General features: G+C 33.5%; 4 protein-coding genes and 1 pseudogene across 7 annotated transcripts; 3 read left to right on the forward strand and 2 right to left on the reverse strand.

The window, feature by feature from the left end:
• The first annotated feature begins 890 nt into the window (after positions 1–890).
• Positions 891–6,291, forward strand: LOC147406384 (homeobox-leucine zipper protein HDG11-like). The gene is made up of 10 exons (XM_086434390.1): positions 891–1,468; positions 2,099–2,216; positions 2,338–2,526; positions 2,616–3,080; positions 3,169–3,270; positions 3,363–3,572; positions 3,651–3,831; positions 3,923–4,191; positions 4,303–4,392; positions 5,322–6,291. The coding sequence occupies exons 1-10, from the start codon at positions 1,353–1,355 to the stop codon at positions 5,703–5,705; spliced, it is 2,124 nt and encodes a 707-aa protein (XP_086290516.1). The 5' UTR covers positions 891–1,352; the 3' UTR covers positions 5,706–6,291.
• A 25,651-nt stretch (positions 6,292–31,942) lies between these two features.
• LOC147406385 (protein BASIC PENTACYSTEINE1-like) lies at positions 31,943–33,715 on the forward strand. 3 transcript variants are annotated; one of them, XM_086434394.1, is made up of 2 exons: positions 31,943–32,090; positions 32,567–33,715. In XM_086434394.1, exon 2 carries the CDS (start codon positions 32,683–32,685, stop codon positions 33,526–33,528), a length of 846 nt encoding a protein of 281 aa, XP_086290520.1. In that variant the 5' UTR covers positions 31,943–32,090; positions 32,567–32,682; the 3' UTR covers positions 33,529–33,715. The 3 variants fall into 3 exon arrangements, with proteins under 3 accessions (XP_086290520.1, XP_086290518.1, XP_086290519.1); XM_086434392.1 differs by having other exon boundaries at positions 31,948–32,090; positions 32,233–33,715; XM_086434393.1 differs by having other exon boundaries at positions 31,955–32,259; positions 32,565–33,715.
• A 9,114-nt stretch (positions 33,716–42,829) lies between these two features.
• On the reverse strand, positions 42,830–46,179 carry LOC147406386 (aspartic proteinase Asp1-like; annotated as a pseudogene). The gene is made up of 8 exons (XR_015176442.1): positions 45,795–46,179; positions 45,127–45,244; positions 44,349–44,578; positions 44,004–44,234; positions 43,775–43,910; positions 43,498–43,692; positions 43,323–43,395; positions 42,830–43,243 (listed from the first exon to the last, which is right to left on the reverse strand). The product of XR_015176442.1 is annotated as an aspartic proteinase Asp1-like (transcript).
• Positions 46,180–56,574: 10,395 nt separating this feature from the next.
• LOC147406387 (uncharacterized) lies at positions 56,575–59,002 on the forward strand. Its single transcript, XM_086434396.1, has 3 exons — positions 56,575–56,798; positions 57,632–58,020; positions 58,467–59,002. Exons 1-3 carry the CDS (start codon positions 56,607–56,609, stop codon positions 58,909–58,911), a joined length of 1,026 nt encoding a protein of 341 aa, XP_086290522.1. The 5' UTR covers positions 56,575–56,606; the 3' UTR covers positions 58,912–59,002.
• A 1,632-nt stretch (positions 59,003–60,634) lies between these two features.
• LOC147406388 (aldehyde dehydrogenase family 3 member H1-like) lies at positions 60,635–71,642 on the reverse strand. The gene is made up of 10 exons (XM_086434395.1): positions 71,296–71,642; positions 68,442–68,510; positions 68,224–68,320; positions 66,481–66,687; positions 62,972–63,087; positions 62,731–62,835; positions 62,470–62,642; positions 62,277–62,367; positions 61,973–62,122; positions 60,635–61,059 (listed from the first exon to the last, which is right to left on the reverse strand). Exons 1-10 carry the CDS (start codon positions 71,509–71,511, stop codon positions 60,823–60,825), a joined length of 1,461 nt encoding a protein of 486 aa, XP_086290521.1. The 5' UTR covers positions 71,512–71,642; the 3' UTR covers positions 60,635–60,822.
• Positions 71,643–72,089: the final 447 nt, after the last annotated feature.

Below are 72,089 nucleotides of genomic sequence, written 5' to 3' on the forward strand. Positions count from 1 at the left end.
TTAACTATTCATCCTCATCTTCAATCCACTATTTAACCTCATCTTAACTTCTTATAAAAAATCATTGATTTTTCTACCTAAAATCAATCATTATCTTCTAATTCCCTGAAAATCCATATTGTTTTCGTGTTTTTTAGGTTAAGTTAGTCATAATTTTCAAATTGAAGATGATAGTAGAAGATTTTACCCAAGAGGTGGAACATAACCGATTTTATAAAAATCCGTCCTTGTACTTCTCCAAAAATCCCATCTTGTTATTGTTTATTGAGTTTGAAGGTCAAACAAAATAAAATCTTTAGGTAGTAGACTAAAGGAAAAACCTAAAACCTCGAATGGTTGGCTCAATGGCAATTTTGAATCCAATAAGCGACGAGAGTCCGTAGGTTGTGTCTGATACCCAATATGAGTAGTGACCCGTGAGGGCATATACCTCACATACCTGGTGCGTGTGATGTGTAGGTGTTGCACATGCCCGGGGGAGGGATATATGCCTCGGTCCAGGTCCTAACTCACCCGGTCCCACTAGTCAGTTGTAAGTTCGGATACCTCGTTAATAGAACAAAAAAAAAAAAAAAAACCTAAATTTTTTACATATTTGCACGTAAAATCAAGGGGTTTTCTATTAGAGGTTGAAGATGATGGCATACACGCCATTTAATTTACTCTCCAAGAGAAGACCTAAGTCAAGGGGGCATCTCTAATATTAAATAAATTGCATGGAGGCATGTCTAAATCACCCAAAAAATAATGGATTTGACTTTTATAACCATCGATAATTATACATAATGATGTGATAAAATAAGACATTAAGGGTATTTTAGTCATTTAAAGTGTGGGTAACATATATCGGTCGGAAAAAAAGAGTATCTCTGGTATCTCTGAAAATCCACGACTACATGCGTGTCATATTAAAGGCTCGAAGCTGTATCCCCGCCTTGAAGTCTGCGCGTACCAAAGCAAATAAATTTCAAAGAGAGAGAGCGAAGAAAAAACTGTGCTTTAAATCCGTCGGTTACCTCTCTTACATATGTCTTCGAATACCATGCGAGCACATTAATTTTTTTTTTATTCTCTCTCTTTAATTCAGTATCTCTCACTCCCCTCAATTCATGGCGTCGATATCTCTAATTTACTGTCCGTTTCTTCTTTCCTAATGGAATGGGTTTAAAGCTAATAAACAATGCAACAGTCACAGATGAATATGAGAAAGAACAACAACAACAACCCACTCTTTCATTTTATGATGACGAGGTTGATATGTTCTTAAGAGGAGCAGAATCAGAAGAACAAGAGCTTTACAACAACAACTTCAAGAACGTTGGCTTGTGTTGGTGACTTTAAAAGAAAAAAATATGGATTCTATGAGTGGGGGTGGTGGGTCAGGGGAGGATCAAGATGTATCTGATCCTCAGAGGAGGAAGAAGCGTTACCATCGACATACAGCTCGTCAGATTCAAGAGCTTGAAAGGTTAGAAAAAATCCTTCATGGGTTCTCTTTCTTCAATCTCTAGCTTTGTTACTGGAAATATGAATTTTTTTTTTTTTTTTTTTTTTTGGGGTTTAAGTTTAATGAAGGAAAAAAAAATCGTACTTTCAGTTAATTTGAAACGGATTTTGTCTTTTTATTTATTTATTTATGATAATGGATATGTTGGGGTTATGGGGTTTTGGAGTCAGAAAAAGTCCTCCATGGGTTAGGGTTTAAGTTAAAATGAACAAATAAACACTTTTAGTTAATTTGAAATGATTTTCATCTTTTTTAGGATAATGGGTATGTTGGATTATGGGGTTTTGGAGTGGGAAAAACTCCTCCATGGGCGGTTGTTGTTGGGGTTTAAGTTAAATGAACAATTTTTAGTTAATTTGAATGGTTTTCATCTTTTTGTTGATAATGGGCATGTTAGATTATGGGGTTTTGGAGTCAGACAAAGTTCTCCATGGGGTATCTTTCTTAACTTGTTTTATAGATTCTTTTTTTCTTTGTTATTTTTGTTGTTGTTTTTGTTAAGTTAAATGAACAAATAAACGAATTTTTTGTTAATTTGAAATGGTTTTCATCTTTTTGATGGTACTGGGATGTTGGATTATGGGATTGAAGGATGTTCAAGGAGTGCCCTCACCCAGATGAGAAGCAAAGGATGCAATTAAGCAGAGATTTGGCACTGGAGCCTCGACAAATTAAGTTCTGGTTTCAAAACAGGAGAACCCAAATGAAGGTAATCTCTTCTAGTAGTCTTCTTCTTTTTGTTTTATTATAGACAGATAAGGGAGTATTGTTGCTTTCTTTTCTCACCCCCTCCCCTTTTCTCCTACGTAATATTACTTCATATGCTTCAGACCCAACATGAACGCGCGGATAACTCCGCGCTTCGAGCTGAGAATGATAGGATTCGAACTGAGAACATAGCAATTAGAGAGGCACTAAAGAAGGTGATCTGCCCATCTTGTGGGGGACCGCCCGTTGGCGAAGACATGTACTTTGACGAAGAGAAACTGCGAATGGAGAATGCTAGATTGAAAGAAGAGGTTGGTTTTTGCTAAACAAACCCACTAGTTCTTTCTTTGGGACCCACCTTGTATCTTGTTTGATTTATTTTTCTTGTTAAATTTTGCAGCTTAACCGAGTGTCCGGCGTTGCTGCCAAATACATAGGAAGACCAATTTCACTACTCCCTCCTGTTCAACCTAGTCATGTTTCTTCTTCTTTGGAATTATCTATGGGGAGTTTTGGGGGTCAAGGGATCGGAGGGCCTTCCCTCGATCTTGATCTTCTTCCCGGAAGTTCTTCTATACCCACAATGCCATTTCAGACAATGGGCGTCTCAGAAATCGATAAATCAATCATGGCAGAGTCCGCTGCCAATGCCTTGGATGAATTGATCAAGATTTTGAAGACAGATGAGCCCTTATGGATAAAGTCTGCAATGTACGGGAGAGATGTTCTTAATCTCGAAAGCTACGAGAGGATGTTCCCAAGGACTAACCACTTAAAAAATCCCAATGTTGGAATTGAGGCATCAAGAGATTCGGCTCTTGTTATTATGAATGCATTGGCGTTGGTTGACATGTTTATGGATTCCGTGAGCTCCATTCTTCAATGATGTTATTACCCTATTTGTGTCTCTAGAGACTTCTTATTTATCTGAATGAGGACTGATTTGAGTGCAGAACAAATGGGCGGAGCTGCTTCCTACGATAGTCTCAAAGGCTAGAACGATTGAAGTACTAGCGTCTGGCATGGCGGGAAGTCGGAGTGGATCCTTACAACTGGTAATTTATCGACATAGTTCCGTTTCTTTGTTTAATATGAGATGTTAGTTGTTAGTTTGATAGAATTTTTCTGATCAAAAGGGTCAGTGCAGATGTACGAGGAATTGCAGGTGCTTTCGCCTCTAGTGCCAACTCGAGAATTCTACTTCCTTCGTTACTGTCAGCAAATAGAGCAAGGATTGTGGGCAATAGCCGACGTGTCCTTTGATTTCTCCCGAGAGAATCAATTAATCTCTACTTCTCACTCTCGAAGGTTTCCTTCTGGATGCTTGGTTCAAGACATGCCCAATGGGTACTCTAAGGTGATTAAACGGTTGGTTCTCTCCCATTGATTTCATTTACGAAATAAGCTTCCTAACTTATGGTGAAATACTTGATAGGTGACTTGGTTAGAGCATGTTGAAGTAGAAGAGAAGACTCCATCTCATCAGCTATATAGAGATCTTGTTAACAGTGGTAAGGCGTTTGGGGCTGCACGATGGCTTGCTACTCTTCAGAGGATGTGTGAGAGAATTGCTTGTCTAATGGTCTCCACAACTTCTACACGAGACCTTGGAGGAGGTACCATATAACATATACTTGTTTTGATTTCTAATCACCTTTCAAACAACTTCTTTTTAAAGTTTGTGTTGTTTTGATGATGGATGTCTAGTTATTCCCTTACCCGACGGTAGGCGAAGCATGATGAAGCTTTCACAAAGGATGATTAATAATTTTTGTTCGAGCTTAAGTACATCGAGTGGCCAAAGATGGACTACATTGTCGGGTTTGAATGATGCGGGTGTCCGAGTTACTATTCAAAAGAGCACAAATCCTGGTCAGGCTAATAGTGTGGTTCTCAGTGCAGCGACATCACTATGGCTCCCTGTATCTTCACAGAATGTATTTAATTTCTTCCAGGATGAGAGGACTCGACCTCAGGTATATTAAGCAAACAATCTTTTTCTTGGATCAATTTTATATAGCCTGTCAAATCAGACAAAGTTGATTTGAAATGAAACTGTAAAAATTTCTCTTTTGTATTTTTATTAGTGGGATGTTCTCTCCAATGGTAATCCGGTGCAAGAGGTTGCTCATATTGCAAATGGATCACATCCAGGCAACTGTATATCAGTTCTTCGGGTAAGCCTCCCCCCCCCCCCCCCCCCCACCCACCCACGCCACACACACACACTCAAAAAAAGAATTTTAAAAATAAAAAAAATTAAAGTTTTCATTAGCCTCGACGGTTTGCTAGTTCTTCATGTACTAGTTGGAAACCTTGCAAAAAAATCCCCTAGAATTGGTTGGGGAAAAAAGGGTCGACTCAAGAGAGCGAGCCAAGAAGGGTAGCTTTAGCTTTTTTATGATAGAAATCTTGAATCTAGTTTGTGATTGAAATATATATGTGTAGGGTTGGGATCAGGAGAGACAACCTTATTTTGACGACCATTGTCCTATTTGGGTTACAAGTTTTGGAATAGGTTGATTTTTTGTGAAGATCTCTATGGTGAGAAGAGCGTCATCACAAAAAATCGACCCATTCTAAAACTACTAACCCCATCAAAAGTGGTTTACAAGTTGAAGAGTTGTGGACCTCAATTCATACCATTAACTTGTAAACTAATTTTCATGGGGTTGGAAGTTTTGGAATGGGCTGATTTTTTGTGAGGATTTATGGTGAGAAGATCATCCTCACAAAACCATTAACCCATTCCGAAATTTGTAACCCATGTTGGTCAATGGCTGTCAAAATAAGGTTGTCTCCTAATCCCAACCCATATATAATTGTAATTCGTTTTAGGATTACAGGATAATGAAATCAAATGGGGAAACTTGGGTTTCAAGCTTCTGGAAGTTTGAGAGAGGTATTGGGAGAAATCCCAAGCATGACTTTCTTTTTTCAAATGTTCGTGAATCGTTGCTTGTGTAATTGTCTTCTATTCCATTGGCGATACACAGTTGTTTCATTTTTTTTTTTTTCTCTCTCTCACCTCATCTGTTGACGTAGGCATTGCTAAACCTCGTAAATCTTAGTGTTTTTCATGGTTTGATCGCCTTTTCCTTGACAGGCTTTCAATGCGAGCAATACCAACATGTTGATACTTCAAGAGAGCTGCATAGACTCGTCGGGATCACTCATTGTCTATGCTCCAGTTGATCTACCTTCTATCAACATGGCAATGAGCGGAGAAGACCCTTCATACATACCCTTACTCCCATCCGGTTTCGCTATCTCCCCAGACGGACGACCCGACCAAGGAGGCGCATCAACAAGTTCAAGTTCATCAAATATTAGTAGTTCGGGTGGTTCACTAATTACGGTGGTGTTTCAAATACTTGTGAGTAGTTCACCGTCCGCAAAACTGAACCTCGAATCGGTGAATACAGTTAACAATCTTATCAGCACAACTGTCCACCAAATAAAAGCTGCCTTGAATTGCCAAGGTTCCTAATAAATTTTCAGCTCTCTCTTAAACAACAATGGTTCTTAAATATAGAAGATCAGAACAAGTTAAGAGGCTATTGTTGGGTGGCATTCAATTGGAAGAAATGGTTCTCTAAATGGTTTGGTTGATATTGAATGCTCTTCCTCAAGAGCTGAAGCTTCACAACAGACTACAAACAACTCTTCAAATTTTTTACAAGACATTTGTTCCATTTTTACCCTTGAAAGAAAGGGAGTCAAGAACGCACCATACCCACCCAATCTTTCTTTGATTCACACCCAACACAACAAAGGTAATGGTTCGGGTATTGACTTCTTCAGACTTTGTTTTATTTTATGGTTGACAATTAATTTTTCTTTTGTTTTTTTTGGTTGCTGTTGTTCGTTATATCTGGATTGTATTCATCAAGATCAACTAGGGCTGTCGACTTATCGGATCAGACCCAAAATCCATTCTGTTCTAATTTGATCACTATGGGTATGGATAAAGGTTTTTGGTTCCTATAAGGACCTGATCCGAAAGCTTATTGGATCCATTTTGGATCAACCATCTCATATGTTTAAATATATGATTGATATACATTTATGTTTTATTATATTTTATTTAGATCAATAATGAATATTATATTTTATGTATATTTTTATTTAATTTAATAATTGGGTATGATTAGGATTGATAGAAAAAAAAATATATTGGGTTTTTGAATTGGATTGTATCCGGAACAATATATAGAACATCGGATTAGTTAAGGACTTAAAAATGATAGATCCGAGTTGGGTCAGGATTAGGTTTGGGTCTAATAAATGATTCTTATCAGATAGGGGACCAAATTTGATTCCAAACAGATTTTTTCTCGATCCATTGACACTGTTAAGATCTACCATGTCTCGGTGGATTAAGTACGGCAGCAACCTGGGCAGGCTGGCCCGAATTCAGTCTGGGCTCAACCCAATTGATGGGTGAGCCTGGGCTGAGTTACGTGGACCTGACCTCAATTTGGGCTGAGCTCAGGTTGAGGGATCAAGCAACCCGACTCGATCCAAATCTGATGTCTATATAATAATATACAAATATTTTTATAGTATATATATTATATATTTTAACTTTTTTATTCCATCTTATTATCATGACTTGTGGATGATTGGATAGTATTATTGTGGACTTTGATTGGGTATGGTTTATCTAAATATTCTCCCAATGATGGATTTGGAGGTTGCATGAAATTTTATTTTCTACTGGTTAGGGTTTTTTTTTTTTTTTTTGTGATAATTTTTTAATAGATAAAATTTATTTATTGATTAAAAGAAAATTATGAATATTCAACGAGCTAACCTGTCCATCTTTCCCAAAATTACTCGGGCTAACCTGAGTTCAACTTGATTTTAGAAGATCAAGATTGTGTTGAGGTTGGGTTAATAAGCTCAAGCCCAACGTACAACTTGAGTTGAGTTCGGGTTGAAGGTTCTACAACTTGGGTTGAGCTTGGGTATACCCTTCACCCGCCTTTTTGCCGGCTATAAGGTTGATCAGCTATTACATGAGAAAGCATATAAATTATAGGCTGATTTAGACATGCCCCTCCGCCTTTTTATGAATATTTGAGATACCCCTGTTTTCAAACTAATGACATGCACTTTGACCATCTATTTTTATATATCTATGTAGAATTACCTAAATGCCTTCTTCAACTTGTGTAGTGCCCCACCTCCCCTTCCCTCTCTATTTCTTCTAAAAACCAATCATCTTCGAGTTCTTCTAACTAATTTATTTTTAAGCTATTCAGCCTCATTTTTAGTCCATCGTTTTCAATCTTGCATCTTAATCCTTTGTGCAAAATTCTTGATTTTTATATCCCAAATTCCATGTTCTTCTATCTACTTTTTCAAAAATCCTAACTTAATTTTGAGGGTTGAAGGTTAAAGTAGAGAAAATCATCAAGTCGAGGAGGATGATAAAAAAATTTAGTCAAGAAATTGAAGATGAATGCTTTCGGGAAGGAAAATCAAGGTTTTTTTGGCTATACATTGAAGACAAGGTATTCAATTAGCACCAAGGTTAAGGTGGCATGTCATCCATTTGAAAACATAAGAGTATCTCAAAAACGCGATCAGGTACCATGTTTATGTAAAATACAAAATTTTATGAAATCACCAATAAAATTTGAAAAAAAAGATTTTTTCCACTGTTGGATTTAAATTCTAAATTTGGGAATTTAGTGGTCATCCATTTTCAAACTCAAGATATGAAACTAACAAATTGCTTTTTGTAAATAAAAATTTAAAAGTCAATCTAGACTACAATATCTAGAGGGTTGGGGTGTTCCTATCAGCACACGCATTTTCTTCGAGGTTAAGGAGGTAAAAAAGGAAAGACGATAAAATTGACGGGTATTATTGAAAAGTAGAGAAAGAGGAAAAACAAAAAGTTGGCAGGATATTATTGAGAAGGGGAGATAAGAGGAGACAATGTATGAAATTAAATGGTTATTATTGGAAAGGGGTAGAAAATGATAGTTAATAAGTTGGAGTATTCTTGAAAATGGGAGAAGAGAAAAGACAATAAAATTAAAAGTTTTTATCGAGATTCATGGTGAAATTAAATCCCAACTACTCTGTAGAAAAATTTATTTATTATATCATAATATAGGATTTTCTTGCTAAATCCCCTCATTTTTTGGGCAACGCTTCAATAATCTTCTTATCCGTACACAACTGTCTTTTTTAACTTACGAGAGATTTTCAATAGCTTATTGTCATAACATTTGGTGATTTATAATGGTGAATGACACATTCTTCATCTTTGAAGATTTCTTTTTCCAAATAGAAGCAATGTGCTTATATTATTAAAAGTTGCATTTATTTAACAATTTTTTTAAAAAGAAAATAGGTATCATTTCCACAAAACATTATCATCTTTATAAGGAACTAGTGTTAAATTTTTCAATCATACAAAAATCTTTAACATAACTATTATTTTATAATTCCCAATAAGATAAAAAATCATACAGATGTCTCAAGAACCTATTCATGTTGCTAAGAATCAAAAGTTATGGTACTTATCTTGAGCCATAAGCCAAAACCGTTGATCTGAGATTTTTGTTGGAGGTGTGTCTTTCACAATCCACGTGTTGATGAATCGAAGTGCGTAAACCCCAAAATAAAATTTTTAACTTTTAGATTCACTTTCTCTCTCCTCTATAATTGGATTGGCTAGGGTCTTAGTAATTGATGGAAATCATTATGTTCAGGACCTTATGAATGTGTTTTATACGTTTCTCGCTCTTATTCCATTATGGGGCATCGATACTTTTATATAGATGGAGATAGAGGGCCTAGATTCCTCTCTTTGTAAAATTCATAACCATCAATGTTTCTTACTAAACTTAAAAGAGCATATATCGATATTGGGAATCGTCATTAATATTGACATCTTTAATATATATATAAAGAATCCTTGTGCAAGTAAAATTACTAAAACGTGTAGGTTAATAGGCCAGACGAATTTAATTATAATATTCTCCCACTTGGCCCATTAGACCTATTGTGTTAAAGTGAACTTTATTTTACAAAATAATTTTGAAAAGACTAATTTATGATTCTATAAACAAAAATATTTTACACATGATTACGAATTTTAAAAACTTGACAATAATCCCAATATTTAAATAGATTTCATAATGTCATATTTCGACTAGATACTAATGTGAGTCATTGCATTTGTATGTCATCTATATCATACTTCCTTCCATGTACCACACCATCAATACATTTTCTTCTATGATCTTTAATTGTACCCCTGTCATTTGTCTTGTCAAGACATTTTCTGTATAATTTAAATCTAAAATAGAATATGATTATGACATAAAGGGAAACATGAAATAAATAGAAACAAATTTTATTTAGTACTAATGTTAATGTCAATTATATAACCACTTCAAAATAACCTATTCGAAATACATAAAAGATTTCTCCAAAAGACCCATCCTAATAACATGTTCTTTATAAGCCTTTGGTGATAATCTCTTTTATCACTAAATTAACTATCATTTGAATGGTATTAATGTTCTCTATTGATACTAACTTTTTCTAGATTCTTTTTATAATCATAAAGTACTTAACCTCCATGTGTTTTGCACCATTTGAGTACGTTCCATTCTTAAAGAAAAAAATAGTTCCGGTATTATCACAATATATCTTCAGCGGCTTAGGCATAGAGTCAATAATCCCAAGTCCTAAGATAAAATTTTGTAACCATATAACATGACTCGTAATCTCAAAACATGTCACAAATTCAACCTCCATAGTGGATAAAACATTAATGCTCTACTTCACGCTCCTCCACGAGATAACTCAACTTGTTAGTAACAATAAAAAAACCCGATGTAGACTTCCTGCTATCATAGTATCTGAAAAAATATGAATTTAAGTACCTAATCCTATAAATGAACATATAGTCATTCGTTCGTCATAGATAACTCATAATTTTCTTTGTAGCTTTCCAATGTTCCATCCTTGGGTTACTTTGATATTTACCTAACATTCTAACTACAAAATTGATATTCGATCTAGTACATGTCTAAGCATACAATAACCACTAACAACTGAAGGGTGTAGAATGTACTTCATTTGCTCTCTTTTTAAATCAGTTTGCAGATATTGCATCAAGTTGAACTTATTTCTGTTTGAGACAACCATAATAATCCTTTGAAATCGATTCCTAAAGATTTTTTTGCCAGTGACATATGTTGCCTTACCCATATCAACCATCTTGAAATTCTTAGTGAGATAATTCTTGGTTTCATACAACAAACCAAGATCCTTACTAACTAACAAAATATCATTCACGTACAGGATTAACATAATAAACTTGTTCCCACTGATATTTAGATATATACACTAATCAACAGTATTTTTCTTAAATCCAAATGAGATAATGGTATCATTAGACTTTATATATCATTATCTTGAAGTTTGTTTAAGTCCATAAATGGATTTCTTAAGTCTGTAGGTTAACTTTTCTTTTCTTTTTTCTATGAACCCTTTAGGTTGTTCCATGTGAATTTCTTCATCCACACTCTTATTTAAGAAAGTTATTTTTACATCCATTTGATGTAACTCCAAATCATAATTAGCCACTAATGTCATAATAATTTTTAGTGAGTTTTTTTTTTTTTAACTGAAGAGAAAGTCTCGGTGTAATCGATACATTTCTTCTAAGTAAAACCTTTGACCACAAATTTTACTTTAAATCGTTCGTCGCGGTTGATCTTGAAAACTCATATATAGCTAACTTTCTTACTTTAAAAGGCAATTTGATGAGATCCCAAACAAGGTTATGATTTATAGATTTTAACTCTTTTTTACGACATCCATCCACTTAGAAGAATCATTATTTTTCATTACTTGTGATAACTTAACCGAATCTTTATTTATCCTAATATTATAATCAAATTCCTATAAATACACCATGTACTCATCTGAAATGATAGGTCTCTTTTCTTTGAGAAATCTTCTCAGAACTATCGTTGGTGAATCTTTAATTATAATGGTTGAATCTTGATGGAGTGGTAAATCAACTCGTTCTAACTGTTATTCATTCTCCTCAAGTTGTTAAACAGATTGAGAATCAATAGTTTCTTAAAGGTTAGAGGTAATAGGATATCCACTCTTACTTCTTCAAGAGTTATTTTACTTGGTTTTACGCTCCTACTAATCTCACTATTTTTTAAGAATTTGACATTTTCGATTTCAACTATTCTCGTATTGTGATTAAGGCAATAGAATTTGTATTCTTTAAACTTTCTAAATAACCAATGAAATATCCAGAAATGTTCTTGGGATCAAATTTTCTTTCTTGTGGATTATAAAGCATTGCTTTCGTTGGGCAATTCCAAACATGTAAAATGTCTTAAACTAGGTTTCCTATCAGTCCATAACTCAAAATAAATTTTAAGAACTGTCTTGCTAAGAACTCTGTTTAAAATATATATTACAATCTTTAATGCTTCTCCCTATAACAAATTTTGAAACTGTCGAAATACTCAACATACTTTTAACCATATCCATAAGTATAGGATTACACCTTTCAACTACACCATTTTGGTGAGGTGTGTCAGCTATTATATACTATGCACAAATACCTAAATTTTTAGAAATTTAGTAAAAGGACCAGGATCTGACTTGATTCATTAAATTTATCATAGTATTCACCTCCTCTATCTGACTTAACTATTTTAACATTCCTATCTAACTATCTTTCTACCTCAGTTATAAATATTTAAAGGATATCTATAGATTGAGATTTTTCACATATCAGATAAACATAATTAAACCAAGGAGATCGTCTATAAAGATGATGAAATATCTTTCTCTACTCAGACATGTAGTGGGAAAGGGTGCACAAATGTCAATATGTATGATCTCAAGAAATTATTTACTTCTTGTAGCTCTTTTCTTGGTATGTTTGATTTGTTTTCCTTTAATGTAATTCACACATATTGAAAATTTTGTGAAGTCTAAATTATATAAAACTTTGTCCTTCACTAATTTCTCTATCCTAGTTCTGGAAATGTGTCCCAAACATTTATGCTACAAGATTAAGGAATTTTCATTTATCAAGTCATGTTTCAAACCATTATTTAAATACAAGAAAACTAAATACTAGGCATAATAAAAATTCAAATTAATTTTATATAAACCGTCAATTAAAATCATAAATCCTACAAAAAGTGAATGTAAAATAATTTTTATCGTTCATACTCAAAAGAAATCGAGTAACTTAAACTATCTAATCTAGATAACGAAATCAAATTCCTAAATATGGTAGAAACATAAAAGATGATCTTCAGATCCATCTGATAACCAATCTCCAATACCAAGCAATAAATTCTTACAATTAGCACTAGCATTTCGAGATAATTTATTATGAAGATGGACCTTTACTTTGTATTGACTTTCTACTTAAAAGAAATCCCTACATCGAATTCGTAATATAAGTTGTGACTTCAAAATCAATCCACCAAATATTTGAAGAAATTTCAGCTAAGTTTGATTTATAACATACACACAAAAAACATATATTTCTTTTCAAACTAATTTCTATGTTTTGCGTAGTCTTTTTTTATGTGTCCAACTTTGTCACAAAAGTAGCACTTGATACCATTATTGTTCTTCCCTTCAACCTATTTGCATTTATAGGTACTTTTTTCCCTAATGAGTTCTTTTATTTCTTTGACTTTCCTCATTTGTTTCTTACTCCTTGAATCATCACAAAAGTAGGTGTTTTTCTTTTTGTCTCAATCTCGTCTCCTGTTTAATGCACATATTAGATAGTTCGTTTACGCTCTACTTATTCTTCTTTATGTTATAGTAGATCTTGAAGGGATCGAATTGAGTTGAGAGAGAGTTGATGATAAATTGTACCAGAAAATAATCATCTGTGCTCATTCTTAACGTTCTAAGTTTTACAATCTTATTTGTCATGTTGAGGATATGACCTTGAATTCCTCGTGTCCTATCGTATTTCATAATCATTAATTCAACCATCAAAGTACCTACAAATGATTTATAAATAGACTTAAACTTTTCTTTCACATTTTTCAAATACTATCACATACTATCAGTCAGAGGTAAGGATGTTTTGATGTTGTTAGCAATTGTCATCCTCATAAATATTAAATTAAGTTTATTCGATCTTTTTCAAATAAGAAGTAAATTCTCTTATTCTACCGTACTATTCTTAACAAGGTATGTGTAAAACCCCGAATTTTTAATTCGTATCTCGAGGAAAAAAATAAATAATAGAATTTTAAGAAAATCTTGAAAGTAGGACTTAGGGGTAAAACTTTAGGATGTTTCTGATAATTTTTAATGGAATCTGACCTCACCATTAGATTCAAAATGATCGAAAATATAGTTTAGCCTGTAAGCACGCTCAAATGCGAGTCCGAATATAAAAGTTGCAAAATCCTCGATTACCGAGTCGGACTAGGCCAAACTAGTAAATTTTTGTTAGAGCAAGAATTGTTAAGATTGATTACACCATTGGATTCGTAACAAAAAATTATTAAAAATAAACTATTTATTTGTCATTTTTGGAGATCAGGAAGTCGAATTATCATCAAAAACGAAAACGACATCAAGTTTAGGGGTCACCTCAGGCCAAAAATGTAAATTTTTGTTAGAGATATAATTTATAGAAATTGACTATACCATTAGATCCGGAACGAAAAATTAGGCGAAATAGAGTATTCATTCGTCATTTTTGAATCCGGACAGTCAAGTTATCGTCGATCGAAACAATAGGCGAAATACCGATTTCGTCCCAAATTTTATATAAATAAAATTAAATTTTTTTTTAAAACTCATCTTCCCCAATGCGTCCATACAGCCGAGACATATAAAAATGAAAATTTTTTTTCTCTTCGATCTTCCACCTCAAATCTCTCACAAACGGCTCGCCGTCAACGATCGACGCAGAAGGGAGAAATGTCCGCAGCTACGTTCTCTACAAAATCCACCCAACCTTTCTTCGTTTCACTTTTTATTTCATCCAATATCGTCAAAAATCAGCCGTACGTATATACGGAGATTTCGTAACTTCGACCTCGGATTTCACCCCTTTTGGGGTCAAACTGTCCTTCGCCGCAGAAAGGAGAAGGGACAAGCACATCGAGATCTTCAAAACCACCGGGCCGGTTTCGAAAATCAGCCGCTTCGAAGTTCGGTTCGTCTCGATTTTTGCGCCGATCACCTCGATTTCCGCGCACACGCTTCGATCCTTTCGCCTAGAAATTGTAAGGAACTCTCAATTTCTATTAGTAATCGTAGATTATGACAATTGCATTTAGGATTTTATCGAAAAAGTTTTGGATATATTTCCAAAATATAGAATTCTTTTGTTATTTCAAAAATTCACGCCAAAAATTTCATGTTTGATATGTTTAATTGTATTTTTAACAAATTATATGTGGGTAGAGTATTATAACGGGTTATTTCCATAAATTGGGTCTTGTGCACTGCTCGGACCCCGTTTTGATATAAAAATGTATTCTTTTCCAATATTATTGATAGAAATAAATTCTATAGTTGGAAAATGTGATTTAATATTCAATGAACTCATATTGAGTTGATGAATATTAGAAAATGAATATTTTATTGAAAAGATTGAAAGTTGTAAAAATCGAAAAAGGAAAAAGGATATGAAACGATAAAATGTCAGAGTCACACCCGAGGGGTGATGTCTGCATTTTGTTGTTGTGTTGTGTGTAGGTTGGTGAACAGATATCCAGGGATAATATTGTTGGTTGCATGTTTATTTAAATTTCTGTTAGCACGAGGTGTTATTTTACTTTCAGTTATGTTATTTATTTTAGGCCGGGTGGTTACACTTGCATGGTAGGAAACTGGATATCTATTCTCAATCTTGTATTATTAATTTCTCTTTTGTTTTCAAATGAAAATAATATATATATGTAACTATTTTGTGAGCTGTTAAAGAGTTTGTGAATGCCTGAAGGGATAGTGCGTCATATCATCCGGAGTGGTGTACTATCCTGGGATGTACAGTAGGGACCACCAAGCTCATACGTGGTATGGGACACGTATGAGAGTGGAGTCACAACTGGAATCCGGGTTTATTCCTCTCTATCTTTACCAGTGAACTTGTACTGTAAAGGTGGTCGTATACAAATAATTTGTATATTTGGGAATCACATGTACGTCTGATAGGCATAGACGAAGATGATTAGTTAGTGATCACTAACAATCTATAGTAGTCGAACGTTCTGACACATCGAAAAGAGACCCATTGCTTACGGTCACGTCAAACGGCCAGCCTGAGCCGGATAAATGGTTAATCAAGCGTAGTAAGTGCAGCGACCGGCCACAAAATCAGGAACTAAAAGCAGAGAGAAATTGTAACATCATGTCCCGATGGGAGCGATCCAGTCGTGAATCCCAACACTCTAATTCCAATACTCCACCATTGTGTATTATGTATCTGTTGCTTATTTTGATATATAAAATGAAATCCATGTTTAATGTTTCCATTTGATCAATTAGATTTGTATAAAAAGAGAATGTTATAGTAAGTAATGATGATTGATGTAATGTGAGTTTTAAAATGTTTAGTTGTTCATCCCTAACTATATGTACCAATTAATCATAGTTTCTTCTTTAAAACTTTGTATATTTTAAAATGATTCAGTATGTTTATTCGTTCATGTAAGGAGAGGTTATTGACAGAAATTGTTTTTCTTCCTTACTGGGAAACCATTGTTACTCACCTTTTCTTCTCCATTTTTTTTTAGTTTCAGATCTAAAGCTTGGCGAGACAAGTATAGAGCACGAGTGAGAATCATCTGGTGGGTCAGATAGACAGCAAGAGTTCGTCACTTGGTGAGTATTGGGGCTACATCCCTCTAGTGGTGTTAGTTTGTCTAGGTAATATTATAGATTTTGTTTTGAGCGTTAGGACTTTTGTTAGAGTAAGAAATATTTGTATAATTCTGTATTCTGGTTATTCTTCCGTACTCTGATCTTTCGTTCGTTATTAGACGTATATAGGCTTCCGCTAGTATTACATTTTATTTGTTTATATGCAGGATTGTATGTCGTTTATCAGGTGCATGTTATACGCCTTGGAATGCTAACATAAACAGAAGAGACCATGCCGAAATTTCAAGGTGTCACCTACTACTTCAAGATCTGACATGGGGATTTGTGTTAGTGTTCGGCGGGGCGCCACAGTATGTAGGTTTACAGAACACTTAGAGTGAATTGAATGTGCTTATACCATTTTTCGAAAAAATTAATCTGATAAGTATTGAGACGATATATGCATAAGAGTCCAATGAACTGATAACTGAAATTAAATAAGGACAATGCTCTAATAAGTGCATTGAGTTTTATTTGATAATAATATACTCATTAATATCATATAAATTTTTCATTTTTGTGTTAAACTAGGTATATTTATTGTTCAGTCATTTTAGGATAATAAATTAATTTAGTTATCATGTAAGGCTAACATAATTTATTACGTCAATTTTTGTTATTTTTGGGTATCCAACTCTAGTTTTTTTAAATTCATGTAAATTATATTACCTTATCGAGATTTTAATTAATTAACTGAATTCTCCTTTGAACTAATATCATTATCTAATTGAGTCTGCAATCGTAAATATTATTGTTGTTTAATTTCTCCCAATGACTAAAATTTAATATAATTTAAATATTCCATAAATTTTACTAATTTAGACTACTTTGGTGGCTACAAAATTAATAGAATTTATCATATATAAATTGTCAAATAATATATACCAGACTTTTAGGTTATACTAAAAGATTCCAACAACAATAATATTGCATAAAATTTTTTTTATTATGAAAACTTATAAAACAAGAAATATTCTTTTAATAACAATTAAGATTATGTAGTTACAATTAATTGTTCAAAATTAACATAATCATTATATATTATCTAATAAGTATGATCTTAAAACATAATTGAAATCTATGGAAGTTAAACTCAAAAATCGAAAATCTTGTGGCAATATAAAAAAATTTAGAACGAAAATTTGAATCAATACAGAAATATTCAAAATAAAAAATTTAACCAATTATAGAAATATTCAAAATAAAATTTTGAATCAATATAGAAATATTCAAAATAGAAAATCTGAATAAATATAAAAAGATTCAAAATAAAAAATCTAAACCAATATAAATGACATCAAAAATTGAAATTTGATTAATATAATTGGATTCAAAAAATGAAAATCTGAATCAATATTAAAATATTCAAAATCAAAAATCTGAACCCAATATAAATGATTCAAAACAAATATCTAAATCGATGTAATACGTGCACATGGTTCGGATTTTGGTAAAATTGAAATTTACCTAAACATGATTGGTTCTACAAATTCGGAACCGAAGAACCAATCCTAACCAACTTTATTTCGGATCGGTTTTCGATTCTCATACTTATTGTTTTTAATAGTAAAATTAAAATAGTTAAAACTTAAAACTAAACAAAATAAATATTAAACAAAACATCACGCATAACACATAACACATATAAATAAAACATGAATATATTTATTATTTCAACAAAAACAAAGCATTATGCATAACACATTAAAAATAAAAATTATGAAAAAATTAGAAAATAAAAATCATTTAACACTTACCTTGTAACGGATGATTGAAGATCAAAATCATTCTTAAAATCAAATGTTGATTGTTGCTTGTTTAAAGTCAAATTCATCATCAATAAAAAAAATATATCAATCTATAACAATATAAAGAAGACAATTATGTATTTATGTTAATTAATATTAAATATTAGAGAGTAAAAACATTAAATGAATAAAAAAATTCATAACCATCAACGATTTTAATTAAAAGATATAACAAAAATAAATAAGTATAAAAAAAATATAGTAATCAAGCAAATAAATAAGTGAATAAATATTTAACCACAATTATGTTTATGTCAATTCAACTTGAACTCCATAAATAAATTCAAATAAGAATCATCCATCAAACAAAACAAATGTCTCACACAAAAAAGTAAATACCATCATAAATATATGTCTTATATAATATAAGTCAATCCAAAATAAAACTTAAAATTAAAATCAAGAAATTCAATTCTTTGTTTTCTTTTATGCTACAATCCATAAGATCTAAAAATAGACAAATCATAGATTCATTATTAAATAGGTATTTAAAGATCAATTTACTTCATATAATTTTAGAAAAGTAATGTATTTATAATCGTAAATGAAGAGGCATTTAAAAATCAACTAATCACTAAGTAGATGAAAATATGTCATCATTTGTAATGACTGTAAAAATAAAATGAAATGAATTTTCATTAAATAGAAGTACTATAATTTTATACATGAGTAAAATGATAAAACAACAAAAATAAAAGGTTACCTGACTCAAATTCTTCAAGTTCCTTTAGCATTTCTTCAACATCAATTGAAAAAAATGAAGCACATAACTAATCTTTTCCATAAATCAAGTATTCCACTAGCTTTAAAGTTAGGGAGCTTCGAAATTGATAGAGTATGTGATCCCCGATGTTAAAAACACTCTCAGAAACAACAGTAGAAATATGAATGGATAATAAATCTTATGCCACCTTATAAAGTATGGGATATTTAGAAGAATTCATTTTCCATCAATTCAAAATTTCAAAGATCAAAATTTTTTTTCCACTAATATTTATCCACTTCTGATTTGCATTCCACACTTTCTTCTTTTTTTTATTTGTGTTAGAAACTTGGATTGGAGATACTTCATTTACACACTAACCTTATTAATTGGTCAATCAAAATCAATCTATTTTGAATTCTGAGTAAAATCAGATAAAGAAACAACTAAAGTTGAATCATAAAGTTAATATTATTAAAAAAATTGATTCATTGTTTCTCTTACCTTCTTAGCCAAGCCATCAACCTTCGTGGGTGTATAAAAGTTTGAGTAATAAAATTTGACATACCTCAACTTATAACAAGAATCTAACACCGTCGCAACCAATAGCATCAAATTTACTTTATCAATGTTCCTCCAATATTTATTAAAATTTTCCTTCATCTTTATTGACATGGAACTCAAGCAACGATCAATACTTTTAAACCAATCAAAAATAATGCTTTCAATTGCACAAACTTCATAAAAATACGTATTAACAGTTACATACAACAAACTTGACATGTTTTTAGAAGCTTCATAAAAAATTTATAAAAACGTAATTATTACCCAAGTATAATTTCAATCTTCTTTGGTGGGAAGTCCATTTTTTAAGTCTGATTCTTGTTTTTCCAATCATTTAAATTCTTTTTGAAACTTTACTACAGTATCCAACATAAGGTATATTGAATTATACCTAGTTGAAATATCAAGAACCAAAGAACTCCTACATATGATTCTTTCTTAGTTAACACACTTCTTGAATTATTAAGCTCTTGTCGAACAATTTCTAATGTATTTTACAACACCACAAATTTTAACAATTGAATTATGCACATCATTCATCTTATCCTTTATAATCAAATTCAATATATGCGCACAACAACTCATATGCAAGAACTTGCCGTCTAAAATGCAACCATATTTTTTATTTAATTTTCTCTTCATGTATCTCACAACAACATCGTTGGAACTTGTATTATCAATCATAATAGTGCAGAAATTATTTATACCCCATTTAAACAAATATAAATCGATCATTTTACTAATTTTTTCTCTTTTATGACTTGTAGCTACACAAAAATTAATTATCCTTTTATGTAATTTTCAATCTTTATTTATAGCAATAAGACACATTTATGAGATATTTTGTAAAGAAGTCTATAAATCTGTTGTGAGAGAAACTTTATGCACAGAACTATTCAACAAGTTCTTCAACTTCTCTCAACTGCATACAATTATAAACAATATCTTGCCACCGTAATACAAGATACTAACTCAAATTTAGGTTGCAACACACTTAAAAAGAATCAAAATCTTTTACGCTCAACAATCTTAAAAGTAACTCATCAATAATAATCATTCTAGTTAAGGCATCTCTACACAACTTTTGATCAAATTTTCAAACGGTAAGACTACTATCTTCTTCTTGTCTTATATTTTGAAATGATAAAAGTTTTTACCTTTTATAATCTTTGTATTAATACTTATAACATTTACTCAAATATTTTCTTAATGTGGTAGTCTCGTTAGCACTTGAATACTCATAATTTGTACCACAACATTTACATTTAACCCTTTCTACTTTTCCTCTTTTATCAATTTTTATTTTGATAAAATGATTCTAAACATCAGATTTTGATCTATGAGACTTCTTTTGAGTAGGAATTACCCCTATTTTTGAGGTTGCAGTGTCATTGCCAATTGTAGAATTATGAACAACAACTGGTTCAATATTAAAAGTTGGAACGTTCGTGTCTCCGATACTTGACATCTAACAAAAATAACAAACTCTTAGTCTGATCTTATATCAATCTACCAATGCATACAAAATTACTGAAATTTATTTTAAAAAATAAAAATTCCATAGATATTTCAAGTAGGGTAGTGATCGATAGAAAAATTCTTATAATTTAAAGATTCGTAATTAATGAAAAGAGAAATAAAAAAAAATTAGAATCATATTAAAATATGAGTGTGACACAAAATACTTATAAAATTCAATAAAAATGAAGTTGAAATTCATTAGGAGAAAATCGTTATTTTTTAAAATTTATTGTTAAAAAACATATAAAAATTAGTACAATGAGATTACCGCACAACATCAAAAATGAGAAATGAGTGGTTACATTGATTTGAATGAATATAAGCATAATTGTAACACGCCAGATTTTCAACTCATATCTCGAGAAAATCAAATGGTGAGATTTGGAAGAAAATATCGAAAGAGAGACTTAGAGTAAAATACTCGGATTTTGTTATGATTTATTTCGAGGAAAATCAACTTCGCCATTAGATTCAAAAGGATCGAAATATATACATTAGCCTGTAAGCAAGTCCGAATTCGAATTCGGATAGAAAAGTTATAGAATCCTCGAATTTCGTGTTAAGTGGGACCCAAAATAGTGGAATTTCGTTAGAGCGAGAATCAAAAAGATTTGATGATACCATTAGATCCGTAGTGAAAAATTATTCGAAATAGTATATTCGTTTGTCGTTTTCCGAGTCCGAATAGTTAAGTTACGATCGAAACTAGAAATGATGGGGAAATTACAAGTATACCCTCAGCTTTATTATAAAAGAAATCTTATTTCTTTTATTTCATTTCATTTCTCTTCTTCTCCAAGGAAACCAAACGGCAGCCACTTCTCAACCCAAGGGTTTCAACCCATTCCCTTCAAGTTCTAGCCCGAACGAAGCCGAGTTGAACCTCGACGAAAAAGACAAAGTTGTCGGCCACGTCGAGAGCTACAACTTCACCATCTTTACTTATCCATTCTTGTTCATTTTCTCCATCCTCCATCAAAACCAGCCGGGTAGCTCGAGTAAACCTCCACATCTTCCGTCCGAGGGCTTCATCGAGTTAGGAGCTAGGTCTATGCTTCATTTTAGAGGAGAAGGAAAACGTCATTGTCGGATACCTTGCAAACCCTCGCTCGTTTCGCATCCAAGTCAGCCCAACCTCGACTCTTGAGACATCCAACCCTGATTTGTAGTGTTAGCTTGTACTCTTGGCGTTCACAACCAAGTAAGGGACTTCCAATTCTTATTGGTAGCTTTAGATTTCTGAAACTTGCATTTAGGGATTTTGTTAAAAATGTGTTGCTTGTTTTAAATCATAGAGATTTTGTTTGAATGGAAATTCATGCTAGAAATAAAGATTTGAGGTGTTTAATCTATGTTTTAAATGTTGAATTCGTGGGTGGATTGAGGGATTTGAGGAATGGAACAAAGATCCAAAGAAGGGATCGAAAAACCCAAAAAAAATCGCGAGTGAGGTTCAGGCTGTCGGCGGGAAGGGTCGGTGCCACCGGCACCTGCCGAAGGCATTCTGTCGGTTCCACCGACAGAATGAAGCTTCTGCCACCGAAAATTTTCTTCTGTCGGCAGGAACCATCGGTTCCACCGACAAAACAAGGTTCTGCTGCCGACAGCACTGTTCTGAGTCAAAAACAGACTCTGACTCTTGGCTTGACTTCCTCACACCTTATACACTATTTCTCACCCTTTATTTCATTAAAAACATTTAAGTAAATGTCCTCTTTAATTTTTACTTTCCATTTACTTTAATTTCTTTAATGAAATTAAGGTTTTACCCCCTATTTCGGAACAATGGGAATGGTTTTAAGATCCAAATCTCAAAGGATCAAAATCCAAATTTTGGTTTTAAGAACAAAACGTATTTTTCGACGTTTTCGACAAGTTTTCAAAGTGTAATAACTTTCGCGTAACTTTGAATTAGATTTCAAAAACTATATGGTGTCGAATCTCATGATCAAGACTTTCATTTCGAAAAACCCGTTTTTAATTTCGAGAACTTTGAAAATTTGAGTTTCTGACACTTAGCCAAATTTTCACCAGCTTTCTCTATTTTTAACAGCTTTGGTCCCGAGCATCGCTGGGACCTTGTTTTTTAATAAACTTCGGTGGTTTTCAATGGAAAGACCAAAAGAATGACTTTGGAAGATTGAAAATGAATGGTTGATTTGAAAAGATGAAAAATGAGAATGTTGAGAGAATGGGAAAAGGGAATGAACGGTAAAATGTCAGAATCACACCCGAGGGGTGATGTCTGCATTTTACATTGTATGTTGTGTGTAGGTTGGTGAAAGGATATCCAGGTTATTAATGAAAGGGTTGCATGTTTATTTCCGATTATGTTAGCGCTTGCGCTGAGTACTGTTATTTATTTTAGGCCGATTGGCCACAGTTGCATGGTAGGAACTGGATATCCGTTCTCAACCCTGTTCTGTTAATTTCTCTTTTGTTTTAAATGAAAAATCATATATGTACGTAGCTATTTTGTGAGCTGTTAAAGGGTTTGTGAATGCCTGAAGGGATAGTGTGTCACATCATCCGAAGGGGTACACTATCCTGGGATGTACGGTAGGGACCACCAAACTCATACGTGGTATGGGACGCGTATGAGAGTGGAGTCACAACTGGAATCCGGGTCCATTCCTTTCTTATCTTTACCAGTGAACGTGTATTGTAAAGGTGGTCGTATACGAGTGGAGTGTCATTTGGGAATCACATGCACGCCTGATAGGCATAGACGAAGATGATTAGTCAGTGATCACTAACAATCTAGTAGTAGTCGAACGTTCTGACACATCGAAAAGAGACCCATTGCTTACGGTCACGTTAAACGGCCAGCCTGAGCCGGATAAATGGTTCCGCAAGCGTGGTAGACACGACCAGCCACAAAATCAGGAACTACGATGTTATTGGGGAATATCATGTCCCGACTGGGAGCGATCCAGTCGTGAATCCCAACTCTTTAATTCCAATACTCCACCATTTGTATTATGTATCTGTTGTTATATTTCGAATTACAAACTGAGAAGCATGTCTATTATTTTAATGTTGTCAACATTATTTGCATAAAATGGAAAATGTATAATGAGTATGGATGATTGATGTTATGTGTAATTTTTAAACTGTTTAGTTGCTCATCCCTGACTATATGTACCAGTTGATCGTATTTTATCTTGTAAAACCTTGCATGTATTAAAATGTTCAGTATGCTTTATTCGATCATGCTTAGGAAGGGTTATTAGTAGGAATTGGCTGTGGACTTACTGGGTAACCATTGTTACTCACCCTTTCCTTCCTAATTTTTTAGTTTCAGCACTTGCAGCTACCGAGGCAGGCGTAGAGTCAGTAATTGAAGAGTATCTGGTCGATTAGATCGATGATCAGATTTTATTGCCTGGTGAGCACTAGGGCTACATTCCTTAGTGTTGTCAGTTTCCGCCAGGATGTATGTAGTTTTTGGATTGAGAGTTTAGGCCTATGTTAGAGTGAGAGTGTTTTGGTAAGCCTGTATATGATTAAATCTTCCGCACTCTGATATACTTACATGTTAGATGTAATTAGTCTTCCGCTGTTATTTTCCTGTATCTACATTTTTATATACAGGTTTTGTTATAAATTGGTTTATCAGGTTTGAGTTCCGTGAAATGCTAACATAAATAGAGGAGACCATGCCGAAATTTCGAGGTGCCACCTAGTACCTTGGGATTTGGCCTTGGGATTTGTGTTAGCGTTTGGCGGGGCGCCACAATAATGGTTCTTAAGATTTGATTATATCTACTTCATTGAAGTCTTGGTTTCAAGTGTCGAACATTTGGACAGTTATGAAGAATTAGGATTAACAATTCCCAAAGAAAAGTAGGCAAAAGTTACTTATATTATATTATTATTTTACTTTATTTATGTAATTACTTCATTTGGTTGTTCGTTTAATTAATAATTGGTCTTACAAAATTTGTTTATGTAATTACTTCATTTGGTTGTTCGTTTGGTATCTTATAATTGGTTTAAAAGATCAAGCACATGAAAAAATAATTTAATAACTTTATTTAGGGACTGAATAGATCTTGCATTAATTAAAGTCTTGAATCAGACTAGTTTTCTACTTTCAATTTCTTTACATTTGATTACTAAAAACATAATAAATTTTGTTATTTGTTTAATTTAGATGAATTTTAGTTTCATAAGAGAACTACGTACTCTTACTTCATAGTAGGTATTTTTTTAAATCTTTTTATTAAAGTTGATTATTTGAAGAAAGAGAAAAACAAGAAAGAAATAAAAATACACAGATTTAATGTGGTTCAGTAGTGTGCCTACATCCACAAGAGCAAGGAACTGAATTTTCACTATATGTCAAATTAGGGTTACATCATATGAATTTATAGTAAATCATAGTCGTACAATAGGTATTAGAAAATTCTAATAATACCCTTGTACCGTACCGCAAAGGTGTTGTCCTCACACTCCCAACCCATTAATTGTCCCTAACAATCCCAAAATTAAATATTGTCATTCTGCTTAGAACGCAACACTCCATTCTCTTTACTCTAGCATCTGCCTACTTTTTTTATATACGAGTTCTACTCAATATGAGCCACATACTACAACAGGTATATTTTTTGAAAAATGCAAAATAATCAAAAAAATCAATTTTGTGCCCTCGAGTGTGAAAGATTTTGATTTCAATTTAGATCAAAGATGACTTCCTTATCGAGGAAGGGGATTTATCATAATTCATACCTTTGAAAATGCTTAAAAAATATAGACTTTTTGATTAAAACCTATTTTTATAAGAAAGGGGCCTAATACCTTAGTCCAAAAAATATTTTGTGGTGTATGCATTAGTGTAGGAATTTTAAAAATATTTTTTTTGAAAAGATTTTTTTTAACCTCTACCTTTTTTAATCGAGCTAGAGGTAAATGAGGGTTTTCATCTTATTTTAAGACTAAAAGAATACAAAAATAAAAGAAAGAGAGGGGAAAAAGAAAAGGAATTATTTTTTTTCTTTTAGTCCTTACTTTATCTTTCTTGATTTGATTTTTTTTGAATTTTACTCTTGATCTTTAAAAATTGACTATTTGGTCTTATGTTCTGTTTAGAAAAACTATACGTAAAGTTGTTGATGTTGAATTAAGTTGTCAAAGTTAAGAAAAAGTTGTTGCAGAATTGAGTATATTGTTTATTAACATGTTGTCTAATTGTATTATCAAGATGTTAAACTATTTGGTAACCTGTTGTCTAAAATTTGTTGGATGAAATTAAAAATAATATTAAACAAAGAGATTATTTATCTAATATAAGTAACAACATGTTAACAATAAGTATAAATATAAGATTTAATATTAAAAATTAAAAAATAAGATTTAATTTTATTTTTTCTGTACATCGAAGCAACGCTCAATAATATTTCTATACGAAGAGTGATAATAATTAAACCACTCATCATTTGTTCTTGGCACATTTTTTTATGAAAATCATATATGCGATACCGTATATTACGATATGATATAAGATATCTTCGCATATTTTGGTAACATGCATAAATTATGTAATATTTTTCTAAGGCAATTTAAACAAAATTCAATAAATTTAAATTACCTTAATGAGTATAAAAAATATCAAAAATAAAATAATGATTTATTACCAACAGAAAGATGCAGAAAATTTAAATTTGGATTGCTCAACGCAGATTGAAAAACTCGTTAATCGTATGCCGAACCTCCTATCCAACTAAAAAAATAGTGAACTATATGTCAAATAAACAAATAGCCAAGATATTCTGTGTACATTTAATATTTCTTCCTGATCAAAATGGTATTTATTTATCAAATGGTATAACTATATGTATATTAGTATCGTCGATTACACCTACGTAATCCTATTTTATTTAAAAGTAAACATTAAATAATTATTATGTTATTAATTATATTAATTTAAATATTAAATAATTAATTATCTTAAATTACAAAAAATATTGTTGGTCTGCTAATATTTTTGGTAATGTGATGCTCAAATCAAGTATTTTTATTAAGTCACGGGTTAAATTATATAATACTTGCAACACGTGATGAAAATATCGATTTATCATTTCACTAGAATGTTGGAATCTATCCTAATTATTTATATTCTTTACATTGCAATTTGTTCTTTAACTCTTACTATTCTATTATCTTAAAGTAATCATCTATCTCTTATAAAATAACATAATTTATTAAAGACATACTTATCTATACAAAAATTGTCATAGCAAGGTACTGGATTGTTTGAATCAATTATTTCTCTAACATATGTATTATCAAAAAGTAGTAAAGTTCGACATGATTACTTCATACGTCGATTCCTTGTACAGTAATAATTCCATAGTAAAATAAAAAAGAATTTTTTTTTTCTTTATGCTAACATTCATCTATTACTGCATATATGCAAATGACATTAGTATAAACATATAATAATTCATAATTATCCAATCATATAAAATTTAAATGAAAAATGAAAAAGTTAAACACAAACATTTCTACCAATCATAACGTAAAAATACTAAGTAAAAAATTCATGTAAAAATTTAATAAATTAAAGTAATGTCTTCTAATAATTATGGTAATAAAAAAAAAAGAATATCAATGTTCTATTATAGCATTTAATAAATTATAATAATAAATATATCTTATCCTCAAAAGATTATCCATCACGAGATCTCATGAACCTCTTCAAACTTTATTTTTATTCATTCTAATGTAAACATGCGATCAATATCCATCAATCCAACAAAAATTTCTCTGTTAGAAGATTTTTTGAACAATTTGTCAATTAAAAACATCCATACTGGTCCACACCGATTAATGTCATGAAAAATATTTAATAGGTTGATGTATGAGATAATAAAAGTGTTTTTGTTTGCACTTTGCATCATTTTTTATTTTTTTAAATATGCCTCTATACTGTCAGTTATCACATAGAATTTTATGGACTTGAACATCACCCATTTTTGCACTCCTTTCGCATTCACACTAGTGCTAGAAGAGAGTTCAAACTCATTTAATCTCTTATGATGTCTTCTAGGTATTTCTTTAATAGATTTTTCAACTAGATCAATTGAAGCATTTATTGTTGATCATTTATTTACATCATCAATATCTGCATCTAAATCATTGAGAGAAACACGACTATCTTGCATGATTGAAGAAGTTTCATTTGAGGTCATAGAATATTTTTCCATTGCAATGATTCCAGCAAATATTTGGTCTAGTTCATCTTCGTACTCTAATGTCTTATATCGAAATTGATTAAAATATTTATTTAACTAACAAAATATATAAAACATAATCAGAAGAAAAAAAAAATTAACTAACTCATTTAGCTTTTATTATCATACGAAAATAAAAAAAGTTACGAAAACATATAACTTCTATTGTTCATTAATTGCTTCAAAAGATCCTGTATATACATCCCATTCTAATCTTAAGATTCTTTCATGCTTTTCATTTATCCTTCATGTAATCCCAACGATGCTTATATTGACCTTTGGTGTAAGATTTTTTTACTCTTTCTATAAATATAGTTGTAAAATAATTATGCCCTTTTAGGATTAGACCTCCTCATCATTTGTCATATTTTTTAACTACTTCAACATAACATTCCACTCAAATTTTATATATCGTTGAATCCTAATATACATTTATTGATGATTGACTAGACATTATCTTGATAAAAAACTACAAAAACTTAAAAAATATAAATCTAGTAAAATAAGAATAAACTTCTATTTGCACGACTCAAACCAAAGTCCTATAAAGGTTATTAGTGAAGTTATAATTTTATTAAAGAATTGCTAATGGCATCTTAACTTTTACTTATTAAACCCCAATTTAAAATATAGAAAACAAGTGAATGGTTGGGAATAAGTAAAAGTTATGGTGCCTATAATAATTATATTTTATTTTCATTCTTTGTTAGGTTGGTAAGTTATGATTTTCCTGGGAAATTAGTGTGGGTAATGGATATCATTTGATGTATTCCACATGGCATAAAATTAATATTTTTTTAAAATAACTTAATTAATTATACTAAAATATCTATATAGCCAAAAGTTCGAGGTGGAATTTCAATAACAAATTTCTTTTGTATATATTTTTGTGGATATAATTATTTGTTTTATTAAGTATCTAAATGAATAATAAAAACACTTCAAAATAATCAAATTTGAAGCTTACAAATCTAGTTTGCAGTGAGTATAAATATTTATATACATAACAAATTTTGATGAAATTCTTTTAAAGATTGTTTAAAAAGTATTTGAAATTTTTTAAACTTATTACTCCCCATTCACTTATTTTCTTTATTTTTAATTGGGTATAATAAGTAAATGTTGAGATACCATTATCAATTCTAAATTTAAGGCTTTCATAGTAAAAGTTAAAGCTTGGAGATTAAGAGAAAATATATCATTAAATAAATCAATCTGAGATTGATTTTGCCCATTGATTTTAGGGGAAATCAAATTAATTGAAAACCAATCTCATATTGAAAAATCAATCAATTAAATTGCAAAAAATCAATCTTGAATTAAAATAAATAAATAAAAACATGGAAAAATCTGATTATAGTTATTATTATTGAAGAAGAATAATAAGAAGAAGAAGAACTTACCTATAAAATCTTCAAACACACTGAGAGGATGTCGAAAAGATTTGTTACCGTATGATTTTTGCAGAGCCTCATTCACTTATTGATAGTCGAGGGGATTGACTGAAATTGCTTAATAAATCAACTATCGAAAAGAGTTTTTAACTCTAACTAAACAACCAAGCTTGGAAACTAGAAACTTGTTCAATACATTGAAGCTTTCGTACAGCTTTTCCAAAATGGTCTATTAGTCTTGATGTGCTTGTATAGTAAGGTTGTGAGAAAGTTGAAAGTGAACCTTGAGAGAGATTTTTAAGACTTCTTTTTTTCCTCTTCCCCCTTTGTGTTGAAAATAGGGGATTTTATAGGATTTTGAAGGTAACTTTTAAGGGTAAAATGATATGAAAAGATAAAAAATGGTAGAGTGGTGTGAGGTTTGTGAGAAGAGATGTGTGTAAATTGAAGGTGGTAGAAGAACATTTGTGGAAGGGTTATAAATGTGTTATTTATAATCCAAATGGGTTGGATCTTTCAACCTATTTGGATTGAGTGTTCGGTGAGTTGAATGGAGTGGATTTTGATTAGAAGAATGAGGGGGTGGAAGAGAGTGGTTGTTAATTTTTTAGGAGGGTGGAAGAGATGGTGATATGTGTCAAATAAGTGTGGGGTGTATGTGTTAAGTGAGTTGACTAGGGAGAAGGGGTGTGAGAGTGACTTGTGATGAAAAGTTTGAATAGAGTAGTGGGGGTAGGTTATGACATAAGTATGAGTGAGATGAGGGTAGGTTAGTTTTTTAGAAAATAGTGATGTGGTTGATAAATGAATTAGGGAGGTGTGTTGAGGTGATGACATGTGTCCCCTTATGATGATTTTGGGTCATTGTAGTGATTGATGGTGATTGTTGGATTTAGGTTGAGGCATAGAATAAGGGTTTTTGGTCGGACTTTGGATCTTATGGGTTAGGGTTGAGTTGAATTTTATTAGGATTGGGTTTGAGAGGTCTGATGATGATGATTTTGAGTTGGGTTGGATTTGATTAGGGTAGGATTGGATTGGGATGAGAAGTGAGATTGTGAGGGTGGAGAAGGTTCTTAACCCGTGGGCTAAGTAAGAGAGAGTCCTACACTATTTATAGGAGAGATAAGTGAATTTTTGAGGATTTAGACCCTGGGGTCCATTCTAATTTTTATGTACTTTCGGACACTTTGCATGAAGAGTCCGTCCAAATTTGGGTGTCTACAGAGTTGACTTGTCAAATGATCATTTATAGTATTAAGTAATCAAACGATTACTCTCTGTTAAGAATCAACAATCAACCTGAGTCGAAAAACACGATCAACTAATTATGATAAATTGCTAGATATATCATAAAATCAAGAACTCACAGTTAGTTCCACATTGGTTAAGTACTTGAGCATAAATATATAGATCGATACTTTCGTATTGATTATGTATCTCATCATTCTTATTAAATACATCATTAGGATTGATATTCTTATGACATGTTTATTTTATTATTAGATAAATATATTTTGTCATTGTTTTATTAAATATTAGATTGTTTCGAGTGTTATTCGTTTTGTTTATTTATTTAAAAATCTGCATTGTTTATAATAAATTAGCTCGTTTATGTATTCATATTAAGACTATTAATTTAAAATGTGAGTTTACTATTGAGTAATTTTCCTCTTACTCACCCTACTAACATAACATTACAAATGTCCTAACTACCGAGATGTCTATTCATGATAGAGAACATTATATAGAGGGGTCGCAAGATTATAATGATGAATATTATTTTTGTTATATGTGAGCTGAGATTGGAGTTTAGTGAAACTATTTTGTGTAGTTTTGAACTTTTTGTATATATTAGAATCATGTGTATTGTATCTATTTGTATGTATATGTCTAAAGAGTGAGAGTTAATGTTTATGATGTGAACAACTGTTGATCGATATGAGATGTGTAATTGATCTATGTACATTTTTAGGTTGTAATTGTAGTTATTTTTTTTTTCTTTGAAGTGATGTATATTTGTTATTATATGGTAGTTGGAATGCAGTGAATACATAGATTTTAATTATATAGGTGAAAATTTTTCATAAGTCTAATTTTTGTGCATGTATGTAACTGTTATTCAAATCACTATTTCTCTCTTTCTATCTCTCAAATGGCCTCTCTAAGACATCGAGACAACTTGAGCGAGTCTTCTTAGTCTCAATATGGTCTATGTGAATCATATATCACATTGACTCATTGAATATCCAAGTTGACTCCTCCAAAATTTCGAAAATATCGACTGAGATAATGAAAACTTGATCGAGTTAATCGGATTTTGTGTTTTTGAAATATGTAATATTAAATAAAGTTAAACCAGCATGACTCAATGTACACATTAGGACTCGGATGAGTTAACTCAGCACCTTTGGTGGGGCCAAACGAGATGAGATACCTAGTTTAAAAACCATAGACAGGAGTACAGAACTGGCAAGAACATAAGATAGGCCCGGTGTGTTGTTACCTGGTATTCTACTCCAGACAAATATATATATTTATTAGAATTTTTTTTTTTTTCTATAAATAAATTTAAGAAAAATTGATAAATTATATAATAATATATAAACAAACATTTTAACACAAAAGGGCTTTGTCAACAAACAAGGCCGGAAAATTTTGCCCCTTTCGTCTCTGAACATCACAGTTAGGGAAAAATAAGAACCCTAAGGAGCTCTTTGCTTCCTTCGAGTAAGTCCTCTCGCTAGTCTCTATATCTGTCATTCATATGTATAAGCCTTGTTTACATTAGGGTTCTCTGGTGAAAAGATTGAATTGTGATCTAAACCCTTTGTTTTTTTGGATTCATGTTCCGTTTTCTGTCTTTGTTCAGAGATCCAAGCCATAAAACCCCCCGAAAGGTGAGATTTGTTAGAATGTCGTTCAGTTTTGAGGGCATTTCAGATGATTTTCAAACCCTTTTTTTGTCTCTAACTATTTGTAGGTCTGGGTGGTTGATGGATCTTTGTTTGAGATTTCTGTTGTTTTAGCTTCATAGATATTTGAATTGGATTTGTTTTTTGGTGCCAATCCTTAAGAATTCTTTTTTGTGCAAAATTTATACTTTTTTTGCCCTAAAGAAATGTTGATGATTTGAACGAACTCTCATGTCTAATTTCTAAGTAGAATTTTCATTTTCATTTGTTCTGGATTAATGTTTCATGCAGATTTACTAGGGATTCGGTAGGAGTGGGCACAATGCAATATATGGGTTGAGCGAAACCAGATAAAAATTGTTTTTATTTATTTTTGCTGTTAATTTTGTGTCCCTTTTGTTGCACTAATGGATGATGATAGCGGATTGGGTATCCGTAATTGGGGTTATTATGAACCATCCCTTAAAGGGAACCTTGGTCTACAGCTGATGTCAAGTGTGGTGGAGAGAGACACTAAATCTCTCCTTTCGGGCCGAGATACCACTGCTTCCATGATTGGTACCAATGGTTCTTTTCACCACAGAGATTGTGGGATCCCGGGATCGTCTCTCCCTATGGAGTTTGTGAGGGACAGTTGGATCCACCAGAGAGATAAGCTTCTAAATATGCTACCAGGAAACCCTAATTTTACGATTCTATCCGAAGCTCCGGGACCTCACGCTTTCCAAATGCTACAACAACCTGATTCGTCGAAGGAAGAAAGGGTGTCTAGAATGGAAGAATCAAGCAGTAAAGGGGACGGTCCTATGAAGAAGACACGGAATAGTCGTGCCCAAAAATCCCCCAAAACAAAGAAGACTAAGAGGACCGTGCCAAAAGATGAAACTAATTCTTCCGTTCAACGAGGAAAGCCTGAGAAGAAAAGCATGGGAGTTGTCATAAATGGGTTCGATATGGATATCTCGGGTATACCTTCACCCGTTTGTTCTTGCACTGGAACTCCTCAGCAGTGCTACCGATGGGGTTGTGGTGGTTGGCAATCAGCATGTTGTACCACAAGTATTTCGGTGTACCCATTACCAATGAGCACGAAAAGGCGTGGTGCAAGGATCGCCGGGCGGAAAATGAGTTTGGGAGCGTTCAAGAAAGTGTTGGAGAAACTTGCGGCTGAAGGGTATAATTTTTCTAATCCTATTGATTTGAGGATGTATTGGGCAAAACATGGTACCAACAAGTTTGTTACAATCAGGTAGACAATGTGAATACCATTACTAGGTCCTCCCATTGCATCCGTATGTTTCTCTTGTATGTAAGTTTGTCGTCTATTGCAGAGACTTCTCAAAATAGTTTATAAGTCAATGAATTTTCTCTGCAGTGTTACACGTTTTTTGAAATTCAGACATTCATGTTCTCTCTAATGTTATTTCTTTTTCATCTCCACTACTAGTTTAAGAGCTAATTATCTTATCTGGATGCCAAGATAGAACGATTAAGGAGAAGTTGAGTTATTGGATCCTTGTAGTATGATTTAATTCCCACCCTTTATATGGTTTTATCAAGAACAGATTTTAGATTGCCCTTATCTGTAATTGTTCCTATGTATGTACCATTGTATTTTAAGTTTTCGTGATATCATATTCAGATACTACATTTTGGTTCTAAAACTAACTGATCTACATATTAAAAGACTGTTTAGGAGATGATATTAATTTTTTGGGAGCATCATTTTCAATCTAACTGTGCTTCTTTCCAATTATTCATTTGAAGACTTTGGGGAAGATCTTATAGATATCTATATTTAGTCATGGTGTTGCGTAATGACATAATGAAGTGGTTTTACATAAAAGAAGTTAATTCAGGGAAAGAGGCATAAACAGCCCAGATGGCCAGCTCATCATGAGGGTGAGAACTCACAAAGTGGGAGTTCTCATCAAGAGACTTAGTGTATGTTTGATTGCATGGAAAGTGACTTTCCATGGAATTTGAAATCCATGGAAAAATAGTGGTGGAAAATAGGTAGAGTTGGAAAATCAAATTCCATTGTTTGATTTTACTTGGATAAAATCATGGAAAAAATATGAGAAAAAAAGAAGAAGAGAAGATGAGGAGGAAGAGGGAGGGGGGAGGATGTGGCGGCGGCGGCAATAGCGACGGAGACAGTGGTGGTGGTGGAGGCAAGTGAGGAAGAAGAAGGGAAAACGTGATGGTGATGGTGGCGGCGACGGAGGTAAGTGAATAAGAAGATGATGAAGAAGATGGGGGGAAAACGTGGTGGTGGTGGTGGTGGCGGAGGAGGTAAGGGATGGAGAAGAAGGAGAAGAAGAGAGAGAGAGAAGGTGGCCGGAGATGGTGATGATAGAGATGGAGACGGCGCAAGTGATGACGATGACGACGAGGTTAGTGTAATGGTGGTGGTGGTGATGGTGGTAGGAAAGAAGAAGATATGAGTGGGGAAGAATTAGGGATGGAAAATATGGGTGGATTTCACTTTCCCACCCATATGGGTGGGAAAGTGAAATCCATGTTTTGGTGGACTTTTTGATTGGGGTGAAAAATGAATTTCCATTTCCATGTGCAATCAAACACTTGAAAAATGTCATTTTCCATGGAAATTGATTTTCCACCCTATTTTCCATGTGCAATCAAACATACCTTTAGATATTTGTTCTATCCGTCCGATTTTCTGTCTGCTATTGGTTTGTCCTTCTAGTGGATGGAGAGGATGGACTCACCTAGGATACACACTAATCTCATGGTCCATGGAAGAGGAACTAGTCCTGTAGGCTGTTTCTTTTATTTTTTTAATTAACCTTATTTATTTTCCAAGGTTTCTTCCAAAGTGACATTTTTTATCGGGTGTGTATCCTTTGATAGAATTCTTACTATTGATAATATGCATTGTGGTTTTTGCCAAATGTGTAAATCGAATGGTCGTTTGGAATGCTACTTCTGTGCCATTTCACTCTCTTAGGGGCACATTGAGAAAAATTGGTTAATTTTTGGATTCCAGCTTTATTATTTTCTTTATTTTAAATTATTTTGGTTTTTTATTTTTCAGTTTTGTCTTTTTGATTGTTTCCCACCCTGTTGGCTTGGATTTGTACAGTTTATGCCCTTAGCTTTTTTATTTTTTATTTTTTTAGTTTTAGTCTTTTCTTTAGCTTAAAAATCATCCAAATTATTTCCAAGTGAACATAATCTATTTTGAGGTGGTTCAAAGGATATAAAGTCAACTTATTCAAACATAAATTGAGATGTTGACCATAGTTCCAGAGACAATGGGTACATTGCATATTTGGATCGTTTCCTTTGATTGAAATCCTGACTTTGGATAATATCTGGCCTTAGGGTATCACTTCAGTTGATTTCTGTTGGCTTTGCAAGGTAAGTGGCAAATCAACCACTCACTTTCTTCTCCATTATTCTATCTTGCATCAACTTTAGTCTCATTTTGTCTCTGTTAAACAATTTTTGGTGCTTTCTGTCATCTATTCTTGCTGTGAAGATGAAGTATTGCAGGACTTTCTCCTTCTTCCTGATAATGGAGTTCAATTTTGATCTAGGCTTTTCTATTTCGTTGAGTATGATACAGGTCCATCTAGTTCTTTTGACTTCTTAAATCGGCGTATGACATGATCAAGGTTAAAAAAGTAATTGGGCAAGGAACAAGTTGGTCAAATCTTCAAGGCTGAATCTTGTCATGGTTTAGTGTTGTTAACTTAGGTTTGCTGAGGTTCTTCGTAAGACTTGGAGCATCAGGTGATTGAGCGAAACTCTTAGATGAAAAGGAGAAACAAAACCCTTTGTTCTATTTAGGAAATGTATTTTAGGCATATCTTAGGCCTTTCCAATTTTAATCTATATAGTCTATGCAATTTTATGTCATAGCTTTAGACAGTTAAACGGTGAAAGGAAATTCATGACAATCGACCACAATATGTAGGATAAGTTGGTGGTGGCAGTGGTGGTGATGATGATAAAGCCGTGGGCGTGTGTTAGTGTGTGTGGAAATGACCGCTGTTTTGCAAATATCTATTGTGGAAATTTTATGTAAATGATTTGACAACAAAATGGATCTTGAGCCCATAGTTCGGTCAGTTGGAATATTGCAAAGTGAATTTGAGGTTGTGGATTTGACCAAAGTTTAGCAACCAAACAAAAAAGCATTTATTAGGGTTGGTTATACCATGTTTAGGAGAAATTCTTGTCCATCATCATTATCCTAAAAATTTGGGGTTAGTTGAATGAATCTTGTTCTTCCATTAGGCAAGCTTGGGACACCCTATTCCTTAGGTATTGCCTGATGCCTTCTTTGCTTTGATTTGGATCAAGGAGGACTAAGAGGAGATGGAAAAGGAAATTAAGCTGTGTTGGTAAAAAAGGGGAAGTGGGAGAATTATGCCCCATATCAATGTTACATTTGCATCCATGATCTACTAAGAATTGGTGTTATTTGTAAAGATGAGAAGTTAACAAGCCTTTCAGTCCTTTCATATATTGTCGGCTTAAGGGAATCCAATGGAGCAATGGCTTGTGCTCTTTTGATTGGTTGGGTTCAATGTAGTCAAAGCTTCACGTATGCAACATCTTGTCACCTCTTCGCTTGATTGACACCCTTATGTCATGGTTCCGTGGTGCGATATGTGACCTTCATCAGATTTTGAAAAAGCTAGAAAGTTTTGGAAGGATCTATAAAGCTCTAGAAGATGGTAGAAAATGTAGAATATTCTTGAGGAGATAAAAGAGTCTAGAAGATTTTAGGGGATTCTCTAGCATAGCATAAGGATTATATATTGTCTTGGACACTTTGGGAATGTAATAAAATAGGGATGTTCTAGAGTAGGTCTATGATAGTCATAAATGTAGATTAAGAAGGTTTTGGAAAATGAATTGATGATATAGTTGTCTTGAAAGTCCTCCCAAGTCTATATGAAGAGGTGAGATCTTCATTTGTAATCATCCCCTTTGGGATCAGCTAAGCTTGAAGAGCGAGTAAAACTTCCAAGTCAAGTGCAAATGTGTATCTATTTTCTTGTGTGAGTGCCATTGAGAGTTGGGGAATTTCGTGGGGCTCATTGGTAAGGCTAACTTGAGCTATATCGTGGTCATTAGCTCAAGCCTCTCAGACTTGCGCAATGTGTGTGTGTGTTTGTGTTGGGGGAAAGAGCCTATTTTAGGGGAAGGCCAACTTTTTGTGGGAGTTGGTATCGGGGTATGTTCAGGGAGAAAGTTTGTTCATGGGAAATCCAACTATAGGGAATGTGGATAGTGAATCTTTAGAGGAAGTTGGCATCAAGGCTACACTACAGAGATAGTGATAGCAATTGAGCTGGGCGAGAATGGAGGTCTCAAGGAAGTGACTTGGAGGTACGGATGTGCCATCAAGGCCAAGAAGGCAAGGTCAAGTTAGGCAGGGCCAAAGAGAGCTCAAAGAGGTGCACAATAGCATAATGGATGTATGGAATGACTCCGAGTTGGGCAGGGGATGGAGGACCCAAGGAAGCGACTTGGAGAGACAGATGTGCCACCATGGCCAGGAAGGCAAGGTCGAGTTAGGTGAGGGCCAAACAGAGCTCAAGAGGCGGCACGATAACATAGTGGATGTATGGAATGACTTTGAGTTGGGCAAGGGATGGAGGACCTAAGGAAGCAACTCGGAGAGGCGAATGATATTATCACCAAGGCCAGGAGAGAGAGTTGAACAAACAATTTGGGTTAGGTGAGGGCCAATGAGGCATTATGACCCCCCCCCCCCCCCCCCCCCCCCTAAAAAAAAAAAAAAAGAAAAAAAAGTATGATAAGCAACCACGAAGGACCCAAGGAAGTAGTTTTGGACAAGTGAAATATGGAGGTGATAAGGACGTCGACAAAATCAAGAGTGTCAGTCTCATTATGTGTCTCCTTCATCAAATCATGAGAAAGCTAAAGAGTTTTGGAAGGGTTCAGAAAGCTCTAAAGTATGGTAAAAGACAGAATATCATTTAGGAGTTTTGCACTTGAGGAACCTGTTTCTTTCCTCGCATTTTGTTACTGCCTTTATAGTTCATTTTGGTTTCCATAAAGGGGAAAAGAAAACCATGTGAATCACGCTATGCATAATCTTTCAAATTATGTGACAAATGGAGAAACAATCTAGGGTTGGGAGATGGTTACTGAAGGTTTGAGTGGTGTTAGAAATGGGTAGAAAATTTTCTTATTCGGTAGAATAGATCATTTGAAGGCATAACACATTTATTTCTTTTCCTTAGGTTTTCATGTATGAGTTTTGTAAAAGGAGATGGAAGTTCAGCTTACAATAATTTTTTTTTACCTGTTGAATATTTCAAACATGGGATGAGTAGGTTTAAGAGTTTGTAGTGTTAGACAATCTAATTATATCTATTGTTCATTTTCTTCTGTCTTCTCACTGTTTATGACATTATGTTTTCTATTCAAGAACTGCTTTTTGTTTGATTTTCAACTGCTGGTCTTAACATTAACTACCATCTTCTCATCTTTTCAATTGTTTTAGTGAGAACATAGCCCATATGTCTTGTATAAACAATTCGGAAAATGTCCAATTCATCCCTTTAGTAACTCATCGCTCTCTGTAGAATTTCTTAGAGTATTTGATTAATTGCTTTCCATTTGACCTTCACAACTTAATGCTCTTAATACCATTATTTTCTTAGCAGAGTAAATTAACATTTAGTATCTGAATTCTTGGGTGGAAATTGTCACGGACATGTTTTAGTCCTGTTGGTTGATACATTGTCAGACCATTTTTTTCCCATGCGGTTCAATTTCTTGAACATTTGAGTCGTATTCTTTTTTCCGTGTTGTGCATTGGTTCATCTTCCACAATATAACATTGCTGAAATGTCTTGATACCAACACCAGGCCCAATCCTTATCGTTTGGTTTGTTATACAGTGATAAGTTCTAGGGATGCCAGAGCATGGGGTTCCATGAATTCAGTGGACTTGGTGATAAGTGGGTATAAAAGTATATCAATAATGTCAGAGTGAATTTAACACCACCTTTTAGAGATGATACAGAAGCTCGAAAACTCACTCTTGAATCTCTGTATATGTGAGCTATTGGAAGTGGTCTTGGGGATATATAGTAGGCGTTTGGATATGACTCCTTGGCTATTTCTGACTTTTGCGGAGAGTTAGAAGTCGTTTGGATGTGTTTGGATGAACAACTCCTTCGAAGAGTTACTCCGCGCAAGAGCAAGAAATTACTTTTTGTGAAGAAGTCGAGAAAACCTATTTCTCAAAACTCATCTTGCGGGAAGTCAAAATCTAACGGTTCATTTTACCAAAATACCCTTAAATTTATTAATTTTCTATGAAAATATTCCTAATTCATTTGCCCTTAAATCAAACGAAAGAAACATTTATTAATATTAATATTTTTTTTTAAATTTTGAGTATAATGGATTTAAACATTATATTAATATTTATATATATATTATATTAATATTATAGTTAAACACATTATATTAATATTTATATATTTAAAATATTATATTATATTAATATTTATTATATTATATTATATTAATATTTATAGTTAAAATGTCAAAAACAATATAGTTTGAAGGCATATTATGACACTAAAGACAGTCTGTCAATTTTTTTTTTTAAATTTTGAGTATAATGTATTTAAACACATTATATTAATATTTAATATTTAAAATATTATATTATATTATATTAATATTTATAGTTAAAATGTCAAAAACAGTATAGTTTGAAGGCATATTATAACACTAAAAGACAGTCTGTAAATTTTTTTTTAAATATTATGTCATATTATGTCAAAAACAATCTGTCAATTTTTTTTTTAAATTTTGAGTATGATGGATTTAAACATATTATATTAATATTTAATATTTAAAATATTATATTATATTATATTATATTAATATTTATAATTAAAATGTCAAAAACAGTATAGTTTGAAGGCATATTATGACACTAAAAGATAAAAAACAGTAACTGGTATAATATAAGGGTATTCTGGTCTTTTTCTAGAAGTCATGAGAAGTCAGTATGGTTCCCAAACAGATTTCCAGCACAAAAGTACTTCTGCCAGTACTTCACAGAGTTGATTGCCAAATGCTCTTTCTGCACAGAATTACTTTTCTAGCTCCTCCATAGAGTACTTCAGCTCCTGTTCTTTGGAAGAGTAGTTCTGCTCCTGGTATCCAAACAGGCCCATAGTTTCTATATATGTATTATCCAAAGGGCAGGATTGTGTTGGCAAATAAATTATGGATTTTGATGAAGTCACATTTAAGAATATTGTCAGTCAGTTTAACTAGCTTTGTTAAGATCGTGAGATGTTTCACATTGCTTGAATGTGAAGATCATCAATAATGGATATTTTTTACAGAGCTTACATCAACACGACTTGATTGGTTCATTAGATTTCTAATTTTTAGGTTTAGGATTTTTTATATGAGCCTAATCATAATTGTAAACATCTTGAACTGAGTGTTTTGATGTTTTCTATTGTTGAGATTATAATATGAACCAAAGCTTAATAATGTTTGAAGAGAGGGTTTTAATCTTTAATTGCAAAATTCTCTTTTAAGTATATTTGGAAACCTTTTCTTCTTATATTGTTAAATTGCTCACTTCTGAAAATTGATAGTAGCCTTTGGGAAATTATAGTTGGAAATCCAAATTTCTACACACTACTTTTATAACACTCATTAGTCTTAACCAAGATTTAAAATCTTGTTAGGAAGGAACATTTCAAGAGAAAAATCTTTTCAAAACATTTCAAGACAATCCTAAACATATTCTAAAGGCCAAACATTTAGGGCATGTTTGGAAATGGGAGTTGGAGTTACAATTCTTAGAATTCTAATTGGTTGTTTGGTTCATCAATTCCATCGAGTTGCAATTCCAAGAAGGTCCTCAACTCCCATTTTTAAAGTAGTTATAACTCTCACCTATGTCGTTGGGATTTACAACTTCAGGCAAAAATCTTTAATCCCAAAAATCGAGTTAATTCACATGAGTCATCTAGTATACATATTAGGGCTGTCAATGGCCTAGATTGGGTCAGGTGTTAAATGGCCTGGGCCTTTTAGGCTAAAAAATTAAGTCCTAACACAACCCATCTAAATATCGAGTCAGACTAAATAAATAAAACCTTAATCCAAGCACAGTCCACATTCACCAACATTTGGGCCATTTGCGGGCTAATCCAATTTCAAAGACACTACGGAGATAGGGGGATTATTATAAATTTAATTTATAATAAGACTATTATATATTGTATTTAATATAGTATAACGAGCCGGGCCACCCATCAGGTCTACAATCAAAATCCAAACCCGACCCTATTATCAAACAGGCCTAGACTGGCTGGCCTGATAGCTAAATGAACTTAATTACTGAACCAAACCTGGTCCATAGCGGGCTAGACTGAATAGGGCCAAAATCCGGCCCATTGACAGTTCTAATATAAATCATTCAACTCATTTTGCATTATTTATGATCTAGATTACTATTTAAATTATTATTATTTTTTTATAAAATAATGTGATTAGAATACATCATAAAATGGGTTGGATATTATCCGAAATTTGAGTGATCTGAATTTAGCGGTTTGGACCCTTGGAGTAGATATGAGGGAAAAATATAGGTTGATATCCCTTAACCTGAGTCGGATCCCAATTAGATATGGATCCATCCTTATATCCGCCTAGATCCGAATGATATATTTAATATAATAAATATTTAAATCAATTATTTGTATAAAAAAAATACATAAAAGTCAAATTAACTTGATTGAGTCATAGTTGATCTTAGCAAAAACGAGGGTTGAAGTTTTTTTTACAAATCCTCAGCTGAATTCCTAGATAAACAAAATATTAGAATTATAACTAATTCCACCGATTCCAACTCTAACACCGATTAACTCCGGCTTCCAAACACACCCTTCATGTAGAGTTTAATTTTTCATTCCACACTTGGGCAAAATCTGAATGTCTCCCTCATTGAAACATTTCAAAATGGAATGAAATTCTAAATTATGATCGTAAAATATCATCTGGGTTGATGGGAACTAAAACAAATTTGGAAGCAATATGCTTTATAAGAGGGAACTCGAGCACATTCACAGTAGCAATTCATTCAGAGTGCCGATTTTGTAATTCAACCTGATGGTAACTCAAAAACTCACTGACATGACAGGTGCAAGAATCATAGATTTTTTTCTCTCGGGATACACAACTTTATGGAGATATGCAGTTGTCTATCCCAAGGGAAAAAAATCTACTGTTCTTGCAAGGTACACGCCAGTTGAGTTTTTGAGTCACACTGTAAGTTGAGTTACAAAATCATTACACATTCATTATGTACCTTAGGTTGCATTTAAGTGGCATCCACAACACTTTCACAGTTCTCTTCGTACTTAACTAAAAATGATTCCCCATGAGCATAATTTCTTCAGATATCAAACATCATCAGTTCTCTAGATCTGTAAAATACTTCTTCTATGCCTTCATATTAATTGTAAATATATATATTTTTTTCTATATTTAACAGGTGGATTGCCAATGAATTTTTTTTCTTTCTTGAGCCCAATTTGTTATAATGATTGTGATGTGTACCCATTTACAGTTTCTACAATGTCGATTAAAACAGAAAAACGAAAAGCTCGTGAGTTGTGTCCTCTATTATGCGGTTATGAACTTATGTTTATGTCTATTGCAATATGAACTCAAGAAAAAAAAAATGCAGTTACTTCTATCCTTTTTATTCCTGCTCAGCTTCTATGGCTATGCAATCACTCATTATCGTTCCTATTGGAAAGCATCATTTAAGAAGCTTTCGTCCTTGAAACACTGTTGAAATTTGAAGTAGGAATTTTCCAGACTTAGGAACTCTGCTACAATCTGCAGGAGCCCAGCCAATTTGCTGCTTCTCGTTGTCGTAAATCACTATTCGATCTTGAAACGAAATATCTGTAAGCATAGATAGAGAGGGGAGTTAATAAGAAAGTTAAAATGTTAAGGTCATGGTACGATACAAACAATCTCTTACCTCCGACGATGTTGAGATTTGGCTCTCCAACTTCACTACCATTTAGAATACCCAAGCAAACATTGCCACGCGACTATAAAAGAAAGAAACAAAAAAAAAAAAAAAAAACTATTAGAATGTTTGATCTTCAGTGTTTCCGTCCACTTTGTTGAAAAGATTAAGAGGTGTTTCTTACGGATATAATCAGATAAGCTTCCGGGGGTATTTCCAATTGAGCTTTCTTGCCATTTGTGAAGCTCAATGTTAAAGTCTTGAAGTAGGTCTTGACATCAAGAATCGATTTGAATGGTTTTGAACCTTTCCAGCAGACGGGGAGTGTCTTATCATGATCCGCTGCTTTCAATGGCGTACGACTTAAATCTTTCCTTAACTGTATACACAAACATCGTAAATCAGTTTCAAAGAAACCCATAAAGAGTAGGGATCAATCCACTTCTTTGTTTTCAACTCACCGAAGAAATTAAAGCTTTGTAAGCTTGTGAATTGAAGTAAGTGTACGTGCTCCCGCTGTCAAAAATTATGGGACCCTTAACACCCGTAGACATTTTTCCGAAAATGAGTTCTGCAGTCCCGGGTGAGTAGTGTTCGCTGTGATACAAAGAACAAATGCAGGATTCAGGATAAAAAGCCGTAAAATGGATTCCATATAAAAAACAGAAAAAAGTGAAAGGGGGTGCTTACTGTGAGGAACTTTGTGACATCGATGTCCAAACTAAACCTGATGTAGGTACAGGATCTTCTCCAATGAAGAGAAAACCTCCGCTTTTCCCACTTAAACAATGCCCAATCACATTTCGTGTTAGACCCATGTTCCGAAGCTGAGATACAATGCTGGATTTACCGTTTCCAAGGCCAAATACTCCGTCGGTGGGCGATGAGGTTCCACGGGGAACATGTTGGTCATATCCACATCTGCGAACAAAGGGATTCCAAACTATGATCCAATTAAGATTCCGAAGAATCAAATGAAATTAAAGCATGTAAAATCATTGAAAGATTTGGAAAGGGCACGTGTAAATTACCCACCCGAAAGCCAAGCGAGGTTTAAAAGGGTTCCGTTGACAAGATGGAGGGGGAACACATCCCTTACAAGGACAACCGAGGGAGGAACTATCATCGGCATACTCGACATCATAGTCGCATTGATCATGTGGGTTCTCACATTTGTGATCATGAAGGGATTGAAGAGACTTGCAAATGGGGTCTGAACAGAAGACGATGCCATTCTTGTTGGGTCGGTACAGAGGGTGAGGCACCTACACAAAGAGAGAAAAATATGATATGATCGACGATAACAATCAAAATAAAAAAGGCAAATCTTTACTATTATAATGAGAGAAGGGGGAGTAGGTGTGATTCGACACCAAAATTTGGATTCCACCCCCCATCTTTACATTTAAACTAAATATTATTAGTGTCATTTTTAGTCAAAAATCAATAAAATTACAATCCCACGACCCTATAATTAGATAATTAGTTTTGAAAATTACAAAAATATCTCGATCTTTAAAATTCCTTTAATTAATATTTTAAATTATGCCCTTATAATATATGTGCGTTTGCACATGCTACCTACTGGTGGAATCAGAATAAAAAGGCAAATTAGAAATAAACAGAATGTGACACAAAATTTTCATGGTTCAGCAAGATTGCCTACAACCATGGGATGGTGATGAGATCCGATTTCACTATTTTACAGTCACAAAGTCACAATCTCACTTCCTCTAAAAAAAACTGAAAAATCAGAGGACAATGCACAAACATAATGGTATCCATCGATGAGTTTTTGTATAATTAGATTTACCTTGGAACAGCTGACACAGGGGGCATCACATTGGAGCCATGTGAGGTCGCTGCCTGTGTCGATGTCAAGGTAGTAGGGCTTCGCTGGGTTGCCGACGGAGAGAGCAACATAGTAATATCTAAAGGACAAAAGAAGACATTACTCACATCGATTATATCATCATATTACAGTATAAAAGAAGGATAAATTTTTCAACATCAATGGTGACGAGCCGAAGAATGACCAAATATTGAAATTTTTTAACGGAACTGAAGGTGGAAAGTATAGAACCCAATTTAGGATAAATGGGTTCTGAATTTTACTTAAAAAAAAAAAATAAAATGTTAGAGTTTTAAATCAATTTAGGCAAATTGGGTTGCTCAAACTGAATTTTGAACCAGAATTGAGTTTTAAATCAATTTAGGCAAACTGGGTTATTCAAATTTGTTGTTCAAACTAACATTTGTACCAGAATTATCAAAGAAACTGTGAAAAAAATCGAAAATTTGAAAATGGGTCGTCGAATTACAGAAAACCCATATCGCATAAGGAATCAAAATCCCAAAACAAATACATGAATCCTTGAAACAAGAGAAACCCCATAATGTAAAAAAAAAGCAGAAATTTCAAACCACCCAAGTAAACAAAAACAAACATTATTACAAGAGATTCAAAAGAAAAAAACCAACCCAATGGGATAAACATTTCCATAAATTGGGAAGACAGCAGTGGACCCAATACGTCCAGCAGCAGCAGCAGCAAATTTGGCTAATGGGGACTGGAGCTGATTTGGTTCTGCAGAGCAACCTTGAAACGAAGTTAAAGATGAAACCAAAGACATTAAAAACAACAGCATCACTACGTTGCCTCTCTTCTCCATCATCTCTGTATTGTTTTGTGGATTTAGCTCTGCTTCGAGTCAGAGTTAAAGACTTAGCTTTGTAAGAAAAAGCAAGAATTTTTTCAGTTGTGGTGGTTTTGAAAACTTAGAGCAGAAAAGGAAATGGAGAGAAAGAACGCGTTTTCTGACTGAACGTTTGACTCTTGGAGAGAGAAATTTGGTTTCAACGCGGGAATTCGAGATGAAGATTTGTCGACTCTAGTTTGCTTAGTAGAGAAGAAAATAGAAAATAATTGGGTGATATAGGCACGACAACTTTTACTTACACCACACCAGACCAACCTATATGGAGACATCAATTTAATTTTTGACCATGATTTTAAATCTCGGCCGAGATGTCTCGTCCAATATGTCTCGGCATCTTCTACCAACGAAATAGATAGACAAATCAAACGTATCAGATGAGATTTAAAATCACAATTCATTTTTCTCATTGTCGAACGAAACGACTCAAACATATTAGAAAACTCGTTCGAGATGAGACGCCAAGACGAGTTTTAAAACCATGAAACTTACTGAATATTGTGAAAGACTCGAATGAATCAACTCAATTTTCAAATATACCAATGAGGTAATTGGTTCATATAAAAAAAAACTCACTCAACAAATCCCAAGTTTGTTTCGAAGTGCCTTAGTCAATTCAAATTTGTCCAATTTTGAAAATATGATTTAACCTTGTAATTTTTTTATTTTGAATTTATGCTCATAGAACAAGGTAATTTAATATTGATAACTTTAAATTGCAAATGTTGAAAATTGGTTTGACTAGGTATGGATACCTCAAATCCAACTACCAATTAGGTTGGGCTCGTTAAATAATAGAGTCATGATAATATGACTCGTCAGGTAGCATAGTCAATCGACTCCTTGACATAGATAGGTTTGGGAATCGTAGATCTATATGTCTTGAGATACACAATTGCTCTTCCCCGTAATAATAAAAAGTGTATCCCGATGCATACAGATCTACGATTCTCAAACCTGTCCACGTTAGGGAGTCGATTGAATATGTCATCTGGCGAGTCATATTATCAGGACTCTAAATAATAATATAGCCCAAATTCAACTTAGAATTATTAATCGTTGTCGTCATCCTCATCTATATATTATTTTCTATGTTAGGATTCTTAATCTATTCTTTCTAGGGTTTTATAGTTTATAGGGAAAAATTATATCACATACCTTGAGATTTGGGTCAGAATTATTGAAACCCCTTTTGTTGTTGTCTCTTTGTTATATGTCAGGATAAAGGTCCTTGTTGATTACCCTCAGGCACGTATGTTACTCGTGGGAAAATTGTAACACTGTAAGAATGATTTGAAATTTCGTACCTTCTCTTGTCCTCGCCTTAATTATTATTGACTTATCCCATTTAATTTTCATAGAACCTTCTCCTATATTTATGCCCAGACCATCAATAATAATCCTTATTTAATTATTTTTTTTTTGGGGTGGGGTGGGTGGGTGGATTATGTCTCATTAACTCTTATTTATATAAGAATGAAGCTCAGTAGGCCTTGCAACAACAACTTTTACAAAGAGCACACCAAGATGTGTGTTAAATCCTCAATATTATTTTAATTGGTGTGCTCTTAGTAAAATTTGGTGTGAAAATAAAATATATCTTCATTTACGAAGACCCAATAAATCCATTTTAGGTCTGAATGATTGTGCATTAAAAATAATTAGGAAAATGCAATTTTCTTACCAAATCAGGAAAGGGAGAAAGTTTTACAAATTGATTTTTAGAATAAGTGCTTTATAAAGCCATTTAGAGGGGAATTTCTTTGTCAACAAAAGGCACATTGAAATTTCTTCTCTCGGGTCATGCCGTCATGGTAATTGGTGATGTCATCCACTTTTTTTTGGTGATCTCACGACAGAAAAGATAGAATATCTCACGATACAAAAGAAACCTTACTTTGCCCAGTCAAACTTTTTTATAAGGGTGATTTAGACATACCCCTCAACGTTATGGTAACTCTTTGAGATACCCATATGTTTCAAGCTGATGACATACCCCTTGACCTTGATGTACTCTAAGAGTTCAACACAAAATGACCAAAATGTTCTCTTTAATCTATAGGTGCTTGATAGGATTTTTGACAAGTAGAAGATGATGGATTTTTTGGTAGAAAATTCATGAATTTTCTATAACAGATTGAAGATGATGAATTGAAAAGGATAAAAATTATTTATCCTAGAGGTAGAGTCGGATTTACAGTGGGGGTACAATGGCCCTACTAGATTTTTCAAAGTTTATCAAGGAACTATGAGCTATTGTGACAAATAGCAGCAACAGATAAAAATATCCACCACTATTGCCCACACATTTTTTTTATTTTTTTTTTGCTTGGCTACTCCCACATGGGAAGAATCCTGACTCCGTCCCTACCTAAAGGTTAGATTGAAGATTGCAGAGTTTTGAGGGAAAGATCAAGATTTTTGGCTAAAGGTTGAAGATGGTGGAATTTTCTAGTAGTTTTTTAATGTAGAATTAGGTCAAGTAATGGTGTGGGTGAGTAATTTAAACAGGTGTCGAAATCAACTTATTTATTTTGATGGCGCACATTCCAAATTATTTGCAAAGTTGCTAAAAAAGTGTTTTTGGTAAATAAGTTATTTTTTAAATGCTTAAAAGGGCTATTAGTAAATAATATTGTAAATGCCCCTATACGAATTTAATTTTGTAAAATATCAATTCTACCCTTTTTATCTTACTGTTTTAAAAAATAAATAAGGACCCCATCAGTAGAAAAATGTGATTTGATAAATATTTTGGAATGTTTATAATCACAATAATTTTGAGATCATCTCTACAGATATGGTTGAGAGTTTAAGACATTATACCTCATCTACTTGGATTTAGAAGTCGCTATCATTCAAAGGGTTTAAAATGTGAATGGACACCATGGAAATGATTTTAGAAACTTGATTTTTTAGTAAATAGTGACTCAAAAACTGATTTTTACCTAGAGGTAAGGAAATGGAAAGAGAGAATGTGTTTTCTGACTGTACATTTGACTCGGGGGAAAGAAATTTGGGTTTCAACGCAGGAATTTGGTATGGAGATTTGTCGACTCTAGTTGGCTTATTATAGAAGAAAATAAAAAATAAATGGGTGATTTAGTCACAAGAACTTTTATTAAAACACCAACTTTTACTTATAACACACCAATCTATATGTCGACGTCTATCTAATTTCGAAAGGGGTGGTGTGTTGCAGTAAAAGTTGGTGTACAAATAGAATTTATCTTTAAACCTTTTATCTCTCTAAATGTTTTTGTGGAGATTTGGGATGCCCCTATGTTTCTAAAATGATTACATGACCCTTGACGGTCTTCTCTTATTAGTTAATAACAATTAAGTTAAATGTCCTCATCTTAAACATCTACCCCTCAAAATCCCTGATATTTGTAAATTTATTTTAATCAAGTCAACCTTATCTTTAATCCATCTTTTTCAAGCTTGCCTTATTCTTAGGTAGAAAATATTGAATTTTTCTACTAAAAAATTCTTTATTTTCTACTTTATCAAAAATCCTAGAATCTTAATATTGAAGATGATTGATTTTGAAAATGAAAAATCTAGCTCCAAAGATGACTAATTCTAAGAATGAAAAAGAAAGAAAGGAAATCAAAGGTTTTAGCTTATCATAGAAGATTGACTTAAAAGGGGCATGTAAATCAGTTTGAAAGCAAAAGAGTATTTCAAAAGATTGGTAATGTACACAAAAATATCAAAAATAGTTGTAAATATGATATTTTCGTTTATAAAGATCTCTATTACTTGGATTTGGAGTCGTCACCATTCTTTTTTTTTTAAATGGTGTGAAAAGAAATTAGAAAAATAGTTTCGAAAATTCATTTTTGTTTGTAGTAACTCTCATAAGGATAAAGATGTTGCTCTACAAAAAATCTAGGTAAGGGGGTCCATGTTAAAGGATAGGAAAGGTATTAGGCACCCTATTCCTTCCACCATTGGTGGTAATATTTAAAAATAGTTATTTTTAATTTTTATAAATTTTAAGATAGAAAATCAGTAAAGAAAGAAAATTTGTACCCTCAAACTTAGAGGAATTTTATTTTGGGCCTAAATCATGGGAGTCACCTCATTATAAAGGGATCCCATTGTGTCTACACCTCAAGCACTTACATTTTTATAGAGGTAGATCTTTAAAAAAATTGAAAAATGAAACATGAAGAGAAGATGTAGAGGGGAGAAAGGGGGAAATTATTTCTTACAATCACCTTAAAGCTTGGACTTGCCTTTCTTCTTCTTCTTGAGTCTTTGATGAAAATGTTTATGTAAATCCTTTTTTGTCTTTTAGAAAAGAGAATAAGAGAGAGAAAGTACGGAGAGTAGTAGAGAGATGGGTAGAGTTTTAAATTTGTGAGGGGTTGAAACTTGAAAGAAAAGGTTCAAGCATTGGTGTTCTAGTCTTGGGGAGGTTTTTGAATAAGGTGTAGGGGTTTTTATAGGGGTTGATGATTATTTTTAGGGGTAAGATGATTATAGGTAAAAGGTGGTAGAAAAAGACATGAATCTTAGGTTAAAAGGTTTGACATTTTGGATTGAAAAGGGGTAAATAAGGTCAAAGGGTTTGATGGGTTGCTTTTGACCCAAACCAATGGGTAAAATCCAATTGGGTTGGTTAGGGTACCCATACTTAGTTTGAGTGTTATTTAAATTGGGTGTTTGGTTAAAATAATAACTTGTGTAGGAGATTAGGTAGTTAGGTTTTGGGATGGTGAGTTTGGTAGTGACATGTGTCTAATGGTATAAGGTGAGTTGATTAAGGAGAAGGAGTGTGGGGGGTATAGAGATAGCTTGTGAAATGTTTTAAAGAGAATGTGATAGGGTTAAGTGGTGGCATGTAGTATGATGTAAGAATAATGATGTTCGATTGCTATCAAAATTATCAGTTCTCTAGATCTGTAAAATGCTTCCTCTATGCCTTCATATTAATTATAAATATATTTGTTTTCTATATTTAACAGGTGGAATGCTAATGAATTTTTTTCTTTCTTGAGCTCAATTTGTTATTATGATTGTGATGTGTACCCATTTATAATTTCTACAATGTCGATTAAATAAAAAAAAAAAAAAAACAAACAAACGAAAAGCTCATGAGTCGTGTCCTTTATTTTGTGGTTATGATCTTATGTTTATGTCTATTGTAATATGAACTCGAGAAAAAAAAATGTAGTTACTTCTATCCTTTTTATTCCTACTTAGTTTTTATGGCTATCGAATCACTCATTATTGTTCCTATTGTAAAGCATCATTTAAAAAGCTTTCATCCTTGGAACACTGTCGAAATTTGAAGTAAGAATTTTCCAGACTTAGGAACTCTGCTACAATCTGTGGGGCTCCAGCCAATTTGCTGCTTCTTGTAGTTGTAAATCACTATTCGATCTTGAAACGAAATATCTATGAGCATAGACAGAGAGGGGAGTTAATAGGAAAGTTAAACTGTTAAGGTTATGGTACTATATAAACAATCTCTTACCTCTGACGATGTTGAGATTTGGCTATCCAATTTCTGTATCATTTAGAATACCCAAGCAAACATTGCCATATGACTATAAAAGAGTGAAATAGAAAAAAAAGAAGTTATTAGAATGTTTGATCTTCAGTGTTTCCATCCACTTTGTTGAAAAGATTAAGAGGTGTTTCTTACGAATATAATCAGATAAACTTCGGGGGGTATTTCCAATCGAGCTTTTTTGCTATTTGCAAAGCTCAATGTTAAAGTCCTGAAGTAGGTATTGACATCAATAATCGATTTGAATGATTTTGAACCTTTCCAACAGATGGAGAGTGTCAAAATATCATAGCTATTTTTAATTTTGATATGATTTTCACGTATGTCCAAGCTAGATGGGAAGGAGTGGCACATGATTCACATATCCTAATGCAGACCATTTGTCACCTTGAAAATAGATTTCCAATACCTCCACCTAGTAAAAATAGTTTTTATTTATTTTATATTATCAATAATATTTATTTAATGTGACGTTATTTTCGTTTTAATGTAGATAAATAGTATTCCGTTGATGTTACTTATACGCACACACGTGGATTCATGGTACCATACTGTAACGTTCAGTATTGATTGCTTGATTTTCGTGGTGGTAAAACTAGGGGTAAAGAAAATATATTCAATCATTTACATATCAAGGTGAAAAGTGTAATAAAGAGGGCTTTCGAAGTTCTAAAGGTATGCTTCTTAATTTTAAAAAGGATAGTATCATTTACTTTTTCAACACAAACGAATATAATGATTGCATCTATGGCAATCCATAATTTTTTCTTCGTAGAATTTCGATGACAGATGAACTATTTAGACAAGTTGAAAACGATGAAGTTCCTCTAAATATGACTAACGATGTAGATAACTCTCACGAGATCGATTAAGTATATGAATAAACTGAATGGGCGTTCAAGATTGGTTTACACGGCCAAATTGTAAATCAACTTATCAATGCAATACTTGAATTTATGTTTAAACAATATTATGTTTTGTTATTATGGTTTAGACATTTTGTATGATGTGGATGCATTTTTATTTATTTTTATTTTTTTGTTATTAAATATGAACTCACCAATGCAAACATTTGAATTTATGTAAATGTATATTTTTTTATTATTACTTGTTTCTATGTTTATTACTTGTTTTATTTATAATATTGTGTTATCTATTTAAATGGATGTAAAAATCTCATGTGCATGTGGTGAATGCACTTGCCAAGTTTGTACATGGGGAACTTCAAGAAACCCAGACCGTTTGTATCTCAAATGTCCAAATGCAGTAACTTGTAACTTTTTTTAAAGATATTTTACAAAATTATTTGAAATCACATGTTAATATTTAAAATGCAATATTTTTTTGTTTGTCTATTTCAAATTGAAAATAGAAAGGGATGTGGATTTTGAATTTGGTTGGATGAATTGAAATGATGTAAATGTGGATGTGAACTATGTAAATTATTAACAATTACATCCAACAAAAATGTTCATAAAAGACGAAGATTTTATTGTTATCCTAAATCAATGGTGAAATATTAGTTAAAGATGGTATAATACAAAAATTATATAATTCAATATCATTTATTTTTTACGTTAATTTTATTATAGCCAATAAAAATGGATGTGGCTTTTTCACGTGGTACGAGGAGTTAAATGTTGTTTCATCAACAAACGTGAAAGAATAGAAAGAAAAAATCGAGTGCAAAAAGAAAGAGATTGAGAAAATTTGGACTAACATTGTAGACTTATGCAAGAATTTGACAGAAAAATTAGATCCAAAAAAAGATTAATAGAATATTATATAATTTAAAATTTGAGTACAATGAATTATGCTTGTAATTTAGAATATGAAACCATCTTATCTTTTACATGTGTGCTCCTTTTATTATGTGTGATGTGAATTAACAATTAAAATAGTCAAACAAAATATACTGTGATTGAAAAAGGGTAATATAGTCAATTTACTAATTTTCAACAATAACTAAACAAACTGTATGAGCTTTTTTGAGTGCTTACTTTGAATCAGTTCAGTACAATTCAAATAGGTAAACAGACAACATCCTCAACACTTAAATTCAACGCTTATATTGTTTCAACAATTATAATCTTTCAGCACTTATTTGTTCAATTTAACAAACGACCCCTTAGTTAGAAACAACATATTTTTAATAAATAAATAATAAACAAAAAATTATATAATAAATAATTAATTTATTCATAAAAAAATCATTAATTTATCCTTAAAGAAGTGATTAATATATGTCCTAACTTTAAAATAATTCATATAATTGAATAAATTTATTTATTTATTTTGTAAAGTTCGGTTCTCGGTTTGGTTCAGTTCTATAAAAGTCTTGAACCAAAATCGAATCAAATTAATTGGTTCTCCATTTTTTAAACACAGAACCGAATTGCAACTTATTCCAAACTGAACCAAAGCAACCCAAAACTATCGGTTTGGTTCGGTTCTCGATTTGAACCGGACCAAGTTGCACCCCTACTTCTCACTACTTAGAAAATTATGTCCCATGGACACCTTATCTAACTAAGCTCATAGGCTATCCATCTGGAATTTTACAAAAATATTTGGTGGGCCAATTTTTCTACTAAAAAATTAGATCACCAAAGCTTAGTTCTTGATCAAATGCTTGATTTCAAATAATATATACGATTTCAGTATGGATCACAAATTAACTGATGTTTGATCAATGTACAGTGGACCACATCTTTGTAACACATGCATATGCCTTAAGAATAAGTGCTTTGTAAAGCCATTTAAAAGGGAATTTCTTTGTCATTAAAATTTGTTCTCGCAAGCCATGGTAAGTGGTAACATCTTACTTTGACCGATCAACCCTCCACGTTTTCAAACTGTTGACTTACTCTTTTTGACCTTGTTCTTCTCTGAAAGCTCAACATAAAATGACTCAAACACCCTCTTTTTTCCACGTCTAGCCAAAAACTATTGATTTTTTCTCCTTAAAATCATTCAACTTCAACCCATGAGATTTTTTTTTTTTCTCATCTACAATCTTTAGATCCGGTCTCCTTCAAAGTCTAATTTCAAAACCATGATAGGTTTTTTGAGAAGTAGAAGATGATGAATTTTTTTTAGTATAAAATTCACGGTTTTTTTTACCAAAGGTCCTAGATTTTCAAGAGCTTAAAGATGGTAGAATTTTGAGAGAAAGGTCAAGATTTTTGGTTATGGGTTGAATGTAAGGGATTTCTCTTTTAGTTTTCTAATGTAGAATTAGGTTAAGTAAGTGGCGTATGTCATTATTTCACACAAGGGTGAGTATTTTAAACATGCATTGAAATCATCTTATTTACTCGGATGGTGCACATTCCAAATTATTTGCAAAGTTCGTAAAAAAAAAAATTTGTTTTTGGTACATAAGTTGTTTTTTAAATGCTTAAAAGGTTGTTTGGTAAAATATCGATATAATCATAAGAAATTTTTTCTGTCAAATATTTTCAAAATAAAGATAAATGTATTCTATTTTGGTGTTTTCATAATAGCACTAATTTTCTTAGGGGAAATTTTTTTGGGTTTCTGAAAAAGAATAAAATTTCGATCACAAAATATTATGTGAAACCGAATCAATTGAGAACCATAATCAATAAGGACCAATTAAAATTTGAGAACCGAAACTGTTTAAAGAGAATTTTTTTTCTTTCATGATTCCAAGTCTAGTTCCATTGATTTGAGAACTGAATCCAATAGGAACCAAAACTATTTTTTTTTTAAATACAGAGTTGAACCAAACTGCAATTGATTCCCCTATTCTTTGGTAAAAACATCCATCTCTTAAAATAAAATTCAATATAATTTGAGAGATTCGATTGCCACACAAACTTTTGCTAACGCCATTCTAATTCATATGTAAATCACCAAAGAATTGCACACACCTTGGTGTGGCATTAACAAAATTTGGTGTGGCAATAGAAAGCATTATATGATTTGTATACTTTAGGGTTGATGGGGTAAAGGAGGAAAGGCACTAAAGTTGAATGGGTATTTATTGAAAAAATGGGGTAATTGGGTATTCTTTGGAAATAATGTAGAAGAGGAAAGACGATAAATGTTTTTTTTTTTTTTTAAATTTATTTCTATGAGTAACCCACGACTTCAAAGTTTTTTTTGCAATGTGTCAAACCGACTGAGTTATGGGTCTAAGCTCAAAAGATATAAAGTTCATCTTAACACCGTCAAAAACACCGTCAGGTGCTTATTTCCAATGTGTTTTAAATTCATCTTAACAACGTATTTTAAAGTTATCGTCGACATTTGTAGTAAGATTAAATCCCAACCACTTTTTATCGGAAAATAAAGAAACTAGAGTCCGTCATTACATTTTATTATATAGATATCTATAGAAAACGTAATGTATTTTCTACAACAAAGCTTTGTAGATATTCTTTTCACCAAAGTTTATGAACTATTAGTTACCGAAAAATTTAATGATTCTTTCAAATTACCCGTTCCATTTAATTTGAGCAAAACAGATTTCTTCCAAATAGGAATGTCAATGGATGGGGTCCGGCATAATATCAAAATTGCTTTGCAATGTGTCAAACCAATTGAGCGGTAGATCTAAAGCCCATTCCTACCCGATAACTAAATTAGGATCCATATCAAGGACAGAGACTAGTATTGAATCGCATTTCAAATTTACAAAAATACCCATGTTGGGAGGCCTTTAATACATGTGGACCAATAGGAATGTGGGATTTTCCAAAATCGCACTCTTAAGGACCAATCCAATTAGAATTTGATTTGATAACTTACTCGGAGGGCTGAAAATCAACCATGTGGGACTCAATCTTTAAAAAAAACGAAAGGAATTATATTTTTCTTCATTTAAGTAAGTAGTTTTCAAATTTTCATATCCGTTTTTATAATACTTTCACAGGATTTAAAAAAAAGGGTCCACCTCCTATAAACGGATTGTCCCTAATAAAAAGCCTTAATATTAGGCTCACCATTCATTTTGTGGAAGTCCTCTTCTTCCTCCTCTTAATCTTGAATCTCTTTAACAAACCTTCCCTTCAGATCCGTTTCTCCATGGGAGATCATCATCCACCTGCGACTTCGCCCGACTTCCACAGCATTCTTGGTGTTGCTAAAGGCGCCTCCATTAGAGACGTCTGCAAGGCCTACAAATCTCTGGTCATGAGATGGCATCCCGATAAACATCCCACTTCACAAAAACCTGAGGCCGAAGCCAAATTTAGATCCATTAACGAAGCGTATGAGGTACGTACACAATGCATGCTTGCATGCACGTATATACATTTATCCATGCATGGTATGAAATGAAATGTAAACTTTGTAAACAAACGAGTTTGATGCGAGTGATTCACATGAAATGATTATGTTAAGGGCACATAAACCACAATGTCAATAGAAGCATTAATCGTTGTTCTTCGCTTGGTACAAAAAGTTTCATATTGTCTATATTCAGATTCTCTCATTGAACTTTTATGCTAAGTATGGACGATGTATAAACATTAGACTCGAGCTTTCTTAGTTTTTTTATTTTATTTTTTGTAGCCTATAGCCCTCGGGCATGTCTCAGGGCTTTCTCCCATAGCCCTCCACGTAGCCTTTTTCGTGACTCAAACTCGGGACGTGGGGTTGGCTCTAATACCAAATATTAGGAACCCAAACCAATATTCTATAAGGCCTAGACCTGTTGGAACGCGTCAAGTTTAAGCACTTAACCACTTAGGTATGTAACAAAATTGGCTTCAAATCAACCATGAACATGCTTGAATCTAATTACTAGAAGCCATTGATCAATCTGATTGTCTGCGTATAGATCCACTTAAGATCAGCTCATAGGGTAAGTGAGCCAAAAAAAAAAAAGAGAAAAAACAAGATGTTCCAAGGGACATCACAAAAGATGACTCTTCATGTCAAGCGAAACAAGTTCATCACACTTCTAGAGACACGGTGGTTTCTGCACTTTTAGCATCTGAGTCCTTGTCAATTATGGACATAAGTACCTCCATTATCCATGCATGCATATATCCATCTTATTTCGTCGATGAATTCGCCTTCACCTTCATGTCCTTGTTGATTTGCAGGCCCTTAAAGACAATAAACTAGAAGATAGAGGAAACATGTATGGTGGACACGGGTATTCTACAGACGATGGAAGAGCTAGATCAAGAGGCGATGATCCAACAACTCCCAGGGCTTCATACAGGCATCGAAGTGTTGATAATCATTTTTCCTCCAAACCTAGCTTTCTCCCAAAAAGCTTTAGCCGAAGGGTTCAAAACCCAACGCCTGCTTCTAGCACTCTCCAAAAGAGTGTGAGCCGAAGGAGCACCACTCCGATCATGTTTTCATACTCGACAGTAAGGAGGAAACCAGAACCAATTGAGAAGAAACTCGAATGCACACTTGAAGAGCTATGCCATGGATGTGTGAAGAAGATCAAGATCACAAGAGATGTCATCACTAATACTGGGTTTGTTACTTAGATTAAGCCTTCATCACATTTTCTTTTGGTTTCTTTTATCTTTCTTAAACATATATCTTTGTCAAGTCTCTTACCCATGAAATGTGACTCTATTTTAATGGTAAGTTGGACTTCAACCAGCCACCTCAAAGTTGCATTATAATATATATGTAAACCAACTAAGCTAGGGGTCCAATCCCCAATATGAAACATGTTTAACTATTCAACTCTATCTAGAGTTATATCTTATTTTAACGTATGTTTGTTCGTATCTTTAGTGTTGCTATCTCAATCTACGTCATTTCCAGTCTTTCAGTAATCCCATAAAGAATTTGAATTGTAAATTGGAATCATTATCACTGACTCTTCATAACCTATCCAATAATAATGTGGTAACTCATTCAAATTTGGATACAACCAATTTTTTTGGTGTTTATGATCTTTCTTTCTGGCAGGATAATTGTTCAAGAAGAGGAATTACTAAGGATAAAAGTGAAGCCGGGATGGAAGAAAGGAACGAAGATCACATTTGAAGGAATGGGTGACGAGAGTCCGGGCAGTCTTCCAGCTGACATAATATTCTCGATTGATGAGAAACGACACCCCTTGTTTAAGAGGGAAGGAGATGACTTGGTGTTGGCAGTTGAGATCCCCTTAATAAAGGCACTCACAGGTTGCACGCTCTCGATCCCTCTCTTGGGTGGGGACAAGATGGGTTTGTCGTTAGACGATGTAATATACCCAGGTTACGAAAAGATAATTCCGGGCCAAGGCATGACTAATCCCAGAGACCAAGGAATGAGGGGAGACCTAAGAATCAAATTCCATGTCATTTTTCCAACCAAATTGAGTCAAGAACAACGGTCTGATATTCGAAGCCTTCTTCAGGATTCCTCTTGACCGTTGAGCTCATTTTGCTTTATGTTTCTTATAAGCAGAAGACGTGTAGAAACTCTCGAAATTAACAGATGGATATAGAAATATGTACTATTAAGGATAAACGTCTTATTCATGTCTTCACTTGCTTGAAGTATTTGCCCCAATGTTTCTCTTTTTCCTTGACATTTACATATCAATGAACTTAAAAACCTTGTACTTTGTTTGATATGTAAGATCATGGAGCTTTACATTGTCATCCATCTTTATCATCATTGTCATCATTAGGAGTTCATTGAACGAATATTACGTTCCTTTCTTCAGTTATACCTAAAGTTGCATCTTTATGTCCATTCGATGTATATCTGAAGTTGCATTCTAACAAAAAGAAAAGAGAGGAGTTGATGCTATGATGAAGAAACTTGGCATTTTCACAGAAATGCCATCTCAACATAAAATCCTCAAAAAACAAGCCTCTAAACTTTACACCATAAGATCACCAAACCAAGAATGCTAGTGATTGAGTACTAATTTCATTCCTTTCTATCAATTCTAACAAATGGCAAAAGGAATGTACTTCCATAAAATCTTCACTTTACCAAGAAAGATTGGTGACTTTGTTGAACAAGGAAGGATAGAAAATGAGACCAAACGACACGCACCACTCAACAGTTGATGAGGAGGTGATCTAGCTTTACAGGTACAATAAAAATCAACAAGAAACATACTCCTCAACTTTAGGTGATCTATTGTAGGAAGTTTGTTCAAGGCCACCACCCACATTGAAGAAAGTAACTTTGGTTGAGACGACTTTTGAGGAACATGTAACAGAGGCTGGAAAGGAAGACTCCGAGCTCCCAAGGAGGGAGTAGAACGACCTTACAAAGAAGATACCATCCGATTACCAACCCAGATCCTAGTCTTCCAAAACAGTCTAGGACATAATTGGATAAAAAATTAATGAGAGAGGCTGCATCAAACATTGAATCTTCTTCTAAAACCTAAGTGCCAAGACACCTTCCCATCATTAGAGATCAAGAAGGAAGAGACAGGCATACCTTTTTTAGAGGATAAATAATAAAGTCTTTGGAACAGATCCTGAAGAGGGAAATCACCACACCACTGATCCTCCCAAAAGCGAACTCAATCCCCCTTTCCTACCTTGAAACGGATGTATTTGCCAAATTCAATGCCCACTTTACAAATTCCTTTCACCCAGTGCAACCATATGCCATGCTATTTGATCTACTCAACTAACCCATCAGATCCTCCCCATACTTTGTGTACTATTAGTTTCCTCCAAAGCCCCTCTTTCTCATTCCCAAACCACCACAACTACTTCTCTAACAATGCTCTATTCATTAGTCTTGGTCTTCTAACTCCCCCCCTCTCTGTTTTATCTTGCAAAACCATAGACCTTAGAATGTAAGCTCTAACTGGTCAGTTCTAGGAAGACAAAAAGCTCAAGTTCATAGCTTAAAAGTTGACAAACCAAATCACACCCACTTAACAAATGGGTTTCACAGGTTGGAATCAGACTTTGCATCACAGCACATTATGGTCACCATCAAATTGCATTCAAGTAACTGTGCTTGTTCTGCTTGATAAGTTTCAGATAGAGAGTGCATGGGGGAAAAATGCAAAATCATGGATCATGAAAGCAAAAATAACTGCAATCACACACAGCTCTAAGAGACCACAACTTGCCTGGTAGGTTCTGCTCTTTGATTATAAACTTGACAGATGCGAACACTAACATCATTCAGCAATAAGAATCACAAAAGGATACCAGTAAATATCAATTGCAAGCTTATCAATCATTCTTCTTTGAGTTTAGATCTAATTAGAACCACTTGCAATCAATTACATAAAAGTACTTTACTTACAAAGGAATGAAGGAAGTTAAATTACATAAATATAACCCAATCCCGTGGATCATTTAGACCATCCAATTAAGGCAAGGATTATGCCAATGATATCACCATTGAGTAAGGCCCTCAATAACCTCTGTTTTCGGGGAGTATAAGGTGGGTACCTTGCTGATGCATCCCCGACAAAACTTCGGTATAGTACAGCCTTCTTGTGTGTAAACGCATCAAATGAGAACTTTCCGTGGTATGCACCAGTTCCACTCTCGCCAACGCCTCCAAAGGGTAAAGTTTGAGTAGTAAGCTGCATTACCAAAGTATACAATACATCACTAGGATTCTTATTTATAAAAAACAAAGGAACTTAAATGGGAACATCAGCAATAGATGTATGAAGTCATATGAATGCACTTATGCATGTGATCTACAGTACACGCAACTTGAAATTCTGTCAACACAGCACCGCATGGGCATATATATATATATATATATATATATAGAGAGAGAGAGAGAGAGAGAGAGAGAGAGAGAGAGAGAGATTTACCGGGGCAGACCTATCTGTTGCAATTTTACTACAAAAACTCTCTTACTTTATCATGTTTGTTACTGAACAAACCTTACTTTATGAATCAGGCTAGCATGATTAACTTAGTAAGATTTCCAATTTCACTAAGGGTCATTGGGCCCACATGGATTGTCAAATTGGCAATCCAACTCCACATCCTTCTAGATTTCATGGAAAAAACTACTCAGATTCAAAAGAAAAAATTCAAAAAACAATCCATTTTGAGTTTGATCGAAGGTGTTGAAAATGGATGACTAAAACTACAATTCAATGGTGAAAATTAACTTTTTGATCGAAGGTGTTGAGAATGGATGGCCATCAGATCATGTTTTTGAATGCCACAAATTGATGCAGTTAGGATCCACTCCAAGGTATGTTAAGTACAAATTAAAGACACCAATTTGAATTTTATGTCATGGATCCCCACTCTAAGGTTTGCTGGGTAACAAACTTGATAAAGTAAGATTAAAAATGTAACAGTTAAGTCTGCTGGGTAAATCTCTCATATATATATTCATACGTCATATGGCCATGACCCTGTTATTTGAGATCTAGAGTCAAAGACAGGTATCCACATACCCAACATAAGTCACAAGACCCAGACAAGAGTGTATGCATGGAAGTATGTATTAGAAGTTAGGAAGATAATCACATGGAGGACAGTGTCATTGATGAGCATCCCTCCTGAAGAGATGGAACTAACAAACTTCTCCTCGAGCTTCTTGTTATTGGTGAAAAGATACGCCGCAAGAGGCTTCGATCTTGATTTTATAATATCAAAGCTATCTTCCACCCTATCAACCTTTTGGCAACAAGAAAGATAAAATCATTTTAGATCTCTCATGCAGCACACATACGCATAAAAAGACATGAAAGCAAACGTAACACATTTTTACTATCATATAATAATAATTTAGAAAAAAAAAAAAAATGAGAGAGGGAGTCTTGATTCTCACCGTGACAATGGGTAGTAAGGGCCCAAATATCTCCTCAGTCATGATTAGAGAGTCTTCTGGAACATCCAGCAAAATAGTGGGAGCAATATTTCTGCAATGGATACAAAGAAGTATTATTGGTTTGAGGGGTTGTCCTGTTTGCCTTAAGCTTAAAACCAAAAAATTGAGTGGCGAATGGACAGCTAGAACTCACGGGCGGGTTTTATCTCGTTGGCCTCCAAGGACAATCTTACCCGAAACCTTGTCATCATCCAAGAGCTTTGACAAGCGTTCGAAATGATTGTGATTCACAATACGAGACAGGTCTTTCGATTCTAGTGGATTTTCTCCAAAGAATTCCTCCAATATACATTTCAAAGCATCTATCTGGTAGAAAGATGACATCAATGGATGAACCCAAGAGAGAAATACAGCATTTTCATATGTTTGCATTCCATCCATTAAACAGTCTTACCAATTTTGGAGCATAAGCTTTTGTGGTTATGATGTAATCAGGAGCTATGCAGGCTTGTCCATTGTTGCATCCCCATTTACCTGAAACAATCCTCCTTGCAGCAACCTTCAACCAACAAAAATAAATCTACTTCTCAGATCACTATAGGTAATGTAATTGGAAACAAAGAAATAAAAAATCCAGAATAGGTAAAGTTTAGAGGACAACAAACCCTGTTGTGATTAAAAAGGAAAACCTTTACCTTCAAGTTGATGTTTGAGTCAACAACAACAGGAGATTTTCCTCCAAGCTCTAAAACTACAGGCGTAATGTGCTTTGCGGCGGCAGCCATCACAATGCGCCCCACTTTTCCATTACCTGCAAAGTTTGAGGATTGTCCATCAGATTACCACAGATACCCTGACATCAACTAAAGTATGACAAACCAGCTCTCCAAACCCAAAAAATAAAATTTCAAATGTGATTGACTATACTATCCAAATCCCAACCAACTGATGGGCACTAAAGCATTAAAACTGACTTTGTTGAGCTCAACATTTCTAATTCCTTCCCTCCAATATGATTTGAAGTTTCAAACTTCCAATAGTCAACATCATACTACATGTGTATCGATCTGCCTTATGAATCATTTGAGTGAAATTAAATGGTAAAAGAGGTCTACTAAATTCAAATATAACTGGCCAACAAACTAAGAGAAACTTGAAAGATCTAAAAAGAATAAAGAAATATTATCAAAGGAAGAAAAGGGATACCCATGTCTTATTGGCAAATTAACGTTGTATCTTTTTCCTGTTGCACCTTCTTCAGAATTGAATCAAACGAAAGGAAAAATAAAGCAACAACGTAGATAGCAATAGAACTGATTATATTTCTAGAATTGGTTTTGCCAAAAAACATTAATGCAGAATCAATTCTGGAAGAAATGTTACCAAACATCTGCAGCCTTGCTCGCTAATGCCAAAGCAAAATTAACACTAAAATAAGGATAGGTAGAGAGGCTTTATAGAGCTTGTGTGGAGACATCGAAGACCCGTGGGAGCTTATTGTATGATTACGAAATAAGACATATTCATGAGAAGGAACTTATTCTTCATATTTGTTCAATTAGGAGTCAATATATAGTATTGCTGGAATATTTCAAGGATTAATTGGATCTTTCGGGTAAAACTCATCAGCTTCTCCATGCACCAACTGTTTCTATACATTTATATTGAATGGTGGGCCAACTACATTACCTGTATGTGCATTGTCTCTATGTCATCTTGGTGCCTGTTACGATCCTTAGGTTAAGACTTGAAACTTTCCACTCCATCAACACCAAGGTACTTTTGGACCATTGGTTTGGGTCTTAACATTTGACATCAGAGCCAACCCTATGTCCAAGGTTCGAGTCATGGGGAAGCAATTATGGAGACAAAAAAAATGGGCGCCTCTATAGTAGGGATATGGAAGGGGTTCGGAAATTAAAAAAGGGGGAGGGGGGGGGTTCAACATAGTATGGGATATAGAAGAGGTCCGCCATAGTAGGCCACCGTGATTAGTTTGGGAAGGGGCAACTTATAGAAAAATAAAAAGAGGGGTATCTAGTACTTGGAAAGAAGGCCAAGGGGCCAGGGGGGCTCGCCATAAAATGGGCCAACAAAGGCATCGGCCTTGAAGCATGGGGGTGTTACGATCCTTTGGTTAAGACTTAAACTTTCCACTCCATTAACGCCTAGGTACTTTTGGAGCACTGGTTCAGGTCTTAACAGTGCCATAGCTTACGCATGTAAGATAAGGGTTCAAGTGGGTCCCTAACTTGTTCTTCAAGGGGTTTTCTTTGAAGACTTTGTTTTCAAATGGAAGATGCTTTGTAACAATTAGGTTGTTGGTCGGGGGCGTAACTTTAGTCTAGCTTGTTTCTTTTTCCTTGTTTTCTTTTTCTCTTGTTGTTGACCATCTTGGCCGCTTTTTCTCTTTTTCAATAAAAAATTTATACTTAGCAAAAAAAAAAAACTTATGCACGCTAAGGGTTCAAGTGGGTCCCTACCTTGTTTTTCTATGTCATTAAATTGCAGAGAGAGAGGACCCATGTCCAATGACACTCTGATGGTGATTAAACAGAGTCCAGTGGGATTAGAAATTAATGGTGAAGAGATGGGTTTGGTATCAGGATGCAACGATGATAGTTCGTGGGAAGGAGAGAGAGTAATTGATTACTTATGCATATATTGCCTGTAAATGATTACGATAATCATTAGTTTATGACCTCATAGCCAAAGAAGAATTATCAACTACGTAACTTGATCATCAATCACTATCTTTTTCTTTTCTTTTTTCTTCTGGATGCTTCAAGCAAAGAATAGGACACTGGAATTTCTTTCTATCGGCAGTTAGAAATACCAAATAAACAAAGCAAATGAAAAATAATGAATGGCCAAAGAAGAGAGGAGGAGAAGAAGAAATAGAAAACTGAAAGAAACATTAGGAAGAAAGGATAATTACCGTGTTGCTCAAATAGAATCTCTCCAGGATTAAAAACAAATACATAAGAGGGTGTTTATTTATTGGACAAACACAATGCTCCTTCAAAAAAAAAAGAAAGGAAGAGAAAAAGGGGAAAAGATGGTGAAGAAGAAGAGGAACTAATGAATAAGGAGGGAATGTTATAGTGTTTCAGAGACTGCCTATCCTAAATGAGAAGTATGGGAGAGGATTTGTTCTGCGTTGCACAAACAGTCCCTCTCCTATAAACAAAGGAGAGTAAACGATAGGGTGCATGCTAAAAATAGAAGGAGGTTATTTAAGTGAGGCTACAAAGTTTATGGCTAGTGATGCAAAATGTGAATGAAGGAAAGAAGAATGAAAATTATCTATTAGAGCTATTTATACATCATGTTAGAAGAGGTTTATTTATGACTAAAAGATATACTCTATTAAGTTGCAGGCAGTGTCTAGGCCAATCTTAAACAAATAGCATTTCAGCTCCTGCAACCATGTAATTGATGACAGCCTAGGTGCTTTAGACCCTAGCCAGGTGAAACGTTTGCCTAGGAAACTCTTTAACTACACTAATTCAAATTATTCCTACTGTACATTAGAGCTACCTGTGTGTAACATAAGGAGAAAGGGACCCTATTCAGAAAAGCCTCTGTATAAAGAAATTTAATGCGGCGAAGATTTAATTGCATATGGCCACGGAAAGGAAACTGATGAACATGCAAAAAAAGCTAATAAGACTCAAGTATAACTTCATGTCTTGGTTTTTCAAGTTGATTTCATTTCTTGAATTGCTTGGGAGTGTATTTCAATATTTTACCTGTGTATTTGAATATATACTAAAGTAGATATAAAATTATAAATTAATCTGGAATAATTGAGGAAAATGAAGTAGATCCCCGACTTCCTGTACAAGAGTAAATTTCAAGCTATAAATTATAGCCAACTTGATCCAAAATACTATGAACTTTCTTTTAACAAACCTTAAAATGCATTTATCCTCTTTCTGAACAAAATATGACAAGAAATCAATAAGAAAATGACGATTGTATGTTTACGACCTATAAGAGAAGTTCAAAGATGGCTTAGAGGTTTTGGTTTTTCGCTGTTAAAGCAGGCACACATGACATAGATATTATAAAGAGAAACTACCAAACTAGAAGAAAACAAAAACTAATAACTTGATTCTTTTATTCCATTCATTTGACATCTAAAGATCATTTCTACAATTAAAAAAGTAAAATTAAATAAATAAAAATTAAAGTAAAATACCTGTATAGAATATTTTATCCCACTTCTGCTCCAACAGTGCAGATGTTTCAGAAATAGCCCCTTCAACAACTCTTATGGCAGAGCTGTCTAGGTATTCCTCTACGAACCTTGCAAGTAATGAAGATGTGGCAGGAGAGATTTCTGATGGTTTCAGGACCACTGCATTACCAGCTGCTATAGCTCCAATGACTGGATCAAGAGATAACACTGGAAGGGGAAAAAATGAATACTGAATGAATTATTGATGTTTCATTGACATAAGAGCCATTTTATATGCAGAAAGTAGTTCAGAAGGTCGTTGTTATGACAATAGGACATAAGAATCTGTTCTAAGTAACATGATTTTTAAAACCTTGAAAAAATTTCTCATGCAACTCTGAAGAATGACAGAGATCACATCTGAATAAATAGATTTCCTAACTCTAACGATTTACATTAGACAACTCCCTAAGAAAATTCAAAGTATGTTCTGACTCATCCCTTGTACTGTATAAGAACAAAGAAAACTCTAATCAAAATAAAATCAATCCTAACCTAAACCTGTGTGGTCTACTAGGTTTGGGCCTCTAAACTGACCAAGGCTTCTCCTAAGACCTGATTCTTCAGGCCTTGTCTTGAAAGAACCCAACTCCATCAAGCTAGTGGACTTTCCGTTCCTATATTTTAATCAACGAAACTTCCCTTAAAATATGCTTAATTTTTATTGGAGTCCATTCGATTTTCACGAGAAATCTTCTTACAGCATTCTTTTCCTTCAGCCAACTCAAAATTTTAAATTCTTCCAGTTGTTCTAGCCTTGCCATCCTTCTTGGGCTTTCGAGCTCATAAAATAATATAGTGGCCTTAAAATTTGGACCAATATGTTCTTCTCAACTGATAAAAACACATGTTACTTCCCAATCATTAAAATAGTTCACAATCATACAGCCGTGGTCTAGCGAGAAAAAATGAGGGAAGCATTCATAGGAATGACATCTCATTAGCTCTGTACAGAGCAGGACCCAAGTATGAATGAGACAAGGCATATCCAACTTGCTGTGGATGCAATTTTGCCTTGAGGTGAAGTTCGCCAATTGTCCCTTTAACAAAGAGATTCCCCTGATTTCCTCCAATGAAAAAAATAAGAAGATGATAGCCTAATGTGACAGTTGTTCAAAGGATATTGTGTCCCTGCTAATTTTCCTTGATTTGTAAGGCAATGTGAATGACATCTTCAACTGTTTAAACCCAAGTACTGCAAAGTCATGTGTGAATTTGAGGCTTCAGATATATTACACAAGACGGCCAATATCTATTCATGTACTTTGAATTCAGCATGCGTTGATCATTCATAAAATATATAGGAGTACTATTCCACAAGTATCATGCCTTGTTGCATTATTTGAACTTATATGTTCAAGCATGGCTTTTAATAGGAAGGTAAAAACTCAGCTTTCAGTTAATATATCAATTAGGAGGATTTCATTAATAAGCATATAAAGGCAGTAATTTTCTGCAATGGATGAAAAACCTATGTTATATACATAACATATAAGCAATTGTAACATAAAAAAGTTAAGGGGATAAACAAACATAAACCATCTTCTTTAGCAAGAATACTGTCAAGTTAAAAAACAACCATAGCAGTGGAAAGCATACCTAAGAACAGTTTCAATTCAGACTACCTGAGTAGGATTGAGTAGTATTTTAAAGAAGTTCAACAGTTCTAGTCAATATATTTGAGGTACCAGGTTTGCTACATACAGAATGGATAGTTCCATGCCGAAATGATCAATACAACGCCTAATGGTTCTGACACAATTTCTGCTGATGATGGAAACGTGGTTATTGAGGTTTTAGCCTGCAAAAATGTCAAAATTCCAAATCATATGGTGGTTAATTGTTTGAACATAAAAATAGACCATCAAAATGACATGGTCTACAATTGTTTCCAAGTAACAGAATGGTACTGATAATATTACCTTTTCCGGCTTCATCCAGCGTTTTAGTTCCTTAAGTGCCACACTACATGAGGTCTTTATCATAGAAATCTGCATTATGAACCATGTGAGTTGAATGCAAAGGATGGAAATGAGTATCTGAGAAATCTAGATAACAACAGGACTCTTGTTGTTATAGGAGTTTCATGTCGATGGAACAATCACAAAAAAAGTATCCAAATCACTTACAAGTATGTTACTTCCTCCAGAAATTGGTCATGTCTCTAATATTTCAGTAGAAATACAATTATTTTTAGCTTCTCAAGACTATGGTGTCAACTAAGCTCCAAACATGGAGCAAATCTTTGAAGGGATATGAAAAAACTTACCCAAACAACTGATCTAAAGCAATATATGGATTTAAATATGTATTCATATATGTGCATGTGTGTGTATAATGACAATAAAATTTTGGGTCAGTTCGTCTGTTGGGATACACACATCTTGACATGTCATGCAGTGTAACCTATATTTTAATTATTTTTATATAAAATGACTTATAAAAGAAAGATGATGTTTTCCATTCTCCTTACAATAATTTATTAAGTTGTTAAACATAGTTACTGTCGTTTGATATTATATATCTACTATATTATTAAGTTGTTGAATAGCACTAAGGTGTACGAAAATGTCTTCTCGGTGTATCATATATTTCTTTTCTTTTCCTCGACTGAGAATATCATTCAAGATAGATTTGAATGGCAAAACAGAATTCATATTATCAATTCCAATATTTGGGAAAAGGAATTGATAATAATTTCTTTATTTCAAAATGTTTTTGAAAATTTCTAAGTAAATATATCCAAATAAAATATTATAATATATGTAAATAATTGACGTCGTTGTGTCATTCATCTCGTATACATTTAGACTAGACACATTTCTATGTCACTGTTACATCGATTTGTATGTACAAATGACTGTTTGAAGTTCAAACAATTATTGCATAACAAACTGATTTCTCACTTTATTTTGAAAAAGAGCACACAAAAGTTTAGAAACTTGTAAAAGCGCCCTCCAATTCGAAACCCACCCAATCTCTTTTTCCCACAGAAATCCATCCAAAAATGTTTGTACAACTTCAAGTAGATTGACTGATTGTTCTTTTTTCTGGAAGCGAGAATGTGATTATTTCACACTTGTTTGCCATCCTCACAAGACACTTCTTGTCAATGCACAAAAAAAAATCCATATAATGATGTAGCTTATAGAACTATCAAGATACTATAGTGTAAATTCATTCTCTATTTAGTACATGAAAACAAAAGTAACAAAAACATCCTGAATATTAAGTTTTTCATAATTGTCAGCTAATCATTAAGGTTTAGTCCTACAGTTCCCTAGCATTAAATTGTTGCCAAAAAAACAATCATATAAACTTGTATGGGAGCATTGGATAGAGTATTGGAGACCTGCTCTTTTTTTCTTCCTTTTTTCTTATGGTGTCAGGGATTGTGGAAAAAAAACAAAATAGCAGAGTGTTAGATGCGAAAGAGGAAGATGTTAACACAATAGTGTTGAAGATCAGAACTTTCCTACTCTGCTGGTCCTTGGTCCATTGATGGTAAACATGTTCTTTTTGAAGCTTTCAGGTTTAAATGGATTGCTGAGGATGAATACTAAAGTATATTTTTTATTTTTTCTGTGGTCTAGGAGGGTCACCTTGACCTTATACACTTGGCATTTGTATGAATTTGTCCCTTCTTATACAATTTTACTTACCTATCATGAAAAACGAAAGTGTTGGATACCCATGCGTGTCTCAAAGTAGAAGGGTCTTACAAGTTCCACACTCAAGACCAAGCAATTATCAATAGCAGGTCAGAAACAGCAACTTAAAATTCAAAATGCATTAAGATGAATAATATTCACTAAGAAAGAGCTTGAACTGGGGCTTGCTTATGCACTAAGAAACAATCAATTAATTGACATATCTGTCCTCTCAATCTCTAATCATAGATTCACAAATCACAGCCATACCGACAGTTTTGAAAATGAAAAGATCACAAATAACAAAGTTACTACTTTGTCCATTGCCACATACAATCAATAAAGAAAACCCAAACCTCTCTCAAAATACAGTTATTGATCTATCGGTCCCAGCTTCAGAAGTAACATCAAAATTGCCCAATTTTAATCAATTATTTAAAAGTTGGTCCTTATATCTGAAAAAGGGTTACTATACTCTGTTACTAGTCCCCTGCATCGAATTATATGGTTGGGACTTTCATAGTTAACAAGTTCCCCCTTCTTAATCTATAAAGTTATGATTCCGATTACAATCGGCCATACCAATTGATGAATTTATACAGTCGTAACTTAGTATAAAAAATGTAGTAATAAACATCAAAACATGACACCAACCAAATTGTCTACATCCCACAACATCGAGAAATCTTCATTCATCTGTCTCTTGTTTTCGATATTGCCCAAACTAATCATAAATATAATTAATCAAGTTTAATTAATCAAATCAATCTAATAATCAATTCATCTCTCACATCCTCCCACGTCGCCCTTAAAGTAGAAAATCATCAAAACTAGCCATATTTAAGGTCAACAACAACTTTTGAGTTTTCAAGAGATCTCAAGCATGATTTTTAAGTAATATAGAGAATCAGCCAAGCTAATCTTTCTATCCTACAAAGCTTACGAAATCAGTACCGAATCGAAGGCAAGAATACAGATCCTCCAATCAATTAAAGTCCCAAATTGCCAACAAAACTCTTTCCTATATCGATCAATGAGACTTTTAATCCACAAAATAACGAATCGATAGAGAGAATTATAAAACAAAACAAAAAAAATTATTATTATTCAAGAGAAGAAATCGAACCTCGGAGACGAAAGCTTCGAGTTCAGGCTTGGAGAGATCTTTACCAAGAGCTTCGACGATCTCTTTCTCCTTCTCTTGGATCATCTTGACGATGCTCTTCAATTGAGTAACTCTCCATTGGTAGCTCTTCGTCTTCTCTGAAGCGAAGCTCGCTCTCAACTCATTAACTAACGATGCAGCGCTCTCTGCATCGAATCTCGTCTTCTCTTCCGCCATTAAGTGTAGAGATTTAGAAGAAACAGAACCAGAGATTCTCTCTTAGATTTAGATTTTTAGAAGAATAAGGAAACAAAGAACTAAAGAAGACGATAATGTCGATCGCTTTATAGAGATAACAGAGAGAGAGAGAGAGAGAGAGAGAGAGTAGGCCAAGGAGAAGAAAACGAACAGTGACGGAGGAGGAGGAGGAGTACTCCTGTTGTCAGTTTGAAACGTGTAACACAGAAGAAACAAAAGACAAAGTACCCCTCCAAGTTTTGGGGAATACTTGAGATGCCCTCTTGTATTTTCAAATTTATAACATGCTCCTCTCATAAACCCAGTCTTTTTTAATAGACTCAGTGGAGTGACCTAAATGCCCTTGTTTTCAAATTTCTTTCCAAAAATCCGATCATCTTCAATCTCTATGGTAAATTAGAGGTAAATAAATGCTAATCTATTGAACGTAGGGCTGGCAATGGATCTGGTTGGTTTGGATTTGTGTTGTGTTGAGGTAAGAGTATTATGAAAATTTACCAAGCCCAACCTCTTTATAAATAAGTATACTTGACCCGTTGCTATATAAAACCTATTTA

The sequence above is a fragment of the Akebia trifoliata genome, chromosome 3 (assembly GCF_017979445.1).
Source record: "Akebia trifoliata isolate Shusen 1 chromosome 3, ASM1797944v1, whole genome shotgun sequence".
NCBI classification, from domain to species: Eukaryota; Viridiplantae; Streptophyta; class Magnoliopsida; order Ranunculales; family Lardizabalaceae; genus Akebia; species Akebia trifoliata.

What these genes read in the sequence shown, in the direction of transcription:
- LOC147406385 (XM_086434394.1), top strand. Translation starts at nt 32,683, where the DNA reads ATGGATGATGATAGCGGATTGGGTATCCGTAATTGGGGTTATTATGAA.
- LOC147406384 (XM_086434390.1), top strand. Translation starts at nt 1,353, where the DNA reads ATGGATTCTATGAGTGGGGGTGGTGGGTCAGGGGAGGATCAAGATGTA. An exon ending in ACAGGAGAACCCAAATGAAG is followed by an intron (nt 2,217 to 2,337) that starts GTAATCTCTTCT and finishes CATATGCTTCAG; the next exon opens with ACCCAACATGAACGCGCGGA. An exon ending in ATGAGAGGACTCGACCTCAG is followed by an intron (nt 4,192 to 4,302) that starts GTATATTAAGCA and finishes TATTTTTATTAG; the next exon opens with TGGGATGTTCTCTCCAATGG.
- LOC147406387 (XM_086434396.1), top strand. Translation starts at nt 56,607, where the DNA reads ATGGGAGATCATCATCCACCTGCGACTTCGCCCGACTTCCACAGCATT. An exon ending in CCATTAACGAAGCGTATGAG is followed by an intron (nt 56,799 to 57,631) that starts GTACGTACACAA and finishes GTTGATTTGCAG; the next exon opens with GCCCTTAAAGACAATAAACT. An exon ending in GATGTCATCACTAATACTGG is followed by an intron (nt 58,021 to 58,466) that starts GTTTGTTACTTA and finishes TCTTTCTGGCAG; the next exon opens with GATAATTGTTCAAGAAGAGG.
- LOC147406388 (XM_086434395.1), bottom strand. Translation starts at nt 71,511, where the DNA reads ATGGCGGAAGAGAAGACGAGATTCGATGCAGAGAGCGCTGCATCGTTA. An exon ending in GGCATGGAACTATCCATTCT is followed by an intron (nt 66,688 to 68,223) that starts GTATGTAGCAAA and finishes TTCCCCTTCCAG; the next exon opens with TGTTATCTCTTGATCCAGTC. An exon ending in ACTCAAACATCAACTTGAAG is followed by an intron (nt 62,836 to 62,971) that starts GTAAAGGTTTTC and finishes TGTTGGTTGAAG; the next exon opens with GTTGCTGCAAGGAGGATTGT.